At 42.2% G+C, this 69006-nt stretch overlaps 7 protein-coding genes across 15 annotated transcripts; 3 read left to right on the plus strand and 4 right to left on the minus strand.

The window, feature by feature from the left end:
- Positions 1-591: 591 nt before the first annotated feature.
- On the minus strand, positions 592-6261 carry mfsd1l (major facilitator superfamily domain containing 1-like). Of its 2 annotated transcripts, XM_041066426.1 has the most exons (13): positions 6068-6261; positions 5365-5465; positions 5088-5197; positions 4929-4984; positions 4706-4849; positions 4458-4616; positions 4234-4349; positions 3969-4069; positions 3668-3779; positions 3405-3542; positions 3129-3268; positions 2911-3022; positions 593-2788 (listed from the first exon to the last, which is right to left on the minus strand). In XM_041066426.1, exons 1-13 carry the CDS (start codon positions 6087-6089, stop codon positions 2645-2647), a joined length of 1455 nt encoding a protein of 484 aa, XP_040922360.1. In that variant the 5' UTR covers positions 6090-6261; the 3' UTR covers positions 593-2644. The 2 variants fall into 2 exon arrangements, with proteins under 2 accessions (XP_040922362.1, XP_040922360.1); XM_041066428.1 differs by lacking the exon at positions 5365-5465 and having other exon boundaries at positions 592-2788; positions 6068-6252.
- Positions 6262-6987: 726 nt separating this feature from the next.
- On the plus strand, positions 6988-9876 carry LOC121201130 (probable crossover junction endonuclease EME2). 3 transcript variants are annotated; one of them, XM_041066783.1, is made up of 8 exons: positions 6988-7545; positions 7747-7868; positions 8131-8238; positions 8396-8520; positions 8686-8743; positions 8850-8965; positions 9135-9324; positions 9411-9876. In XM_041066783.1, the coding sequence occupies exons 1-8, from the start codon at positions 7089-7091 to the stop codon at positions 9564-9566; spliced, it is 1332 nt and encodes a 443-aa protein (XP_040922717.1). In that variant the 5' UTR covers positions 6988-7088; the 3' UTR covers positions 9567-9876. The 3 variants fall into 3 exon arrangements, with proteins under 3 accessions (XP_040922717.1, XP_040922719.1, XP_040922720.1); XM_041066785.1 differs by having other exon boundaries at positions 8143-8238; XM_041066786.1 differs by having other exon boundaries at positions 8146-8238.
- A 67-nt stretch (positions 9877-9943) lies between these two features.
- Positions 9944-15258, minus strand: LOC121201131 (SPRY domain-containing SOCS box protein 3-like). Its single transcript, XM_041066787.1, has 7 exons — positions 15131-15258; positions 13174-13309; positions 12409-12589; positions 11778-11965; positions 11518-11620; positions 11259-11384; positions 9944-11128 (listed from the first exon to the last, which is right to left on the minus strand). Exons 2-7 carry the CDS (start codon positions 13300-13302, stop codon positions 10602-10604), a joined length of 1254 nt encoding a protein of 417 aa, XP_040922721.1. The 5' UTR covers positions 13303-13309; positions 15131-15258; the 3' UTR covers positions 9944-10601.
- Positions 15259-15831: 573 nt separating this feature from the next.
- On the plus strand, positions 15832-19199 carry nubp2 (nucleotide binding protein 2 (MinD homolog, E. coli)). Its single transcript, XM_041066788.1, has 7 exons — positions 15832-15937; positions 16475-16590; positions 16849-17047; positions 17282-17436; positions 17597-17707; positions 17959-18028; positions 18657-19199. Exons 1-7 carry the CDS (start codon positions 15922-15924, stop codon positions 18794-18796), a joined length of 807 nt encoding a protein of 268 aa, XP_040922722.1. The 5' UTR covers positions 15832-15921; the 3' UTR covers positions 18797-19199.
- Positions 19200-19673: 474 nt separating this feature from the next.
- On the minus strand, positions 19674-27536 carry atp6v0cb (ATPase H+ transporting V0 subunit cb). The gene is made up of 3 exons (XM_041066789.1): positions 27248-27536; positions 21664-21847; positions 19674-20807 (listed from the first exon to the last, which is right to left on the minus strand). Exons 1-3 carry the CDS (start codon positions 27318-27320, stop codon positions 20603-20605), a joined length of 462 nt encoding a protein of 153 aa, XP_040922723.1. The 5' UTR covers positions 27321-27536; the 3' UTR covers positions 19674-20602.
- Positions 27537-30837: 3301 nt separating this feature from the next.
- Positions 30838-39334, minus strand: tbc1d24 (TBC1 domain family, member 24). 6 transcript variants are annotated; one of them, XM_041029244.1, is made up of 10 exons: positions 39258-39285; positions 39062-39117; positions 37847-37979; positions 35650-36771; positions 35020-35025; positions 34716-34874; positions 34312-34375; positions 33581-33676; positions 32444-32690; positions 30838-32123 (listed from the first exon to the last, which is right to left on the minus strand). In XM_041029244.1, exons 4-10 carry the CDS (start codon positions 36636-36638, stop codon positions 31969-31971), a joined length of 1716 nt encoding a protein of 571 aa, XP_040885178.1. In that variant the 5' UTR covers positions 36639-36771; positions 37847-37979; positions 39062-39117; positions 39258-39285; the 3' UTR covers positions 30838-31968. The 6 variants fall into 6 exon arrangements, with proteins under 6 accessions (XP_040885178.1, XP_040885179.1, XP_040885177.1 ...); XM_041029245.1 differs by lacking the exon at positions 37847-37979 and having other exon boundaries at positions 39258-39275; XM_041029243.1 differs by lacking the exons at positions 37847-37979; positions 39062-39117 and having other exon boundaries at positions 39258-39334.
- LOC121175473 (alpha-1,6-mannosylglycoprotein 6-beta-N-acetylglucosaminyltransferase B-like) lies at positions 39090-54577 on the plus strand. The gene is made up of 18 exons (XM_041029241.1): positions 39090-39206; positions 42701-42757; positions 43767-43882; positions 46427-46556; positions 46699-46847; positions 48528-48589; positions 48856-49029; positions 49154-49321; positions 49557-49726; positions 50001-50132; positions 50490-50623; positions 51992-52134; positions 52263-52418; positions 52632-52778; positions 52880-52996; positions 53139-53213; positions 53413-53573; positions 53821-54577. The coding sequence occupies exons 2-18, from the start codon at positions 42732-42734 to the stop codon at positions 54017-54019; spliced, it is 2259 nt and encodes a 752-aa protein (XP_040885175.1). The 5' UTR covers positions 39090-39206; positions 42701-42731; the 3' UTR covers positions 54020-54577.
- The last annotated feature ends 14429 nt before the right edge of the window (positions 54578-69006 follow it).

Raw genomic sequence — 69006 nt, forward strand, 5'->3', positions numbered from 1 at the left:
TTCTTCCTCTTGACCCGGTCCAAAACTACCATTTCATTGCTGTGACTGGAGCCGCAGATCCTGCCCAGGCTGCTGAGGTTCAGAAGGCTCGACATGCTCATGTTGTCCAGACTCTCAGCCAAACAGTTCAGGCTGCAGACTGACTCCAAGTGAGAAACCATAAAGCAAACCTCGAGATGTTAAAGCCTTCTGTTGAAATGTCAGGTATTAAGACTTTGTGACTGAGTCAGCGTGTGTGTGTGTGTGTGTGTGTGTTGTCCATCAGGCAGTCAGAGACTAACTCCTACCACACGCCCTTTAAGAAGATTAAGTGAAGTATATTTTTAGGGTTTATCTTCGCAGTAAAAAGAGGATCTGAGCTTTAGACGTCTCTATCAGGTAACCTTCTTCCCTCCATTCCTGTGACTTTGACTTGTCACAAGTATGTCATCACATGCATCCATCTAGGAATCAAGTAACTAGGGCGCTCTTCAAATAATATGAGCTGTACCTCTTTATTGTATCATCCATTTATGTATGCAGTGCAAAATCATATTATTTAAAGCTTCAGTAGATGTTAGGGTCAGTGTATAAGTCAGGCATTTTCTGCCTGAGCTTTGGTTGGATTATGACTGAATACAAACACCAGATGGACACAAAATAACTCATCTTCAAAGACCCTCCGAATGCAAACATTGTACACAACGAATGAGTGGTTTTTTTTTCCCCTCAGTAATCTACTGTGTTATTCAGCGCTGACTGCAGTACTGTGAATGCTTAGCTTTATAACAAGGAACTCCACATTTAACCTGGCACAGAGTTAGGGACAGGAGGTTGACACCCTGAACCTGGATCTTCAGATTACTCATTGTGCTAAAGTATTTGAGGACTGCAGCATTGTTCAAGATCAGAAAAGTCTGTCGCTCTCTAATTTTATTTAGCGAATTTCACTGCTTAAAAAAATTTAAAAAAAATAAAAAATTTGGTTTGATGTGAAACGGGGATGAAGGTGCTTCAAAGCACATGCCCCAACCTTAACCAGATAACATTTTCTAAAATTCAGAATAGATCACAAACCTGTCCTTTGACCCTTCTTACACAAATAAAAAATACATGTTTTTTACCCACAGAAAGAGAGAAATAAAAGTTATAGTAGACTTGCTGACATTAATTTGTGTGCTTGTCTAGAAATCAAAATTAGTAAATCTAGAGGATGACTACTGTATGTGCTCTGGCATAAGACCTAACAGTGGCCGATAGCTTATAATGTCACAAATGAAAGAGGGTAGAAAGAAATGGTACCAACAAAATGACCAAAACAGCAATATACATTTGCAAAAACTGTGCAAAAGCAAGGAAAACATACATGTATAGGCTGGTCCAAGTTACCAATGTGATCAAATTTAACTATATTCCTGAGGGATAGGCTTAGAGGTATAAATGTGCGTACCTAAAGCATGTTATGCTGCCATTTTAATATTTAAGGCCACATTCTTGCAGTTGTTGACAGTCTGATGGACGTGATATGAAGAACTGTTACCATGACTACCTACCACAAATACCCACAGTGACTTACAGAAAGGTTTAAGATCTGCAGACATCTATTTACTGAGACATCATAGAGCTAAAAGAAGGGGCTGAGTATCTAAAAAAAACAACTTCAAAGAAAGCCCAAGTAAAAGCCATCTTGAGATTAACACACGATGATGGAGTCCCACGCAGACTACATCAACACCTCAACTGCTTCCATGAACAGTCACAAACAACTGTGTAATGAGCGCCACCTACTGACTTTAACGTGTTTTACTGAAAATGTAAAGGTAAATTAAACTGCTCAAATTTGCAGTAAATTGCGTTCTAAAATTATGTTCTACATTTACAGTTCAAGCATTGGTTTCAAATACATTAAATACAAAGAGTGTCTATTGTAAAAAAAAATGCCATTTCAGTACTGTTCTTTGTTTTTTGTTTGTAATTTCTGCTTCTTCAAGAAACATGATACAAACACCTGCAATTCACCACCAGCAGGATGATACTAAGCAAGCTTTTAATTATCAGGTTTATCTTTTAGATAGATGGCAGAGATCCCACTGTCAAAAACACCAAACTGCATTTTATGTTTGTTGTTTTATGTAAAACAGATAGAATTCCCTTCTTCACTTACATGTTGAAATCTCTAAAGACACACATACAGAAAAGGAGCTACAAATATTTCACTGTTTCATTAGAAAGAATGTCATAAAAAACATTACATTTGTGACTTAAAGTTTTACACAACATCCAGGTTATTTAGTTACCTCTGTAAGGCCCAGACAGTCAGCTGTGGCAGTGCAGTCTGTAGCTGAGTGATGATAAGATCAATGAAAATGTATTTCAGTTAAAAAAAAAAAATTCAAAACAAATTAAAGGTATAGTTTGAATTTTCCTGGTGAAATCCTTTTTCTGAACATACCTGCAAAAATACTGCATATTTAATATAACATATATACTATTTGGCTGTCAGTACTGTTTCACAGGGATCCATTAATTCTGTCAATCATCCCCTGTGAGTCCACAGTATGGAGAAGCAATGAGGTTTCAGTGAGGCGTACAACACTGGTACAAAAATATCTTAGAAAGAGAGACAGAAATGTTCACACTTGGGAAAAGTGTTATCATGAAAAACTCATGAGTTGATTGAACGAGATCGGACAGCCCCACCATCATCCTCCTCGCCATCTTGCTCCTCCTCTCCCTGGTTGAGTGGCTCTCTGTCCGAGTCTCTCTCTGCCTGCCCTGACCTCTTAGTCGTCTTGTTCAGGGTCCCGCCCTGCAGTAAAACAAATATCAACTGAACACACTGTATACCGTGATAAAGTCATCTGACAAAAGACACACACACACACACAACATATATAAAATGTTTCAAAGGAAGTCTAGGAGATCTCTGACCTGTTTATGGTCAACAATATTGAGCAGCACTGAGGTGACGATGCAGCAGATGGTGTTGGCCAGCATGAAGATCATCATCCTCTGCCAACGCCACAACGGAATCTTTGTTTCACTGGCCAACAAATTGAGAAAACAGTAAAAGGTAAGTAAAGATATATAAAAGCAGGCATGGATCATCAGCGCAGTGCCATGAAATCCTGATCTGAAAGATTACCTACCTAGACTTCGTGCCTAAAATCTGTCCGACAACCAGATTAGACACCCCAATACCAATCATCTGTATGGAGGTGGCCAGGCCCATGGCTGTTCCCAGCTGTGCCTGAGGTACCACAAGGGGAATAGATGGCCACATGCTAGCCTGGGATACAGCACAGAAAGTAAATAGTCACACAGCACACATAATAGCAAATCATTTGAAAACACGGTGGAAATAATATGACAACACCAAAAAATTCTCATAAGAGATGGTCTTTAGCTCTTTGAGCTAAACTCACAGCAGCGAAGGAGTAGGTGACACCCAGCCATATGGTGGACACCAGAGGAGGGACGAAGGTGAAGGCCAGGAGTCCGAACACAGGCAGCGTGAGGACAGCACAGGCCACAGCAAAAATGCCCCGAAGACCCACATAATCCTAGAACACACATAAGAGGATGTCACACGGTACACCAGCCTACCTACTTACTTTTAAACTACTTCATACAACAGACTTTTGAACAACAAAAGGATCAGGAACAGGTTTAGGAAACAGATACTTACTATGAGAATGCCCACGATGGCTGAGAGGACCAGTGAGCTGTCATAAACTGCTCCGGCAATATAGGCCGCTTCCTTCTGACTGTAGTCATTGTACTTATCCTGAATGAACTTACTGGACAGGGGAAAAAAAAAAAACCAAACCATGGGTGTCTATGTTAAAACAGGGAGTGCTCATGTTTATGCACCATGGTGGCATCAATATATTTCTTGATCTCTCAGGATCCCTACAAATAATTCAGTATATAGACACTACTGGTCTTTCAAAAATCCATGTTGTGTATTGTTGTGTTGATAACTCTACCTGGCATCTGCAATGAACGGGAAGATGCCGTTGTAGAAGAACATGATGGTGAGAACCAGCAGCCAGTATCTTAGAGACAGCAGCTTCATATCCTGAATTCTCTACACATGCACACACACAGAGAAACAAATAATTTAGTCCATACAATTGCTGCAGGACATACTGCATATGCACACTACTAAACAGTGAAGGTTTTAAAATGAAAAGGTCAGATGCTTTCTAATAATGTTGGAATCAGGTTATTATTAAAGGATATTGTTCGTACCACTTTACGAGATTCTTCTTGGATGGCTCCCTCAAGACCCAGCTGCCTCATTCCAATCTTGTCCAGGGCACTGACTATGATGGCAGATGTAAAGCCCAGCACACATAATAGTGCACCTAGAAATCACAGCATCATGTGGCACATAAGAAAAATACTCTTGCTTAAACTTTCTTTTTATGACATTTTCCTGTCAAGTCAGGCCATAAACCCTAAAGTTTACACACCACCCCAGAGTGTCCACTGCATGCCATATTTTTCTTCAAACTTCTGGGTGAGGAAGAAGTTCAGGACTGAACCCAGGCGTGAGAAAGCCAGGGTCAGACCGAAGGCCAAGGCCAGCTCCTTCCCTTTGAACCAGAAGGCTGTGATGCGGTTCTGAACAACTAATAAGGAACAGGATGGGAAAACGGTTTAGGGACATTCCTCAGAGTTGACACTGCAAAGAGTATTAACTTTCATAAGGTAGCCTTACTGGTCAGAGATCCATTGCCTGATCCAAACAGCAATCTGCCTGTGAGCATTAGTGGCAGCAGATAGGGAGTTCCTTTGAAGTGGGAACCCAGTGCAAACAGGGACGAGCCCAAAACACAGAGGAAAGAGAACAGAAACACCCCGACTGCAAAGAAGAGAAGACAGAAATCAATTTACCATGATTTTTTTTTCTTTTGTTTGTTTGAAGAGATATGCGAACTTACAGCGATTTCCAAGTTTGTCAATCAGGAACCCAGCAAGGATCACCACTACTGCATTCCTGTTGATAGGCGAGAAAAACCACAACTGAAGCTGTTCTCTGATCAGCCATTTATCTGTATTTGCACAGTTAAGTCAGTGTGTGTGTGTGTGTGTGTTCTTACGTCCAAGCATAGATGGCATAAAGAAGATTGTACTGCTGAGGCGTCATCCCCAGTCCCACCACACAGTCCACTGTCCCATTGATCACTGTGGCGTTGGGACATGTGAGATTCTGTCCGATAAGAGGAAGACAATGATTTAAGTTACTATTTACCTAGCAATAAACTGAGGACAGAGCCTGGAATTCTGACACCAAATCACAATGCTGAGTTGATGTGGAGAAATCATTTGATACTGATAGTATCTTTAAGCTCTTCTGCACTGCCTCCTCTTATTTACCCCTTGGAACTGATCCTGCAGAACACTGGGGATGTCAAAGCAGAAGTAGGAGCCAAATGTCAGCAGACAGTTGAAGAACAGCACCAAAAAGCGATAATACGCTGCGAAAATAACAAAGAGTGGGATGAGTGATTTCCCTGGCTATTTCTAACTTTAAAATGAAAGTCAAAACTTGGACAAGAGAAGACACTAACACTGCTGTACACTTCAGTGCTTCACCATGTAGCAGTGACACAAAAGTTAATTACCTGGCTTTGAAGTTAAAAAATTAAAGTGGAAATAACAATAAGAAAAGCACATTTTTGAGTGGTGGAGGATTTTACTGAAATCGGTTAGTTGATGTTCCCTCCTGTTCATGTGAGTCCAATGAAAACTTTGGTGTGTACCACAGAGTAGAGTTAGCTTACTGGCTGTAAACGCTTAAGCGAATGAAAACACACAACGGGGGATTTTTCATAGAACATTCACAAGCTAGCAAACCTTTAGCTAACCTCTAGGTTTTGGCAACTTCCCATTTAGTCACATGAAATATTTTTTTAACAACACGCGAAATCCTAAAATGCTGAGTTGGTCATTTACAGGCCCTATTTTCCAGGGAAGTATGCGGAGGGTTGCGAGGCAGAGGTCTAGTATTCTAGCTAAGCAAAGGCTGGTGACTAAAATTGCTAATTTTTTGGAGAAATAACGCTATAGTCAGACGTACCTTTCTCCGCCGGCTGCGCCATAGTGAAGTAAAGCGACGTTAGCTATAAAATCAAACTGTCATCCTTTACATCCAGCTCCTCTGCTGGTGCCCGCAGACCGCAGCTCTTTAAACTACGTGGATCGATCTGTTGTTTTGTAAGAGCGAAGCAGATTGTTTGGAAACGTGCGCACACAGCGAATCCGACATTTTTTTTTTCTGTATAAACTTTATTGACAAAAGAGTTTCTACATCTCCGTTTGTAGAATAGTAAACGGTAGACGGAAAGCAGAAAAATAAAAAAAAAGATTTTATTTTTCATGGACGTTAACGGATTTACTGTTGTTTTTACGTAATTTTAAAGACTTTAGTGTTTAAAACAAGAGGAAGAGTAGAAAAAATTGTAATCTTTTGGGGTTTTTTTATATTCAAAATGTACACGTTTTATATCACTAATTAAGTCTGAACAACATTTTTCAGTTACAGTTAAAAGAGAAATGTGTTTTTGTGTTTTCAAGTTTACAAAAAGGACATTTAAAATCAATGTTTAAAAAACATGAACTAAGAATATTATTGCGTATAAACATTTGTATGGTGAGGCCCGAGTTAGGTCTGATCACACAGCTAAATCTTAGTCTTAGCTTCTTTAAAGTCCACTATCTTTCCCTTGCACCCATTCAATCAGTGATTTATCAGTGTGTCCTGAAATTTAATCCAATAAAACCAACAGATGTGTCGATTGGTCTGTAGTCCACCTGCTGACAGCTGCTGTGTCTCCCTCTGCCTTCTGCTGTTTCTAATTAAAGACATGTAATCTACTTTACATTACAAAATACCTGTGTGTTAAAGTTTCCTGCAGGTTAAAAGGGGGGGGTGGGGGGGCGAATATATGTAGCGCGTTTCTGAACACTTGTCCCTCAGCGGACACCATCAGACACCACTGATCCAAACATTGCTATTACAAACTAAAAAAAACACAGATTCGCGTGCATTTCATAAACCATGTGTTCACGTAGTTTGATTATGTCTTAAACCATTTGAAATGTCTGTCTTGCGCAGAGCTAAAACATGGGAAATATCAGAATCTGAGGAGGAAACCGACGCCGAGACAAAGCCCGATTTAAACAGTGATGAGAGCAGTCAAACAGCAACAAGAGTCAGGTCAGACTTGAAAGAGGATCCGAGTCCAGACCACAAATGCAAAACCACGTCAGCAACGAAACGTGAGTCTAGTCAGACTTCTTCTTTGCCTCCTCCGCGACCAGATGGGTCCGGCACACCGAGTCCGGCGAGAAAACGCCGCACCAAGGAGGAGATAGAGGCGGACAGACAGAAAGCCAAGGAGAGGAAGGAGGAGAGAGACAGACAGAGAGCAGCCAAAGCTCAGGAGAAGGAGGAGAGGAGACAGGAGCAGCAGAGGAGGAGAGAGGCTGCTGAGAATCTCAAGAGTCTCAGGCCGGAGAACTGCCTCAAGTGTCTGACTGTCCGCATTGATCCAGGTAAACAGGCTCACCGTGCTGCCTTCAGGTGCAGTCGGGAACTTTACTTCCACCAACTTGTGAAGGGACAACATGTCAACAATTTGGGTGCAATTTGGTCTCAAAGTACTGCAACAATACAACAATGATGTAATAAAAACTTATACTTGATAGAATGAAATGGTGTGACATGCATCTATAAGCCTGTGTGTTTTTCTTCAGCTCTGCTGCAAGAGGATGGCTCAGACATCTTGCTGGACACTCTGGCTACCTTTGAGTGGAGGTTTAGCATTGAGAGCCAGCAGGTTCCTCACAGCATCACCTGGACCCGAGATTTACCTCAGGTAAGCACCTGATTTTTTCCACAACAGACAAAACTGCATTTTTGATGCTTCACATGGAGCTGTTGGTGGGTGCAGAGCTGGTAGTGCACATGTGTACATCTGAATGTTTTCTTTGCATGATATTTTATCTGCACCTGTAATGTGAATATGGTTCAAATGCATGCCTGGAGTCTTTATTTACATATGTATGAATACGTCCTTGTGCAACCCTGCAATGAGGAATGGGAAATTCATTTTTCCCATTTCTTTAGTGCAATTTCAGTTTTGTCTTCAGCAGGGAGGAGATGCCGTGGGCTCAGTGGAGGAGGAGCAAGTGGTGCTGTTGCTGGGTCTGACTGACTTCATGGACATGGTGATCTCTGTGAAGAAAGTAAGCAGACTTTCAAGCTGTAATAATCTAACTCTGATGGTAGCCCACATGATGGACTCTCTTGATTTGCATTTTGTTGCTGTGATTCTCAGTTGGGCTGCCTTGTTGCATGTGTTGCTCTGCTGCTCTGTAGTACTCTACTTTGTTGCCCCTGCAGATGCTAGACAGTGAAGGGGAGGAGACAGGGATGGGGTCTTTTCTCTGTCCTCTTTTGGAGTGTCTCAACCGTGATGCCAAGAAGGTTGTCACTCTCTTAGTGACAGGCTCTCAGCCAGATTACAGGTCAGTTAATTATTCAGGTCAGCTACTTAATTATTCACATTCTTCCTTTTTAACAGTAACTTCAATGTTTTAAATTTATTAATCTCTAGTGGAATAATAAGAAAATACCTCTTCTGTGTCAGCTTTCATGTAAACAATCTGACTTATTGGTTTACTTACCAACAGGACAAATGCTTGTGATGTGCAGTCTAAACTGGGAATGGAGAATCTGGACATTGAGGAGGTCAGTTGACTTTGAATCCCAATTATTTTCAGACCTTAACTTCGTGTAAGAGATATTATGTTTTCTGTCCACAGAAAATGAGGGATTTTTTTTCTTCTGTCTCCAGGTTCTTGTTTACCTACAGCTCTGCAAGAATATCTCACTGGTCTTCCTGGATGGCTGGGAGGAGGTCACTAACCACGTGTGTGCTGTCACCAAGGCCTTATCAAAACGGCCTTTCAAGTATGTACATGCAGGAGTTGTTATCATACTAAAAGAAACAAGATACACGTTTCCTTCAGACATGTACTCTGTAACACTACTGGCCAGTTAAACCAAATATACTTTCTCACTTACTTAAACGCCATAAGAATGATGCTGTTCTCTTTCTGTTCTTTTAACTTCCTTACAGACTCCTGACAGAGGGAGCTGAGCTGCCCTTCTGTGTGGACGGTTCGTGGGCCAGCGGGGCTCGAGTAGAGAGGGATGGCTCGGGGTTGATCCAGGTCTGGACCAAACAGATCCAACAGCTGAACAGAGTCAGCCCCACTGTGGCCTCCACAGTGACTGCAGCCTACCCGTCCCCTCAGCTGCTGCTGCAGGTAGACCTGAGTGCACATCAGTATGGTGAATTTACAGAATAAATTCACAAAAATAACATTTTCTTTCCATGTTGTTTCTTTGTTAGGCATACCAGAACTTGGGATCAGAGGAGGAGAAGAAGAGGCTGCTGGCTGGTCTCATAGTGAAAAGCGGAGGTAAAGAGAGACGTATTGGACCCGAGTTATCAGCCAGAGTTTACCGCTGCCTCACAGCCCAGAACCCCCAGCTGGTCCTGGATTAAGTTGTCCACTTGAAAATGAGATGGATGGATATCAGCGAGAATCAATCTGGTGTCTATTGACACTTTGTCACCACTTGGCTGCTAACATGTAAATGTTGATGTTTACAAGCTAAAAATATGCCTTAGATATCATGATCGCCTTCCAGGAAAGCACTATTTATATCCATCTGCCCCTCTGCAGATTCAAGGAACAGATTATGTTAATAGAATATATTTTGTAAAATAAGGAATTACATAATGTATATTATTTGTAAAACAATATTCTAGTATATTATGTATAAATACAAGTTGTGCAATTAAAGGGACTTCAATAAACTGCATGTTATGACTTGTATATGTATGAACAAGGGTATAAAAATGAGCTACAAGGAACTGTTCTTTTTATTTTATAGAACTGCCTGAGTAAGAAAGTTAATAAACAAAGCATAACTGTACAAAGAAAAAAACACAGCTGAGTAGCAAATCGTCTTGTAAGCAAGAAAGCAACCGCAGTTGATAGTCAAGCCAAACGCTGATTACAAAACACATTTACAAAAAGTCATTTCCACAGTATCAAAAAGCAACTCCTTTCCCCTGGAGTCTATCCCTGAGAAAGAATAATGTATACTTGTTTTTTTGTTTTGTTTTTTTTGTTTGTTTGTTCGTATGTTTTTTTGTTTTTTTGTCAACAGTAGGCCTTCCAAAGACAGTGACTGGCATATTAAAAGATGAAACAAAACAAAAAAAGAAATTAGCAATACATATGGCTCTTATGAGCCCTGTGATAAAACTTGGCTAAAATGAGAATGAATGACCCCTGTGTCACTCTAATATCTCGACTGCATTAAATGTCTCAGACACTACAGACTCTCTTCCTTCTCCCCATTTACTGACAAAGTTGTTTGAATGACACAAAATTGCTAGATAAAGTAAGAGAAGCAACGATCCACTCAGATATTGACTAAAAGACGAGGTTGCTCTTTTATCCATGTTTTCCAACAGGAGACATTGATGGCAATGGTAGAATAGCTGTGCACCAAATGCGTTACAACTAAGTCATGTCCAACGGCATCTTTTGCATTGGTAATCCTCTGGCTCAGAGCAGCAGCTATCGTAGTCACTGCTGGGAGGAGTTGGAGGGCAGTGGCAAGTGCAGGGTTGAGTTTGAGGTGACGTCTGACAGGAGCACCGGTATGAGACTGTGTCAGGTAATGGACTGGTACAGGGGCTCGGGGAGGTGCAGGCACTCAAGGTAGATACCGGGCTCGGGATGGGGCTGGAGCTAGGGGCCTCGTGGAAGTCCTCAGGCAAGTCCCCGTGCTGCTCTGAGGCTTCGGGGCTGCTGCTGAGGGTGAAGACCCAGCCCAGCTGTGTGTGGAGGAGGGTGCGCAGACCTGGGGGCAGCTCTAGAGCATTAAGCAGGTCTGGGCAGTCGGGCAACATTTGGCGGAGCCGGGCACAGCAATGGTACTGCAGAGAGGTGGGTGTATGGCAGGCACGGATTACCTTCATACTGCTCTTGGCTGCTGTGGAGCATACCATGGGGTAGAACTTCTTGTTCTGCAGTTTTGTGGCAGCGACACCTGTTGTAACAGAACAGAAGAAAGAATGAAAACATCTGGGGATTAAGAACCACTTTCATGAGTAAAATGCTGTTTTTTTCACAGTATATGAAGCTTTCAGGTCCTGCTACAATTACAGGAAATCACGCACCTATGCAGTGTCGATTCTTGTAGAAGGTCAGGGTACCATGCCACGTGTCCAGGTGTACTCCTATGATGGAGCCTTGTCCAAATCGAGAGGAGAACTTCTCTTTGTCCCCTTTGTGCTGGAGGAGACCTTTAAACATATAAATAATAAATTGGACAATTACAATCTCTTGAATGTCTGATTATTTAAGTCTTCTTCCAGTTTCATAGACTCCTCTGATAACTGAAGGTCGATTGTAATCCCTGTACTCTGACTCTCTAACCTGTGTATGAGAGCCCCCAGCTGTCTTCATCGTGGCCCAGCAGGCTGCCAAAGCTGTATTTGAATTTCTCCAGGTTCACCTCTGAAGTTCCAATTCCCACCATCTACACCAAACAGCAGAACAGCAGAAGACAAAACCTCAACAGAGAACAACAAGTAGTTCTGGCTCATACTCAACATTGACCCTTTCAAACTAACACTGAGAGACACTTTCAGAAGTGATAATTTTATTTCAGTATGATTCAAGGGACTGCTACGCACCATATCGGTTCCATAGACGGGAGAGGTCATCTTGATTTCCCAGAAGTGTTGGCCGTCTGTCAGCTCCTTGGTGCCACGCATGGCAGCTGTGCCGCAGCTGTAGTCTGAGTGAAAGCTCACCTTCCTGTTGTCACAGCTGAGGAAGACTCCAGAGGACTTGAAGTCCTCGTCCCATACCCAGTCAAAACCTGAAAACACATCGAACATGTGCTATACTGACTGGCTGATTTCACACTTTGTTATTCACAATTCTCTGTGTCGAGGACGTATTTAATCATGCTGTCTTAATAACTACTGAATGGACTAGAGTGAAATATGTTACAGACAATTATGGTCCCCAAAGGATGTAGTCTATAGACTCTGATGAACCTCCATCTTACTCTGTACGGCTACCAGTAGGTCAAAGTGTTTTCACTTATTCTGTGACATATGTTAACATCTACTGGACTGGCACCAAATTCAGGACAATCAGGAATTAACAAGATTTTCAAACTGATGACAGCTTATTCAACCTTAATGGTTACAGGACTTATACTGTTACATTTGTCTGTGCAGCCTCAGTACTACACTTGTGTGAACTTATATGGCCCCCTGCTGTGTTCATACACTGCATTCACCAGCCATTGCTCACCCTGATCCTCCTCCCCACAGAGGCAGTCACTGGTAAGAGCGAATCCTGGGCTGAACTCTTCCTGTCGGTCACACTGGCAGAAAGACTCCCCTGTCACCGGTACTGTGCTGGGCAAGGCCACCACCTCAGATACAGCCTGAGAACTCTCCAGGTAATCCACTTCAGACTCCAAGTCGCTGATCTGGTTGACATAAACAGTACAAACAGCATCTTGTAAGTCCGTAGACGTGGCCATGGTCCAAAAATGTTGGCTTGGCAGCAGGGAGAGGAATCAAATCCAGTGCAGAGAGCTTTAGGGTTGTATCTAATGTTTTATCAATTCCTCTGGAAGATGTAATGCCTTTTTTGAAACAATAAACCTTATCAAGGGCAAGAAAGAGCAACCTAAAAGAGCAGTAGGTTGCTGGACAGGAAAAGCATAACCTTGCAGTGTTGCGCACAACAATCCAAGAAGCTAAATGAGAGCCATCACCCATATGCCACGTTTCAAAACCTTTTCACTAAAAGCCGTTCATGGTTCCGATTGGTGAGAGAAGTCATGTGTGCCAGTAAGTAAAATTAGATCCTTTCCAAAAATACTGGGCCTCCTGTCCTTCCCTTTGGAGACCTGACCATGTCTTACACACAACCATTTCAGACAAGGCACAGTCCCAGTGGAAAACTACTGGCACTCAGGTAAAAATATTACATCTGAATTTCCCAAAACACCATTTCCTTTAAAACCCCCACTTTTCTGTTCATGTTTAAATAAACCCAGTGTCTCACCTGTGTCGTTGTCTGGCCTTCCCACTCCTCTCTGTCCAGTGTCTGGATCACTGCCATGGCATCTGTCTCTTGCCGTACTTCGCTCCAGGCCAAATGCAGAGCCCGGCCATTTCTGCCTCTTCTCAGCATGGCAGCTCTGTGAACAGCAGACCCACAGTCTTATGACCAGCTGGTATCTGTACAGTGGGCCATGTACTTTGTATTTAAGTCAAGCAAGGTCAGTACTGAACTCCTTCCTTCACTACTTATTAACACTTTGATTTGTTTGTTGAGGTCAGATTAATTTGTTACACATACACGTGCATATCCCGTTACACGTTTTCCAAACCTGGCAGGCTATATATAAGGAAGAGGGACAGAAATAACTTTGTATTTCACATTGAAGAGGACACAAAAAATGATATACAATTAAATTCCTTTTTTTTCCAACTTACTGTGAGGCTGCAGAGGAAAGCTGTGAGCTACCTCGCATTTTCATCACATTTCTCAAATGTCTCACAAACTTATTGGACAACTAAAATTGGGTCAGTAAAAAATTTGAATAGCAAATATTCACAGTATACACTTTTCTCAGTTCAGCTGTGAGTTTACTTTCTTCGGTAAGAAGCTGCAAAATATTGTGAAGGGAAAATTAATTTCTAGTCACCTAGACAGATCTTTGTGTGATGGCTCACCTATTTCTATCTGTCCCATATGCCTCAGTTGGCAGCAGGAAGTCTTTCCATGCACTTGTTTAACCTTTAAACCCAACCCTCTGCTTTGCAACTGTGGCAGCGTGTTAGCTAGCTTCATCAGCAGACAGACACAGATAAGGTCACCTAACCTAGTGACTACAATGTGTACTGAGGATAAATCATAGATTTTAATACAATTACGTTTACAGCTGTCCCAATATTGACTTTGACAGTTTATTAATATCTGGAAGTTTAATGCCCTGCGAAAGAAATTTTGGGTTTCATTCCAGTAATCTGAGAAGGGAAGTGGCTCAAAATTCTGTGCAAATAATTACCTCCTTGTATAATTTTTGTAAAAGTCATGTTAAGTTGGGCCCATCAAGATAACATACACTGCCACTCTGCATGTGCTGTATCAAGACTGTTCTGTCGCCATTCAGTTTAAAAACAAGCCTAATTCTCAGGGCAAAAACAGAAGTGACATGTTTACTTTTTTTCTGTGCTGAACAGTTTATCATCTTCACAGTCAGTAATCATTACAATCAATTGTCTTGATTGAAATGTTTTGTTTTTCTGAAAAGTAAGTAATGTGTTTTAAAATTCTGCTTATAGAAGTAAAAAGAAATTCTGGGTTTCAAAATGTTATTTTACTCTGTATTACAAGTGTAATAGATTTATCCTATATTATAATAACCTATAGTTGATTAACCTTAGGAAGAGTCTTTATTTCCTCAACACTCAGTACTTCAGCCTGATGGCATGTCTCAGTTAATGCCAGCACTGAACACAGCAGCTGGTCACTGCTTTGCAAACAGGTGCAGAAGATAAATGCCAATAATTTAGATTAGTTAGTCTGGAGCTAGTGTCACTTTAATTGGGCCTTACCCTACATACAGTAAATGCCTCATCTGGACAACCCAGTCAGCACAAATTACTTTACAGTACTTCTATAAGCCAATGTCCTGATGGCCATGATATAAATGCAGTCCACAATAGGAGCGTGACAGTGATATGATTGAGTTATGTTAAAGACAATAAAATACTGAAAAGGTTTATGTCGTAAAATCAAATTGTTGTCTGTGCCCTACCCTGAGTTTCCATTCTCACACAACTGATTCTCATGCTCTATTCACTACACAAGTCAGCACAGAAACAGGAAATACTGTTTGTATGTTAAGCAAATGTCCCACTAAACATTGTCTATTTTACTAATTCTTTAACTCAAAACTCAGTCACCTACATTGCACCAGGTATTTCAGTTTCAGAGGCAGTTAGGCTCTTACCTTACTGTAGTCTTCCTTTACACTATCTTGCAGTGGCTCATTTGAGAGCCAGTGTGCCTCTATAATCGACTGTGTGACAGGTGCAGTTCGCACTCTGTCCCACTTCTCAGGAAGCTGGACGTAAACATTACTCTTGCACGCCCCCATCGTGTGCTTATTGGATAGGACCTGTGGGGAGGAGGGGTTTATGTTAATATACTTAGTTACCTTTACCTACGTGTGGTAACAATCTCAGGAACAACTGTGGCCTTCGTGCAAATGATGTGGTGTGTAATGAGCTGATAACACAGGGAGGGATATGCCCATCAGGTGCTCAAAAGCTTTTATAAAATACTTGGTATGTGGATTTATCTTTCACCAGACCGAAATTACTGTGAATAACACAAATATTTACAGTGTTATCAATTTGTTTTGCTGCTGTTAATAATTTTGTAATATTTTCGCGAATTAAAAAAAAAAATCTAATTTCGCGTGTATACATATTTTGTAATATTTAACAGGATAATTTTTAATCTATGTTAGGCCACATATATAATAAAACATATTTGGAGCCAACTATTTGACTTTGGTTCATGTTATCATCGTTATTCGGTTCTGTGGTGCAGATGAACGCACCATGGTGTTCCTCGGCAGCCTATTGGTAGCCTTGCAAGAGAGGCGGGCCTTAGGTGCAGCAAGTGCTTTGCGATTGGATAGGTGGCGCATGATCCAACGATAAGCGGAAGTACTGCAATCCTGTGCTGTGTGCATGTTGTGTCCCCAAAAATCAAAAATAAATTCAAAATCCAGTCATGGAACAAAATAATGGTAGGTCGAATTTACCGTTAAATAAAGTTTTGAAGAGGGTTCGGTCTTACTCGTAGCTTGTTCATTCTTACATCAGCTATCTATGTTCATTTTAAGAGATGGCAGCTGACAGAAACCACTGCGTGTTCTGTAAGAGCTTGAAGAAGTGGTTAGCAGAAGCTAACTGGGAATTAGCTAAAGTTCTATATATTCAACCGTGAGTTGCAAAGACTGCTAAAATCATTCATAGCTGACGGAAAGGTTTTCTCAGTCTCAGAGAAGTTACTGTTTGTAAGAAGAAGCAGTTACGTAGTGACTAATGATGACTGTCACTCACAAGAAACTTTAACCTACTTACTGTCTTGTTGAACTTGTGAACTCTGCTGACGAAAGGAGACCCCGGTCCCTATCTGCGACATTTACGCCTGACTCTTGTTTCAGATAACGTCGACAGTTCAAATGACCCCCTCTCTCTTATGATTTACTGCCATTTACAGATTTAGAAATAACACTTTAATGTCGAACTGACCCTTTTCATTTTCTTCCTTTTCACATGAGACGGGAGCCTGGCCCAGGTCCGGCATGTTGTGTTGGTCCTGTCAGGGAAAGGAGGTGTGGGAAAGAGCACCATCACCACAGAGTTAGCACTGGCTCTCAGGCATGCTGGCAAGAAGGTGAGCTCAAAGAACAGCTATGTGTATATGCTGACACAGTTATCCTATTAAAAACAGACAAAGAGGCTCTTAAATATGCTGTAGCTGGTTATAATGTGCGTACATTGCATATGCATTGTGTATTACATAGTTAATAAGTTGGTCGTCATTAAACAGTTGCATTCAGTCATTTTGTTCTCAGTATTTATCAGTTTTGTTTATTTCTGTACACAGTACCTGACTTAACAACCTAACCTTAACAAAAACTGTGTTCATCAGGTTGGTATCCTGGATGTTGACCTGTGTGGGCCCAGTATCCCGCGCATGCTGAATGTGAGCCAGACAGATGTGCACCAGTGTGACTCAGGCTGGGTGCCAGTCTACACAGACCCAGAGAAGACCCTCGCCCTAATGTCCATCGGCTTCCTTCTGGATGACCCAGATGAAGCTGTGGTGTGGAGGGGGCCCAAGAAAACAGGTGTGCTATTCTCTAGCTCTAAATTCCACTACTGGTCTGTGACACTATTTAGTAGAAGTAATGTGGGTACAGCACTTATAGAAAGGGTCTGTACCAGTATATTTCCAAATGAATAATAAAATAAAACAAGTCACTAGTGTGATATGTTGTATGTCCCCATGCTGCATGCCTGGCACTTGAACTCACCTTCTTTTGCTCAATATCCGTTCCATCTCTGAACGTCCTGTCCTGCAGCCTTGATCGGCCAGTTTGTGTCAGATGTAGCATGGGGAGAGTTGGATGTGCTGCTGGTGGACACACCGCCGGGAACATCTGATGAGCATTTGGCTGTACTGGAGAACCTTAAAAAACACAGAGTGGATGGAGCTGTTTTGGTCACCACACCACAGGTACATGAAATGAATGCATGAAAAAAAGCGACTAAAATCATAGTATGCTTCTTATAAATGAATCATAACAATCATTATCAGTCAAAACAGCTGAGTTTCACCACACATTACCTGGATTTTAGACTGAAAATTGCTCTTGCTGGTCTTCTGTTTGCAACAGGCGGTGTCTACGGGGGATGTAAGGAGAGAGATCACCTTCTGTAAGAAGACAGGTGTACGAATCCTGGGCATCATAGAGAACATGAGTGGCTTTGTTTGTCCACACTGCTCTGTAAGTAAACCCAAACTACTACTGTTTGGGTAATTCAGATTTGTAATACCAGCATCGGCCAGTTAAACTGTAGTTACAGCAATGTTTAGCCAAGTATGACAGGATGTTAAGCTAATCTACAAATCAAATGCCTTAATGTCTGTTTTAAATTAACTCTATTAGATATTTACCCCAAAAAAACCCCACAAATTTTTGTCAAGATTCTGTGTAGCCAGATTGCATCTATTTCAATATACACTCTCTCTTCTCAGGAATGCAGCAATATATTCTCAAAGGGCGGTGGTGAAGAATTGGCCAAGCTGACTGGATCAGTATTCCTAGGTGAGACCAGTGAGATTGAATTGCATGTAATGTTTGCTTGCAGCCACAAGGTGTCACAACACACTGCAAACACACATCGCTCCTCACTCACCATTCATGATTTAGGAGGCATCTTACATCACTGCGATGCTGCTTAAAATGGTCGATCCAGATTTCAGTGCAGCAGGAGGTTTAAAGTCTGTCCATGAAGCCAATGATACAGTCATTCTTTGTCAAATGAATAAATCGTTTAACGGCTTCCCTCAATGGTTATCGGCTTTGTGTGCAGATCAATCTTTTGAGTAATGATGCAGCTAATTCAGTTCACCCTGTGGCAGTGAGAAGCCAGCTGTATCTGACAGTGCTGCGTAGCTTTAGCCAACAAAGGAAACTGCACTGTGTTGCCGTAGTCTTTTGGAGAGGGTTCTACAGTATGTGACAAGTCAGTGCCCCTGAACACCCACTTGATTTGCACTATTGATTATCATTAATTAGGACGTCACTAGAGAGTTTCACTTTTAGGCATAAGGTAACTGTGAATCATTTCTCAGCTGCACCATATAATAGGTATGACACTGTGAATCCACCGTGGTGTTTTCAGTCGCTTCAAATAAGCTCGGGGATCAACATTACGTCTTCTCCATTTCAGGTTCCGTGCCCTTGGATCCTCTGCTCAGCAGCAGTATAGAGGAGGGCAAAGACTTCATACAGTCCTTTCCTGACAGTGCCACCTTCAGTGCTATCAGCGGTATTTCACAGACTCTGCTCAACAGTCTCCAAACAGCCTGAACCGTGACATTAATCTGCTCAAATATCTAGATTATGTTCACATTTTAGTACATGGGATCTGGGGAAATGTCCAATAACTAATGCAAGAGCCATTAGTTGCTGTGAAAATGTAAAGATTTCTATGTTGCATTTTGTCCTGTACAGTTGAACATTATAGAGAATTATTTACTGATTATCTTCTTTTCTACTTGATTTAAAATCTGCATATGTCAGCAGTACACTGCAGGCTCGAGCGCCGTTTACTTTTGCAGTTTTGCAGTTCTTGAGGCAGTAACCACAGAGTGAAGGTTATCAGCAGTCACATCAGAGTGAAACAGGACGAGATGAATACTGAATAATTCAGCTAGTCTTTGTTTTACAGCATTAGGGACATAAGTTTGTAATAAACATACTAAAAATAAAAGTCTTGCTGCTTGTACAGTACTTAAATGTGTCACAGTGAGATATGCAGTACTAAAAAAAAAACAAAATTTTTCTGTGTTTGGAAGCCAGTCAAATCTACGTTGGAATCTTCTTTAATTCGATTGTGAAAACATTCACATCGACACATCAGGATAACTTCAATACCAGTGGTAATACAGGATTGTAGATTGGCGCTTCAGTAAATGCGTCAGCAGCAGTTCCATTTTCAGAAAACACACTCCAGATCAAATTGGACCCGTCTTTGCATGAAACTAGGCCAAACTTGCACACTAATCTCACCGATTTCTGCTGCATGCTACAAACGATACCATCAAGTCTTCTTGTATTTTTTACCTTGGTTATTAATTTTTTTTAGCAGGAACCATACATGAAACTAGCTTTTTTGATCTGGATTAAATCTTCTGAAACTAGCCTGCTCTTCAGCTTCATATCCAACAGCAACAAAACACTGAAACCCATGCAGGATTTTAATGGCTGGAATGTGAAAGAGATGAAGTACAGCCACAGATGGGGGGGGGGGGGGGGGGGGGGGGGGGGGGGTGAATAAGATGGAGAGGAGATGAATTTTGGAAATTACACTTGTGAGACCCAACATGGGGCACACACACCTTTAATGCAAACAGCAGTACTACAGGAAAAACACTGAAGTTTGAGAATGTTTGCGTAATGATTAGAATACGGCTACACACAAAAATCCCACTCCACCAGCAACATACTAAAGGCAATCTTAATTATTAAACCAAGAATTACATCCAGAGGAATTCCAACCACTTATCACAATTAACCCACAGTGCATTAAATCTATCTATATAGATATTTATATGTCTGTATATATATGTATAATATATCCTGGGGAATTAAAGACTTTTGCTGCATTAAACAGTTCAATGAACAATTTCTTATAAATAAAATCAGTGGAAAAAAATCTTAAGTCCATACACATTTCTCTTTACAAATAGATCCTCAAGATTAATGCGGAAATTGTGTCACTCCCAAATCGACGTGGGAGGAGAAAAAGCTGTGTGGCCCTTTGGTCAGCTCTCTAAGACCAGAGGCCAAGCTGCCTCAGCTGGCCTCAAGGCCTGAAATAAGTGGAGGGAAAAAAGGAATCGTCATCATACAGTTGTTGAAACACACACACGCACACACAAGACAGACAAATCACTACATTGCGCATTTACAAGTTGACTATCAAATTGGGACGACTGTACACATTGTTGAGATAAGACCATATTTATGGAGCCATTTTAATTCATTTTTTTTTCCCCGCCTTCGCTTCTTTCATCTCGTGCGGCAGAAATTTTTACAATTTTTTCCCCGTTTTACACTTTTTCTCCAGCAGCAACATAAAGGACAGATCTTGTAGTGGAGATGTTTGGATGTTTATTTTGTGGAGAGAATGAGGGCAACAATGAGCCCGTAGAGACCCAAGACCTCAGCGAAAATCAAGATGAGGATCATGCCCACAAAAAGCCTTGGCTGTTGAGCTGTGCCTCTAACGCCTGCATCGCCGACAATGCCAATTGCGAAGCCTGCTGCCAGCCCACTGAGGCCCACGCTCAGCCCAGCTCCCAGATGAAGGAAACTCCTAAAGACACACAGACAAGTGTTAGTCAGCAGGGGGATGTTGATCTCTCACTGATCGAGTAATCTGGGTTAACAATTTGAGAAATTGAGCATTTTAACTAAATATGTAAATGTCAGAGCACTTTTAAAATCACTGCAACTGTCAGAGCCTGTAATGCCTAAAGTGGGCGACTGGTTTTCCATACAACGGAGCAGTAAGGTAAAAGCTGTTCAGCTGATGAGGTGTGTGAGGTTTGAGTCTGCATCATCAATCGCTATGGCTGCTGCTCGGTTTACCATTTCTACCTCACAACATGTTAAACTGAACTAAACTACAAACCCATGAAGTGTTTCTGGGAGTTGCAATGAACAGGATGTGCACACAACTCACTGCAGATAAGCTCATACTCAATACATGCTAAATTAAATGCCAATAAAATGTAAACATTATGACTGGTGTCATTGTTATTTTTATTCTGTGCCATAAAACATATAATGTCCAAAAACTATCGAAATAACAAGAGCAGACTGGTGTTAAAGTGAGTGTCTCCAGCATGTGCAGTCATGTGATAAGACTGAAAGTGCAGTCGTTGAGATGTTAAACCACACTGGTTGTTCTCACTGAGATAAAGAAATATGTCATTCAGTGCAACAGGACGCTTCTTAAATGTTTAACATTTTATGATTAATTGAGCTGGTGGATAGTAGATCTACATCAAGGCCATGCTAACAGAAATAAAACCGTGACAGGGTCATATCACTACTGCTTTAGAACCAATTCAATGACACAAACCATGTCTGTGGAGACGTGCTGACAAATTAAATCGAACTGCAGACAACACAAATGAGTGAAAACATAACTGGGCAACTGAACTCACTTGTAAAGGGAGACCTTCTCTGAGATGTTGTTGGCAATCAGCACTGCTACTACCAGGCCGTAGATGGCTATGATACCCGCCATGACCACGGGGATGATTGACTTCATGATGAGCTCCGGCCTCATCACAGACATGGCGGCAATTCCGGTACCGCTTTTAGCTGTGCCATAGGCTGCTCCCAAGGCTGGAAAGGAAGAGGGAAAAGACATCTTTAGTATACACACTACAGTGCATTTTACACTAGGTTAACAGATGAACAAAAAAGAAACCAGAGGACACAGCTGAATGACAACGCAGAAGTGAAATAAGAGGTGGAGCAAAAATACAACTGAACAATTTCTGTTCCCCTTAAAAATCCAACATGGCCTCACTTGGGGAAATTTTGATTGTGTTTGAATGGAAATACCAGATCACCTTCTTCTTCTTCTTCTACTGATGAAAATACAACGCAACAAAAAAAAATCTGCTTTGTAACAGTTTGTGTCTCGTCTCCCAAAACTGCCGCAGCCCATGTAATTTCAGAATTGAACCTGCTGCAGGGTGGGAAATCACTCTCCGAATGAAAAAGCCTCATTAGGCTTAAGCACACAGGGAACTGCTGACATCACAGGAGAAGCAGGATACCACATCTCCAGAGCCAGCGTTAGTACAGGACAGGCACTGTGGGGCAGCGGCTACCAGTCCACATTCATGTGGCATCTGTGCTGTGTGTTAGCACCAGGCCACACTAGTCTCTGGCTAGTATCACTGTAATGTGAAGGGGAAGTAAGAGAACAAAAAGCTTCATCAGCATGTTGGCCTGTGACGCTGAGGAGAGAGAGCGCAGTGCCACCTACGTCAAACACAAGAGAAAAAATAAATAAATAAGAATCTGATGGCAGGAGGAGAGCCAACGAGAAAATCAATAATCACCCTGATTTAATGTTAGACACTATATATAGCCAATTCTGGAACAGCAATCATCCATCAAGAACTGGTTATAATTCTGCACAACAAAGAACTGAACGGCTTCCAGGTGAGATGAGAGAGAATCGTTTGCGATATCCAACAAAACCCGTCAGAGCAGTGCAGAGTGTCATGAATCAGAGAAAGGCTGGTTTGACTAGATTTCGCACTGTCAGAGGAGTGTGTACACATGTGCGTGAACGTGAATGTGTTTATTCCCTCATCCACTGCAAAGGCAAGCTAAAGTGAAACCTCTGAGGTGACACTGGCCACAGCATAGCATCTAACGTATTGCTCCGTGCATGCATTAATGTATGGGGTCATCGTGTGCAGCAAATCTAGTTGTTACTATGTCTTCAGTGAAAGGATGTCAAAATGGCTGCTTAACAGCCAGCAAATCTTATGTAATACAATGAAATCTTATAAAGTGCTATCAACACAAATCCATTTCTCATGCTGATCTCATCATACTATACCATTGGTGAATAATGGAGGACCCTGCAATGTAGTTTTCTTGGTTCCTCATAGCCAACATACTTATGATTAAATCGGAAAAGTCTCTTGAGATATCATCTTGGAAGACAGCTCTGTGCATACAGCCCGAGGTACCCTGCCCCGTGTCTTCTCATTTCATGGGACAATGTGTTGAGCAAGCTTGGACATACTTCTAGTTAATTCCAAGTCTAGCTGTGAAGCTTTCTGGCAAATCAATGTAGAGGCAAACAGGAAGATGATGCAGGCCGATCTTCAAATGTGTCAGCGACGCCCCAAACTACTTGTATTGATTTATCGCCAGACTGATGCCATCTGCACAAGGTTTAATCAGTACGGCCCATCTACAGAGATGCGTCTGAGTTTAACTGGGCACTGTTATCGCAAGGCCTGACAAACACTCAAGAAAATTTGTCCTTGTTTTGACCTTGCAAAAGCATCAGACTCTTTGCTGTAGGACTTAAGTCTTTAAATCCAACATAAACTTTAAGGTACATCATACCAGGCACTACATCAAGACTCACACCTGCTTGAGGAAGGACACAGAACCTACCTGAGCAGTTGGATATAAAAACTGACCAAGATGGCAGATCCAAAAACAAACCCTGCAATTTCGCTACACAAAAAATCCTCAGGACAATAATCAGGAAACACCTAAGCCTTCCTCTGAACAGCTGTTTCTTTTAGCCATTCAGCCATCCATTCGTAATAAGTTACCGTCAGTAACGTTATCCTCCGACTCCACTCTATTCTTTGTAAGCTTGGCCTCACTGAGGAGTGACAGGTGAGGGCTGACAGAGAAACCCTGGAATCCCCAAACACAGCCATTCTGTCCTGACGATTAAAGGTCTGATGTTATGGCAGGGCGGCTTCTGCAGTGGTGTGGAGGCACAACCTCTGGGTTTTAATCCTAATCCCTGCAGCTTAGGTAAAGAGCTTTTACCCCTTTTCTTTTTTCCCTCCCTGCAGAATATTTGATGTATGGGATGCCCTTGTGACGCCTTGTGATGTCAGAGCGGGAGGTGCCTCCAGCTATGAGCGGTCTTGCATGCAAAATGCCCACGCAACAGACAGGAGATTGATCCACTCTGAGTAGGGAGAGAATGGGGAAGCACTACTTTTAAGGAACATTATGTCAAAATCAGGAAGCTCACGTGGTAAAACTGCTTTCCAGTCTTACAAAACAGCATGTTGGCTGTATAACAGAAATTATGAGACACCGACCAACCCATTGCATCCAAAGCAGAGGGATGTCTAGACCATATATGCTGCTGTCACCACTTGAACCTCTTTTTAATTGAAGAGTGAGAGAAAAACAATGTGAATCAAAGGTCAAGCAACCAAATGTATAATAATGAATAATGACTAATCAGAAAAAATTTACTTCCTTGGTGACAAGCTGTTTGTAGGCTATTGCATTAAGAATAGACCTGCCTACAATGCCTGCGCTGGAAACTGGAAAAGCACACACTGCAGTGAACGCACGCCTTCTGTTAAAATGTGGTCAGCACCATTATGTGTAGATTTATCAGTCGTGTCAATTATCCAGGATGCAAGTCTCCTTTATAATTTAACTGTTCTGGTTGAGAGAAGAGGAGAGCATGTGGGCTGTTGGGTAAAATAGTATTTAAAGAAATGGGGAATCAGAGCCGCTGCACTACAGCTATCACAGGAGTATCACAGGGTAATAACACCTTGTGAGTGTCACCTGTTCTGAGGCAATCACTAAAGGCAGGCCTCACAACTGTCACCAGACCACTAAAACAATGCAACATCAGCTGACACCAGAAGATCACAGCAACTTACAGACTGTTCCACAAAAAAGGCCAACTACTTTAAATTAAATATATTTGTTTTTTTTTCTTGTGATCAGAATAAGACATTTTAAGCAATCCAGTTGGGTGAGAACTTGTGATGTAAATTTGTCACTATTTCAGTATGCTAGAGACTGGATGTTGGATCAGCGCTCCAAAACATGACAGAATGACGGACGATGACTATCTCTAACTGCAGCCATAGTCCTTCAGCTTCTGTAGACTACAGTGACTGACATTATAGGAGCACAAGCTACAACTTCCTGTCAATGATTCCACAACACAGTGTAAGATCCTTCAAGACGAAGCCTGAATCATCAAGTGTTCCTGTCCATCCCACCATTACCACATCCCTTCTTTGTGCCATCTTGATCCCTTCCCCACTAGCTAATTCCCCAGCTGTCACTCTTTCACCATCACCAACTAGTACTACTGCTAGCCTCAGGGAGACGCCATCGCCTCCATGCTGCCCTTGCCCATCGCTACACATTAAACCTGAGTTATGACAAGAACCTCCACCTCATCTCGCTTCTGGGTAAGGCTGGGTGATATAAAATCATACAGTTGTATCATGAGACATTTTTATATTGTGAACTAGGATGCCCTATTGTGATGACGAAGATAATGCCTCAAACAGCAGTTACTGGGTCAGATTTCTCTCAAAACATTCTCAAATACCTGAAATCTCCAGCTCAAAATTACTTTGGAGATTTCTCATTATCATGCAGCTCAATGTGATTAGTTAAAAAACATGTTAAGTCAGTCATTTTACTCTCTATTCAATAGGCATGTGGATGCTTAAATTTGTGAACAGACAAAAGAAAAGGTGGGGGGTAGAATCCAAGATTACATTATGTTGGAAAAACCTCTCTGCAAATAGATTTCAAGGTCTTGCATGACAGCAAATACCATGGAGATGTGCCTCAATGAAAACCTATGTATCATTCACCACCATATGTGAGCCAGCTAAAAGGCCTCAAGCTACAGCGGGTCAAGCCCTCTGTAACTTGGTCAATTAGTAGCTTGTTGATTTCCTATTGGAGATGCACCCGTCTCACCAGTCAGCCTAGTCACATGTAGGCCTTTATTATGTAGCAGAATACCATTGGCATATGATGTAGTTCTTGCCTTGGCTTAAGGGAAGACAAATAATAAAACAGGAAAAGATCCATAAAACAAGCATGACCAATTATAAACCAAGCCAGTTTCAAAGTCCACTTTCTGCAATTCCCAACACTGATAGCAACAGTGGTGTTAAAGCCTTTATCTTCTGTAAGATCCATCATATTTTCTTAGAACGGGCTAAAAACGTTTTTAATTTATATAAATATTTCTCAAAACCAGTAGCCAGATGGCAATTCTAAGTCAGAAGTCTCATCATGTGATGATCATGTGACCTTGTGTAATTCCTCTGAGCAATAAGGAAGTTAACCAGCTGATCCTGGTTTCCAATGGTCATTTAAATTGCTAAGAGAAGCAGTTTTCAAATTAAAATTACTTGCGATCACTGAGACGCCACACCACCGATTTTAACAGATGGCAAACTCCTATAGAATAGCAAACACTTTAAACAGAAAGCCGTCGATTCAATCCTTTACCGTTACAGATGGATGATTTCTGCATTCAAATCACAATAAATAATTTCATATAAAACTTATCGCCTATTACTTTTAACACCATAGACTCAATAGACTCTACATCCTATCGTGTAGCATCGTGCAGAAAAGGGTGAGAATCAACCTAACTTACCTGCTCTTTAGTGGTGCAAGCTAACAAGCAGCTAACTGGGTATAAATGGGATACACGATGACACCGTAGGACCTTTATAAACTGTTAAACAATACGCACTGCTATACTTGTACAGTCAGATTTTCTGATCAGTTCGCATGAGTTAATGTTTTGTCATTTCCACTCAGATAAAGCATAGAGCCCATATAACCGAGCTAAGCTAACGTCTAAGCTAACTTGTGTAGTCGTCATCAGCTAGCTAACTAGTCTCGACTAGTCTTTGCTGTATGTCAGTGAGGTCAGAAAGTCTGGCAGTGATCACTGTATTCACTAATAATAGCCAAACATCGGCATATTACGAATAAACCAGAGTCAGCTGCTAGCTCTAAATAAACGAGAGCTCAGGATTAGCATTGCGACGTTAACCTTAGCAGGGCTAGCGGATGGCTCTCAGTTTCAAGGGACGCACCATGGTTGACAATTCAAAGCACCCTGTAGGGGATAATATAATTGCAAAAGAGGTTAGCAGCAAATGTACAAAGCAACATTTTGTCTAACTATCTAACAAACAGCTTCAACGTGAAAGATGATCGTTTGATAATTACCGCTGAACACCATAGCAGCAGAGGCACCCATCACTGCGAAGAACGGAGAGTATTCGGGGCTTTCGGCCGACATTCTTCCTCACACAGTATAAAAATAAACTAAATATACAAAATTAATTATTGATGACTGGTCAAAAATCGCACTTCGCGAAACCTATCGAAGGCCACAGTCCTGAAATACAAAAACCGAGTATACCAAGAACCGTCTGACCACCTAACTAGCACTGTAAACGGGATAGTCACGACTCTTCTGATAAATACCCGGCGCAGCAGCACAAAATGGCGAAGCGGAAAATGTCACCTGACTGGCCGTACGGATAAAACCTATCATCGACTGGGTGTGTGCGTGGGGGGGGGTGCACTCCAACAAAGTTCGTTAATGATATACGGTTCCGCCCTCATATTTATAAAAAAAGAAAAAGAAAATTAATGTGGATGTAAAGTAAAAAATCGGCTTACTCTGCACAAAGAAAGTGTTTTTTTATTTTTGTTTATTTTATGTTTTGTTTTTTTGAAGGTCACCCCTGTCAGGCATCACTGTGGTGTGCTCCGCTGCAGGCTTTCCCCTTTGATATCTACGCATTCACCCTTCAGAAGCAGGAGGATGAAATGATGGAGATAAGCAAGAGGGTGTGGAGACAGTGCTAGTGTAAAGAAAAGCTGTGTTTGTGTTATCCTCGCTATCAGGGAAAGAAAACCAAAATCAAGACACCATTTCTTTCAAATGTCTAAATACATTATTTTAAAAATCAAACTAAATATGATGTGAATGTCACGCTCCAAGAGAACCCCACAGCTGATTGATGTGATGTCCCCAAATACTGAAATTCCTAATGTTGCATATTATGCTCGAACTCATTTCTGCTTTTTGCACCAATACTCTACCATGCAGCAGAGGGTGGTTTACAGTTAGCTGTGATATGCAGCAGTGTGGAGCGTGAGAGTGAGAGAATTTGAGGCTGAGTGTGTATGGTTGAGTGTGTATGTGGTGGGGGGAGGGAGCCGAGAATCCCCCATTCCACTGTACAGCTCCCAGCAAATGCAGGGTCAGAGATCCAGGAAGAGGAGGGGTCCAGAGAGCTAGGACACCATGGGAGATGAGAAGTGTGTGCTCGTGGGTGAGTCAGAGAGAGCCTGTGCAGTCCCCACACCTCCTCCTCCTCCTCTTCCTCCTTCGTCCGTCCCTCCATCCTGCTCTCTCTGCATTGCCTAGTCTAGTCAGCACCAGAGAAGGACCCCCTCCCCCTCCCGTATCACTGTAAAGCCTCTTCACTCATGATGCTGTTTCTACACCAGCATCACAGGCCTTCCTTCTTTCAAACACTTTACTCGGCCAACATCTTACTCCTGCTGCCAAATGCAAGGCTGCATTATGCAACAAGAATAGATCATTTTGAGGCAGGGAGGATATGTGTTTGTGCATGTGTGTGTGTGTGTGTGTGTGTGTGTGTGCAGCCATGCATTGGTAACAAAAAGGTCACAAATGAATGAGATGATTTTCACTTCATTTCTCTTTCTCTTCCGACTGAACACATATTGATCCAGGACTCCATTAGGTGGCTATGTAGTCTTTCTGATGTCATTGGATTATGATGTTCCTGTTAGGGAAACATACTCAGCAGACATTTGCAACCAGCTCATTTGACAACATGCTGTAATATGATAGCCTATGTAACCACACATTGTTGCTTCGTGTTTGTTGTGGGTAGATGGACACAGCGATTAGATGAATGCTCTTGTCCTCTAGTTGTACTGATCAATGAGTTTTAAGGGGTCGACATAAGAACAAACCTTATTTGGATGCCTAGTCTTAGAGATGCTGTTTAAGGAAGGGAAACAGGGAACTGAGAAATTCTCACGAGGACATGATTCAATTAATATATTATTGAAGGTGCACTATAAAGCATCAATCGTTTTTGCATGGTAAATCCAGACTTACAACGTTTCATCAAGATTGACATCTAGATCCTTCATCTTAGATGATATGTGATCAGACCAGCATATAGGTCTGCAGAGAGCTGCACTCTGTATAAGATTTGACCGGGTTCTAAATAAAGGAAATCACTGTGCTAAACTGAGCTAAACTCTGAAGTTTGGCATTTTCCCTTCATGGGCCGGTTTCAGCGTGTGACCAAAAACATAACTCTGTGTTTCACTCTTACTGGGATGAAGTTGTGGAAATCGAAAAGTTTCAATCCTATATTAATAACAAACCTTTGCTTTTCTATATGGCAACAATCTGAAAAACTTATGAAAATTAATATCATTCATCCTGAAGGACAGATATACAGTTCATAAGGAGGTAAGGTATTGGAAGCAAAGACCCCCCTCTGTCTCAATGACCACATTGTAATACTCTATACTAGTCTGTGAATCAAAACAATATTTGACAGGACCTCCTTAGCCTACGTCTTAATCCTCTGTCCACAGCCCCTTGTTATCTGAGGAGCGGGGGCTGGTCAAGGAGAGACCCATCTCAGTGTAGGGTTAAACACTTAAGCATCTTATTCCTCGAGGCTGGAAAGCGTGCTTTTCAGGAGATGCGCCAGACCAACACCCAAAGGAGCAGCTAAATATAGAAGTGTGCATGTGCGATTAGCAGAGTGTGAATCCTGAATGAACAGCACACCCTTGGCAAGAAGGAGTCAATGCCACTTACTGTAAAGAAGGAATTACTCCACCACTTCGCTGTATAAGACACTCTTTCTTCAGATGTATTAAGCTGAGCCACACCCACTGCAAATTAATTAGCTGTACATTTTTTTCATAGACCTTTAATGTATTGGCATTGATTGACATGGAATCCATTTATACAGATGTGCTTGATAAGGAGGATTTCAGTTGTAACCGTCAGTCAGCAAAATGGGTCCAGTTTCTCTGTTTGAAGTCTAATAATCACTTCGGTGAATTGAATTCTGTATTACAGCTGGCTATTAAAAACCGCCAGCTTTAAAAGATATATTTGTAAGTGATTTTGACTCATTTCTGCTAAATATTTTCCAGTCATGCAGCTCACTGTCAGCTTCCACAAAGCAGAGACACCCACAAGACAGTCAAAAATAGTCAGTGTCTATTCAAGCGGTGTGTATGAGTAATTTAGTAGTCACTTAGTGTCTCCAACCCAGACCTACCTGCTGTAGATATTCATTTGAAGCATTATCATTTAGTAATTAGTCTTAAATTCAAACTTTTGGAGCAGTTCAGTGGTGCAGCTACATGCAAGAAGTTTTCCTTAAACAAAACATACTTTAAAATTTTGCAAGCACTTTGAATTTCGGTGGTAAAGAGGTGGACAGAAGGAATGAAATCGTAACATGTATGACATGGTTTTTACTATACTATTAAAAATAAAATTGCAATTTCTGTATAATGATATAAATAGACCAGTAAATTTTGGGAACAAACATATTAGCTGTAACTACTCTGTGTGGGGCAACTGGGGTTGGATTGATGGTCAGCTGACTTTAAAAGGCATCTGGCACACATCTGCAACCGTCTGAAGAAATGTAACCGTCTCTTTGCAAAGGACAGAGATGTGTAAGATGGGGAAGAGAAAAAGTAAGTCATAAGAATAAAACAAAGACACCGTCTACTGAAAGCGCATTGCTGTATTTTCACATGTAGAATACATTTGTAGTTACTCAGCTCATGTTTCACTGGAGCACATAACTGAACATACAGATACAGATAGGTTGTATAACCCCACAATGTTTTGCCAACACAGCACAGTTCTGGACTTCTTTTGTTACTGTTTTCACAGGAGAAAGGACGGAAGTTACAGGAAGATGGTCAGAAGAAGAGAGGAATGAGCAAACTGGATTTATCACCACTATTTGTAAAATCAGAAACACCTTCTGAGTTTTTACTTTTAAAAAATTTGAACTGTTATTCACATGAGTATTCATTTACTATACAAAGGGGACGCTGCCACTCATTCAAAAAAAAAAGCTTCGACATATGGTGCAAAATGGCAACACTCAAATTCACCACTGATACAAACATTTATCACATTAATTAATTCAGCAGATCTCCCACATATGTACAATAAGTAAGTGTGGGGGGAATGAAACAGGACTTGAGCCAAATCTAGCTGAACTGGCGCAACTTTACTACATCTTAGTGTTGCTCGTTCAACATTTAAAAACACTTATCACCAAACAAGGACTTGACCTCACACACTTTATCATAAACCTCAGTTGATCAACATGGCCTGGTAAACAGTAAATTTGGCAGACTGAGCTAAACCACAGAACATTAAGTGCTGAATTTACATTCAGAAATTTAAATATTGCAGCTCAGCATGAACATGAATACATCACAGCCGACATCACAAAGCCCTCTAGATAATCCTCACATCAGCTTTATCTAGAGTTCCTTCATTTGATCACACACTTCAACAAAATTAGTACACCATTATACAAATCTGTAAATACAAAAATAAACACAAAAACCAACAAAAAAATATCACATTTTTGTTCATATAATTTGGATTAACTGCTTTAATAAATAAAAAACAGGTAATCATAAAGAAATTTGTAGGACGGATTAAATTCTGTTTGCATATCTGCATTTTCCACCTCAAACACTTTGCTGGAATTTTTGATCATGACTTTTTGCTTTAATATGTTTAAGTGTTAAATCTGTCTGCATTAACATGAACCTATGTGCTGTGCTATGTATGGACCTACATGAATGTACAGTGTGTGTTTATGTGTACAGCATTATGAGGCCATGGCATCCTGGAAACCCCATACTTCCAGCAGTGAAACTTGGAAGGTCTCTGCACACAGGGGCGGGTTGTCAAAGGTGGCGCACCTGCTGCTGCGCCCATGGTTCAGTTCTGAGTCAATGTAAAGAGCGTTGCCTTCGCCTCCCCCTGATCAGACACAAGACCACAGAGTCTTACAAGTTACAAGCAACTGAGAACAAATGCTGCATTTCTGCAAATGATTTTCATTTAAAACAATCATGTCCATTGTAGTGTTAAATGTAGGAGAATATTAATGCTAAAATCCCATGTTTAATGTGTTTTCAGGTTTTAGTTGATGATGGAAAAATTTCCCATCAACTCCACTATGTAACTCTAAAATATTTATGTTTAGCCAGTTACCTATAGGGAAAAAACAAAACACAATACCCAAAAGGGACCAGAAATACAAAATAAATAACAATAACATGCAGGAATAATCTACTCACCCACTATAATGGAGTCAAAGTTTCCGGCCATGAACATGGAAGTATTCTTGGAGTTGAGGTTGAAGTGGCGAGCCGAGAGGAAGGGCGACAGATCTCCAACAGGTTTCTCTGGCTGCTGTAAGCTGTTGTTGTCCAAATTTTGGCCATCAGAGGAGGCAGTGTCCTCTTGACCCTCAGTCTTGATGGAGGAGGCTAGCTCAGGGTGACGAATCACCACCCACTCATAGCGCTCTACCTCTGGCTTCAACTAACAGGGGATACAAAGTGGTGAGCGCTACTATAAGGCAATTACACATCCCACATTAAAAAATAAATAGTAATACAAATATTTTCCCATAAAAATAAATATTTATTTTATTAACAGTATCAAGGAGACATGAGGTTTATCTTAAATTCACACCAATTCTTCACATAAAGAGACAGAGACACTTGCAATGCAATGACCTAGTTACTATGTTGTTAATGCACAGAATATAAGCCATGAATTCCCTTCTCTCCCTCTCCAACCCTCGACTGCACATCTGATAGACATCTGTCCCTGCTGACTGTCTCTTATGTGTGTCAGGTGTGGTGTCAGGTGAAGGCCTGGTCAGATACTACAGGATCAGATTACTGGAGTTTCCGACCTGTGTGTGTTTAAGTCTTAGTGTGTGAGATGATGGCGTTTTCTGGTGTGCCGGCTCAGACAGCCCACAGCTGTGCATCAACACAGACGGCCGGGTAAATAATTCATACAGAAGGCATTAGAGACCCAGTCTGCTTTGCTACTTCTAGCCCAGGTGTTATTAAGACTGAGGCTCAATGCAGCACTATCACAAGCAAACATAATGTGTGGCTGTTTTTGCAGAGGAAGACAAGACAATGTCCGTAATGGTGAACTGTTACCTACGAGGCAGGCTTTTCAGATGGGTGCCTTGGAAGCCAATTGAGGCCAGGGACAGTAATGTCAAGAACATATGAAACCAGAGTGGATGGTACCCTCTGGTGGCTGTAGTGAGGTACTGCTCAAAATTAAAACTTTTCCCTTAATTTGACCCCAAAAAAGCTTTCTAAAATTCACCTAAAATGAAATAGATATTTCTTGCTGAAAGGAAAGTAGTAAGTCAGGATTAAAAAAAAAACAAAAACAAAACTCACCCTAAAGACAAAGCACTCCCCCGTGCCAAAGAAGCTCAATTTGTTGCCTCCCCTCTTCCGCTCCTCCCAATCTGTAGATAGGAAGGCTCCACACACCTGAAGGAAAAAAAAAAAGAATTGGAAAGGGCAGAATGAATCTGTTTGATCTGCTCACAAGCTTCGGCTTTATTCTCTAAAAACACGTCAAAATTCATACTACTGGAAGGCTGCTATCTGTAAAGTGCCGATGCGTGTGGTGAGATCCCTTTGTAGCGGTATAATCCAATCACACGACACCAGTGTAGCTGTGACCTCTGAAACCAATTCACGGGGCCCAGGACAAGAATTAAACCCGAGTCGAAATCTGAGTGGATTTTGCCAGCCAAACACAATCGCAGTCAGCAAGAACCATTTACTGACTGACATACAAAAGCTTTTGAAACAGAAGGGTCTGAGACAGAAACTAGACTACGAGAGTGATACCAAAACTGTTTCACTTTGATTCCAGTTCAGTTCAGTTCAAACCTTAAATATCAAAGTAATTCTGTTCTAACCAAGGCTGAGGACACATAGACAGGGCAGCCATAGCATTTAACACTGCATTTGGCTATCCATTACAACCAGGCAGGAAAAGCTAACTATGATGATGGCTTACAGATCTGAGTGGCATCAGTCTTAACATAAATATCTTTCATTGTGACCTCAAGATGTTTGTGTGTTTGTGTGTGTGTGTGTGTGTGTGTATTACTTACATCACCATCTGTGGTCCGGATGAGGAGAAGTGTGGGTTCGTAGCCTTCACAGTGTGAGTAGAATCTGGAGCAAAATGCAAACGTTTAATTCATTCCAACACCTAATGCTGATATACATTTTTAGCTGATACATGTTTAATGGAGCATGTACTAGCAACAGTCATGTACTTTGGATGGACAACTAGATTCAAGTTTTTTTGTTCCAAGTTTACAACTGTTTTTGCTTCTGGCATTTATTTTTTTGGTTTACCGCTCTGATTTTGTGTTTACATTTATATTTCCTTTCAGCCCTTTGGCCATTAATTGAATTCAAAGACATGATGCTAAACAGGGCCTGTAATGTAAATTGTGAGCAGCAGCCAAAAGCTGGATTAGCGTATTGAGTCGAGCACTGGACAGTGTACCTGTTCAGGCTGCAACCATGGGTGGATGTGGTGAAGAGGAGCTGTGGTTGGCACAGGGCAAAGCGCTCAGGGATCCACGACCAGATGTCCCGCATCTCCTTGGGACTGACAATCTCAGAGGAGAAGGTATCAGGGTTGAGCGCCAGCTGCACGTTCCGCCTGGAGACGCCCCAAACATACGGACATGGGCAGAGATAGGGAGAAACAGTATGAGAGGAAGCTCACACAGTCGGTGATGTATAAACCTTTAGATGATGGTGTCAGTGTACTCAGCTATGAATTTATCACAGAGTAGAGAACCCACCTAGAACTGTAAAAGAACCAATGTAGTGAACACACGAGTGGAGTGCAGATGAGACAGAAGATGGTGGATGGAAAAGCGTGGCACAAACCAAACAAAAAGGAAACAAGAACACGACGTAAGAAAGGATGCAAGAGCAACTTTGACCACTCCCCAGAGCATGCCAGAGTGAAAAGCTTAAAAGAAGACAACTTTCTTGCCAATGAAGCAAATGAAACTGCTTGAACAATTCATCTATTGTGATCTATCACAAATTCTGTGACGTGTGTTTGTGATAAATTGCATTTAAAAAGTCTAAATTGGTCCTGTTCTACTTTAACACTGCATTCCTCTCATTCTGTGCATACCACTGTGATCTAATATATGGTCCAGCAACTTACAGTTAATCAAGTTCAAGAGTTTCAATTTTCACCAGAGTGATAGAGATATATAGGTAATAAACTAAATTTCATCTTAAATCATGAAATACGTTCTTACGATGCCCATGATTCTTAGATGTGTACAGCTGCACAACAGTACATATGTGATAGATTCAATGTCCTCACTGATTCTAGATTAGACGCTAGATAGTTGCTACATAAAATTCAACAAAAGATGGTTACAGTTCACCACATAATAAATGATTGACTATACCGCTTCTGTTTGACAGTGATTCCCTTCTGCTGCAAGGACTTTTCATTTGTGAGCTGCAGCAGAGTGATCTCCTTACGGCTGAACAGGCGGAGGGAGAAGGCCTTCTCTAGCAGCTTGTCAGGTGTGACGGTGGAGGCAATGCCCCTGACGAAAGCCTGAATGTCCGCCCTGACTTTGCTTGAATCCTGCTGCTGCTGGTTGTCCTGGCCCCCCTGGGCTCCTGCTTTATGCTTGCGATAGAACTTGAGCAAGGCTATAGCCACACGGTACAGAATCTTGTAGCCCTCCACTAGGTAGACATCCAGGACCCTGACCACATGGCTGAAAGGCAGGTCACCAAGCACCCAACGTTGCCAGTCTGTGTAGACTTCAAGCACATCCTGGGCTGTGGCTACAATCAGTTTGTGGGCGGCTACGCAGTACTTGTTGGCCAGGTCACCAAAAGTCATGCTGCCAGACTCATAGGCCAAGAAAGTCTGGTCCAGCAGTCGCTTGCCTGGCTCGTTGCAGGCCAGTATGCGGCTGACGTGCTCAAAACATTGTGCTTCATCTACGCTGAAGTGCAGAAGCAATGAAGTAACAGCTGGAAGTGATGGACAGTGGGAGATATCTGGAAACTGTCCAGCCAGGCAGTTGATAATCTGATGGGCTGAGGCTACCGCCTCTGCCTTCAGACAGTACCGTGGCACAGGATTTCCATCCACAAACTCTGGCAGCGGGATGTGGGAGGATGGCTTCTTAGTGGCTGCATTTCCCATAATGTCACGATATACTTCAGCATCTGGAGTAACTGTACGACAGGGAATGGCTTTGATGAGTTGCTGGTAGACTTGTGCCCGTAGTTTGTGGTTTTTGGCCCAGTAACCCTGCCGAGCCATCTGTTTGAACTCTTTCAGGTCTTTACAGTCTACCTTGGTGGGCCCGCTGCTCTTGGCCAGATCCCCCATCTGGTTCCAGTCCACAAAGCTGCCATAGTCTTCTTCAGCCATAGTGCTGGAAACCTGCTGGACTGCCTGAGTGGGAAGAGAGGAGGGCTGCTCTGGGGTTTCACAAACCTTCTGTCCTCCACACAGCAGATAACTAGATAACTAGCCTGTTTTTCTTAACTGCCCATGTTGGTCACTGAAAAACACAAAAGGAGAAAATTACAAAAGTGTGTCTAGGCATCATAAAAAACAAAAAACACTGCAAAATTGATTCTGAGTCATATTAAAATCACTCTGTCAGCAGTACCAGAGCATAACCAAACTTCCATTTCCTAGAGTTATGTATGTTTCATACATTAAATAAATGTACTAAATTTATAATTTAGTTAAAGATAATGCAAAGAATTGGGACAAGAAGACATGTTTACACATATCTTTTTCCATAGGAGGTTATCTGCAAGAAGTTAAGAGGGATGCATTATGAAATGGCCACAGTAAATATGTACTGTAAAACAACATTATCCAGTTTCACTAATCAGATTTCTCCATCATCAGAAGGGGAAAAAGCATGCATTTCATGCATGCTTTTTCAAGTAAATCAAGTAAACCTGTGGCTTGAATGGAATGCAGTGCAAGGCTGTCTTAGCGATGCCATATAACAACACCAAAACAACTTCAGATGACCTTTGACGCACATATATATCTTGGACAGATTTAATTGGCCAGGCAAAGTTTGATATTAAAGCAATTAAACCAGAATCTCTAGTAGTGAGGAAATAAGTAATTACAAATGTAAAAGTCTGCTAGCAGTACAATTCAAAAATTGGCTATCATGCAGTCTTCACATTGTTTCCCACCAATGCTCACCCACAAGATACATGAAAAAGCGTGTGCAAAGACCATTCTCAATATATGGTATACTGAGACTGGTTGTCATACAATCATCAAATCGTTTCATGCAGTTTCTCAACAAGTCACAAGGAAATGAATGTACAAAGGTCACTTGCAATATACTGCAACTGACAGTCATAAAATGCTCAGATCATTTCACACTGCCTTCCAACAAGTCACATGGAGGACTGTATGTAAGTCCAACTAGTATGGTTGTCATTTCATTGAACTGCCCAGCCTTTAATTCTCAGTGCTGATCATTTAAACTGGGTCCACTCTCATGATAACTTAACTTTGCATATCATACAAGCAGAGATCCGTGGATCATCGTGGCAGCAGTGCATCCTTCCTGTTGAGGAAGTTGCTTACACACTGGTTACCTGTCTTCATCCTGAGAAGAGCTTAGCCTACTTAGCATATATAAGGCATATGTGGTTAGGTCTACATTATGGCCACCATCTGCACTGTGGTCCATACAGGAATCAGGAGTTCTGATTTTTTGTTTGAGGCCACCTGTTTAAGGCAGAATCAGACAAATTCATTAGAAGGCGTTTAACCGTACTGAATGATTATTACTACTTCACATAGTTCCCACATGTCCCATTTCAAAATTACATCCCAGTTGTTTTGACTGTATGTTTAGGGCCAGTTTCCTGGGTAAAGATTAAGCCAAGTTCTAGACCAAGAGGTCTCAGTGGACATGATTAATGAAACCTAATATCATAATTATTACCTCTCTATAACAATGTCAATAAAAACGTAATATTAGTTATTGCAGGACTGTTGTATTAGACTGCATTACTATTAGCTAGGTGTACTTAAGATGTCCATTTGTGTCTATGTGTTTATGCATTTTGTTCGATTTCTTTGCAAAATCTTACAAAAAACATTTTACAATTGAGTTACTTATCCTAAGATGACTAGTCTATTACAAATTAAAAGTTAGCATTTGAGGTACTACACGAATAAGGAAGCTGACTCAGTCGAGCTGGCACATTAAACTCTGCAAGACTGGACAGGGTTAGATAACAAGACTGTAGGCGAATCAAGGATTGCAATTTTATCTTGGAGGCTCAGCAGCTGCAGATACAAAGACGTAAGCACAGAAATGGCTAACGTTACAGTGTCTTCCACCTTGTCTCTGAGTTAACATTACAGTATGTGCGGGTACAGCTGTGAGACACGCACACGCCAGCCTGGCATCTTCAAATGCACGCAAGGCTGCCTAAACTATATGCTAAGTCGAATAACCTATTAAAGTCAGCTGAGGTGATATTAGCCAGCACGGTTAAGGAAGGCATCGCACACGGGTCACAGGGTATTTAACATTACCGCCGGAGTAAATCTGATCCACCCTTTTCCATTCACACTTGCCAAGCTAGCACTGCTAGCGTTAGCTAGCCAAAAGCTGTTCCTGTCAGTGCATGTCAGCAGCAAATGAATCCTTAACCAGAGCACATAACCAGCTGCCCGACCCAAAATAACACTCAAGACAGACACGAAGCCCTGCAAATACTGACCGACACCGAAACAACCCAGTACATATATTATGGCTAACGAACGGTGCTGCACCAGCTAGCATGAATGTTACCTACCACAAATTAATTTAGTCCGCAGGCTCTTGGAGTTTGTTGATGTGGAGAGATTTCAGCTTGAATTTGTGGGAAAAGCGGTGCATTTAAAACACAAAACCGGCGACAGGAATAAGAATTACCTCTTCAGCACAAGACCCGAAGACCGGTAAGCAAATGTCAGATAACTGTCAACAAATACAACTGGTTATATCCCTACCTGGCTGCGAGATGTCTTGAGACGTGAGGCATTCATATTAAGTAGCCGTGGGCATGCGCAGTGCCTCTTACCGCGGTCACTGTCATCTGCGTGCTGATGCTGGAGACGCAGAGGGGCTCAGGTGGGCTGGGTTAATATACACGGGTTATAGCCACTTCCGTTAACGCTGTGGTTATTTCACATGAGTTGGAGAACTCATTTTCCCTTTAGAAAACAGGCTAAGGACTGTCAGTGAACTAGATTATAGCCTATGTCATTATGTACAAATATAAATTACTTATTTCACGTTCAAATGTCAAATACACTTCCATAATGAAATAGTAACTGAAAAAGTAGGAATACCACAAGCAACCAAAACTAATGGCCTGTTGTGCACCAAAGACCAACTCAAAGCAATTTTTACCCTATTCCTTTTAATGGCTAACTTCTAAACCAAGTTACACTGCTGGGGCCATGGAGAAGTTGCGTGGCAGATCACACTATCTGATCTGCCTTGTTTATTTGCAGACTTGCTCTGTCAAATGAGTGATGGCACTATGGCAGGACAGGAAGTACCCCAGCTAGGGCAACAAACCCTGCCTTTGTCCAGTACTCAAAGCAACCACCAAAACACAACCGCCCAACACATGACAGTTATTACTGATAATTTAATTGTGGAAACATCATTGCCTTCCACAACAACTCAGGGTAAAATGTTGTCCATCCTTGTCTTGTTGCTCTTAAATGTGGCTGATGTTTTTCATGTCCTCATTTAGTATGACCTTCTTAGTGCTGCAAAAGCAAGGACAAGGCAGGCTTTGGCTGCAAAATTAGTGACAAGAAAATTTTCATTTGGGACATCTGAATGTTTACACCACAGAATAAAACCTTCAAAAAAGGAAAAAAAAAAAGACAAATTCATCCACATCTCAGCACCAAACACAGAACTAATGTTCTGCATGCTGTTGCCTGGGTTCTCTCGCTTGAACACGACTTCCACAAACAAAAAGTGGCATCCACAACCTTTGACTGGTTTCATTTAAACAGCTTGCGCTGATCTATTTGCTATAGATGTGTGTCGGGAAAAAGAGAGCAGCCATGTCACATGAGGCAGGCAGAGCATCTTAATCCTGCAAGAGCACCACATCATCATGATGATTTCATATTTCATTTGGGTGCACAATCCAAAATATTTGTGTGTGCATGTATTTGTGTTTGAGAAGAGGTGAGTGAGTATGAAGGATTGTCGGTGTCTGTGTGTTTGTGTGTGTATGTGTATGTGTGTGAGAGAGGGAGAGAGAGACAGATGGGTGTAAAGCCAGTAAGCCTTAAGGTCCTAGCTTATGGAGGTTTATGCTCATCAAATCCTTCCGCTCCCACACACTGTGACATCAGTTTAGAGACCAACCCCACCCCATCGTCCAGTTCCCTCCAACTCCACCCAGTTGCACATGTACACACACATGCACACACCTGTGCACACATGCACAGAGGCATAGACGCAGACTTTTTTATATACACACATTGTGTACAAACACTGAACCTACAACTGTTCCAGACTACAGCTGAGCTGTAAAGCTGCAAGATGGGAATATATGTGTAACTGAATATGGGATGTTCATATATATATATCGTATAAATACAAACAGCAAAAAAGATTAGTCCACAAAAAAAGAATGCTGATTTTGCTAAGCCATTAAAAAGTCAAATAATTAAAACATTTTCTTGAGTCAAAAGCTGCTGTTCACAAGTTTTAGATGAGCTATTAAGTCTTGCAGCAGATAGAGGGAGTGACTTCAAGGAGTGTTCATTGTCAGAAATGGTTTGATCAGTTATGCATGCAGTGTTCACTGTATGCATCTGACCTGGCATCTTCACCGGAAAAACCTCTACTCATCAGGTTTACCTTAACTGACTTAGAGGAGTTGGTGCTGTCACTCAGCCAGGGTTCAATGTTTTGCCTGTTTACTTGTTGTGGCAGGTGACAGTGTGACATACAAACCTTTAAGTCAACAGCTCATTGTGTTCATGCCCTATTTTGAAATTGGTTTATTCCCTCTTTGTGTTATCTCTTCTCTCATTTTCCAGTACAGGTTCTGGCATTCAAGAACATTTTGGCATTACGGTGCCCTCTTCAGGTATCTGAGAGACTCTGATCTAATCTGAGGTGAACCTATGAGGCTTTTGCACTTGATGTTAATACAGATGAGGTATTTTTTGTGCCTAGTCAACAAAAATGCTGAATCCCTCATCATGCATGATTTAGTAAGTATTTCTTGGTAATCTGACAAAAAAATATTAACTTCTGAGGCTCAGTGAAACATAGTTCTCCTAAAAGAATTGAGACTTTAAACAACTTGACATAGCATCTTTCTAACTAAAATAAAACTTACAAAGAAATAAATGTTTTCCTATCTGACTAAATTATCAGGCAATTGTGTTATAACACAGTAAATCAGAATTACAAATTCTTCTTTAATTGTTCTTCATGGGCTACAGTTTCCATTGAGTATTTCCTTAGGTTCATTATTCTCATTATTAGTGTTTATGCCATTAAATTTTTACCATCTTTGTTTGTATTGTGTATTCAGACCCAAAGGTTTGCACCGTTTGAGATATTTAAATGAGCCTCCTTCTTGAGTATCAACTCACAACTAAAGCTTAAGTCTCGCCAGTGAGACTGAAAGAAACTGCGTCACCCAATAGCGTGGGCTCCATTGTATCTGTGAAAGGCCTAAGCAGCACTCTGGGTATTGTTTTCTTTAAAGGGGAGTCAGGTTACCTTGACAACCGCAGGATGCCTACCCATAGGCCCTGAGACAGAGAAAAGGCACGGCCAGAGAAGGAGGGAAAGAGATCGAAAAGAGACAAAAACAAAAAGGAGCCAAAATACTTCTCAGCCCCAACTTTATTTTCTCATAGTTTGTGTGTTTTGACAAGAGGCCTGATGTTTGCCAGTGGGTTGGGATGGAAACCCAAGGAGGTGAGGATGTGTGTGTTTCTGTGTGTGTGCGTGGTTGTCCATGTGCTGGCTTGTCTTGTACACCAAACCATTGAAACATCTCTGTATCTGTCTCACATTGATGCAGAACAACAGTCTGGTGACAGCAGTTTTGTCATGTTTGTTCAGTATTTCTGTCAGTCTAATGAACATGTTTAACACCAACACAGAAAGACCACAGGCTGAAAAGGCTTTCGTGATCACTCATGCGGGCAATAGCATTGCTTTGAAATCTATTTATGCCTTCAGACTTTATTGATGCAATTCATGTGGAAAGTGTGACCATTCACTTGCAATTTTAAAAGAAACTAGAATGGATTTTTTGTGTTTGAACCAAAATTTGGGAGTGGAAAGTGTAACTGTGTAACAATGGTTAAACAATGTTTTTCTATGCACAAGGCCCAACTATTTGTTACCGAGCATGGTGCACTGACTGGTATTTGCACTGTGCTTGATTTTACAGTGAGATCCAGCATCCTGTAAAACAGAAGGCCATGCGTGTTGCACTGCGGCCACGCAGGTAAGGCTCAGCTGAAAAATTTGAGTGGTACCTCACATAGACTGCTCGGCTTGTTGACCATACAGGGTGTAATGCATAAGTGATTATATTCATAATCATGTCCTCCTTTTATGAGCCACTGGATCTCCCCAGTATGTGTCACCTGCACCTTTCTATAAGGCCAACAATCACATAGTAATCTGTTTTAATATGATTCCTCCTGTGCAGTTTGCAGCAGTGCTACTTTTCCATATACACCCTTCAGCCAAATACATGTGATGTTCTGATGAGTGCTCTGACAACTTTGATGAAATGCAGTCTAATAGAATTGAATGGAAATAATTTGTTTGGATGTGAATCTGGAGCTTTACGGGCACCAGGAGAGCCTTGAAACTGTTTGTGCATGTACTTGAGCTGGGCTACACCGTGTTTCTCTGGATGAGAGTTGGTAGGTTTACTGGCCTGATGAAAGTGGGAGTGAAGTGACTGCTCTCTCAGCCCCAGTTAAAATGACGTTGGGAGCCCATGTGAGCAGTGAGCAGACACATGCTATAATGGCACATCATGCGTCAGATATTCGTTTTGACACACTAGGGTCTCCTCATGTGAAGTCATGGAACAATTTAGTCCGCCACATTCTCAGTGTATCCGGTGAAAGGCAGAGTCAGGCTGAAAGTTTTTTATTGCATTAGCTCTGCTCTTAAAATCAAATCTATGAAGTTAAAAGGCGATTTAACTGGTTGGGTATGACACTAATTATTAGAAAGTGACCTTTTATGTCATGTCCAATATGTGGCCAATAAAAATACTAAGAAACATGACAATGACATATATGGAGTTGTTTGCTCTCTTGCATGTAATGTGGTGTCTGTGTTTATTAAAGAAATATGATGCATAAGGTTGGGCATGATCTTCCATTTTCAGACTCAATTTTCAGCATTATATTGTTTACTGCAGTAATTCACAGCCATGGAAAAAGGCTATTTGCTGTAGCATTTCAATAGGTTTCTCTGTGTATTGTTCCCTCTAGTGGTTGCCTGGTGCTCTGTCTGTGCCTATCAGTGTTCACCCTGCTGCTGCAGAGCCTCTGGGTGCCGCTTGAGGTGACCAAAGATGAACCAGCTGGGAGATCACCTGAGGAACAAGGTAACTTACGCACAGACACACGCTGTTTAGTTTAGAAGTTGACCTTTGCTTGGTAAAACAGAGGGCCTTAACTTTTCCTAATTGAAAAAATGTAAAAACCTCCATGTATTCATCCACCCACATAACCATGGCAACACAGAGTGTGTGTAAAGTGAATCAAATAAAAATTTCCCAAATAAATGTAATTACAGAGCACATGAATCTTAGTCAGATGTACAGAGCTGCCTTGACATTGAGCACAGATTGGGAAAATGTGGTTTTCTCCATCTGCACATTTGCTGAAGTGTACTGTGTCTTTTGAGGGATAAGACCCAATTTGACTGTCTTTCCAGTGTTAGATGAAGCTTTGCTCATAGTTCGCGGTGGGTCCTCCCATGTGTGTGACAGTTGTGGGTTTGCGGCCAAGATATACCCCTGTTCAGTTCAATAGTCTGGCTAAACTGTTCCCCTACAGGAGGGTATTTAAGGGGGCAGTGGACAAAGTTGTTTAGGCAAAAGCTCTCTTCCTGGTTTACAAGGAAGAGACAAATGTTGTCAACAATCTCCTTCAGAGTTTGTTTTTTTTGTAAAATCAGCAGACTTTTTTTTATGCACCCGATGAATAAATTAGCACATTCTGGCACCAAGCCTTCAGACTTCTGGCTGTATGAGCCATTCTCAAACATCCGCAGGAGCATTTTGGAAATACACTCCGCAAGCTGCACTTAGTGTTTGAAGTAGCTCATGAGGTCTCTAAAAATGGCAATGGTATTGTGACTCAGTAATTTAATTTAATGGTGTCTGCATTATTTGGGTAATTATGTTTCCCTTCTCAGTTAGGCCCCTTTTGAAAAATGAGAATCTGATACAGAGGCTGATTTACGATACCTTTCATTTTTTTGTAACTTTCTTCAGTCAGAAGAATTTACTTTTGGATTATATGAAACAGACTGAATCCATATATAGGAACCCGTTAATGCATAACATTTATTTCTAAAACCAGACACACAGATTTAACTAAAGACAGAACAAACGCTCAACTTTTTGTGACAGATGTGGACATTCTGGCCAGTGATGAATCAGTTTCAAAATATAATCAGAGAAAATGACTTTTTATCTAAACATCCTCATCCATTCCTCCTCAGATTCTAGAAAAATAGTTTTTAGCAGACAATGTATTCCACTGGTGCATCTCAGCCACAGACCCACAATTGCTCTGTGCTTTGAGGGACCCACCACGGCTTGTATATAAATAGCCACCCAGCAATGGCTGTGCTGAAAAATATACCACATGTGGGAAGCTGTTGGTCAGCACGCACATTTAATCCAGCTCAAATTTATCACCAAATGCTCAGTTTTCAGTTAGTCTCTGTGTAAAATCATCCATCTTACAAAACCATTTTAGGTTAAAATTAGCATCTCCTGCCCCAAAACTCATGCAGTGATGCCTTATGGACGGTTGTGCAGAAACATATTGTATTTTCTGGTATTAAAAATGAGTGAGGGTTATACACACACATATACATGCATACCCAGAGACATGATTTTATAAGGTGCACATACACACCTTTACAAGCTATAAAATTCATATATTTTTCTCACACAACTGGCATTAAGTTGTTACAAGACCCCACCTCTATTCTCCCATTCATCTTTCACTGCCTCTGTGCGCAAAAGGCCCCAGGGATAGTAAATTGTGACACGCTGATGGTCAGCTGAGCAAGCAGAGATCAAGTAACATCACCAGTCTGTGGGATTTTACTGTGTGTCACACGGTAAAGGTCTGTCCCTAAGGATAGAGCTTTACCCCAACTTCACCAGCAACCCCCACCTCACAAACAACCCGTCTGGTAACTGCAGTAGACTGTCTGGCAACTAGCTAGGTGGCTAACAGAGTGCTTGACTGTGAACACCACTACTTCAGGTCAGCCCAGCACTACACTGGAAGGCCTGTCAGAGTAAACACAAGGGATACTGCAGAGGTTTCACTTAACATTGTTTGTAAAAGAATAATAATAGACGCCTTCTATCAAGATGAATGTTTTTGACAGACGGGCTTGTGAATATTAGAAGTCTTTTTCTTTGGATACTCCTTATTTCTGGTTAAGGTGGTGGTTCAATTTGCATTACTCTCAACCATGAAGGTGTCTGTGGAAACATTCACAGAAGCACATGCATACAATGTGTCTATATGAGCGTGTGCCCCAGTGTGTGTGTGTGTGTGTTTAACGTGAGATGACCACAAAGCTCCAGTTACAATTTCATAAATATTTGCTTTTAAAAAACGATGACTGATTACCATCTATATCTGTCATAAAATTGTTCTTGTGGAAAATTTACCTCTGTAAAAATGATTAAATGATATTACCCCATACATGGAATGTGGAAAGTACACACAACCATAATCACTGCTTCATTTTCAGCACATTAAGTTAAGAAAACAGCATTACATAACCCTGCTGTTTCATGATTCCCAGAACAAGATTCCCAGTTCATCAATGCCTAAACATTTGGACAGGGGGTGGCATATGATACTGTATGTGTTGTATATACTTTATGTCATAGGTCAGCGTGCTCTTGGCTTTCGTAGGCTGGCTCTGCGCTTGGAGGCTTTGAGCACTCAGGTGCAGAGGCTGAGCGGAGAGAGAGATGTCACCCAGCTGACCAGAGATGATCTTAGTCTGCTGCTGCAGAGGTATTCAACAACACCTATCATTTCAACAGGATCTCAGTACATATAAATAAAGATATGTGTCAGGGATCCTGTGTATAAAGAAATAGCTTGTATAAATGCATAGAGCATGCAGTGTTTGGTTACTTGTTAGTTTGCTTTCCAGCTTCAGACAGGACCAGCAAGGCCTGGCCCGCTTTGTAGAGAGGGAGCTTAAGAGAGTCTCCCAGAAGCTTGATCAGCTCAGCCGTCATCACCGCCACCAACACCAGTCTCACACTTTGCCAACACATGACAGCTACAGAGTACATACAGGTAAAACCCAGACTTTCACCACATGTAATCTGTATTAATTGATTTGTGTAATTTTATAAGCGTGCTTCAAAGCGTGCATGTTTCAAGCTTTTTATTTCTGAAAAATTGAAAAATGAATTTGAATACCCAGAAATCATGAGATAAGATGTCAGTAAACTGCATGCAGCGTGCTTGTGGTTACCAACCTTGATGCTCGGACAGGACAAAGGAGCTGCTCTCTGTGCGCCCACTTTTCTCTGGATGGAGAGTTAAGGAGACAGTTTTGTATTATGATTTTGACTGATGCAACAGGTGTATTAGGGTGTTACATACAAATCTTGCCTGGTTTAGCTTTCATTTCAGTGTGTACTTTAATAAAAGCACCTCATTGTCCAAGTTAAAACAGAGATTTTAGGGTTTGTTCCAGTTCTAAAATGCTTTAATGTTCTGGCCACACCAAATAAATACACTCTCCTTGTGTGTTGCCAGCTTCAGTAATTGGTCAATTGCAAGCTTTTCTGTGGTTGCCTGGAGTGGTATTGTGATACTCTGAGCCAAATGCATGGTTCATAGCCTCAATAGAGGTTAACCACACAGTGAAATTAACAAGCTGTGATAGTGGAGGGTGTGAATGGGGGGGTTAAAGGCCAGTGGGTGCAGGTGGTTATGGGGGATGAAGTCCTTGAATAGAAGTTTAACAAGTCCCACAGAGCCAGTGTCGATCGTCTGGCCGTGGACAGGAAAAACGTTTACATCTACACTACGACCCTCCTGAGAGGTGTCAGGTGAGAGCCGGGTTACACACCCTGGTTGGCATGCAAAGGGTTGTGTATGTGCGTGTGCATGTGTGAGAGGTGAGGATGAGTGGGTACATGCTTAACCTCCCTCCCTGAAAAAGGGGATTCATAAAGCTCGGGCCACACCGACGCCGTGCCGTGCATATGTGAGGGCACACACTTGTCGACACGCACACACATAAATTTTGCACAACCATGCCACCCGCAAGCACACAAACACACACTTCCCCATCACCAGCCTGCTCACCCCTCACCCTCTTCCTCTCACATTACCTCACACCATAAAATACGACTGAATTACCCAGGAGTCCTTTCACCAACTTGTCTACTCATACTCTTGTTTTTCTAAAGGGAGCACTTTTTTTCCTTTTTGCCGTGCTCCTATAGCATATCACTGTTTTTAGCCTTTCACACCTCAGCTATGCCTATGGGTTTCTTATCTTTTTTTCTCTCTTTTCCTTTTTACTAGGTTGTTTTACACAGTTGAGGACTGTGTATTTTGGCAAATGCTAGCATTGTAAAAGGGAATGTTTGGTAGGAGGCAGGTGGGTCAGGTGTGTGTGAGTGCGTGTGTGTGTGTGTGTGTGTGGGTTCATTCCAGTTGATTGACATTGGCTAGAGATGGTGGGGGGGCTTACGGGAAAGGGCCTCTGAGAACACACTGCCTCTACTCTAATACCTCTTACATGCATGGCAGCACTATACATCGTGCTGATGGCTGCTATTCATTGTGCACATTTCAGGTGAGAGATTGTATATCAAAGTTATTATCCACTGTTCTTCATTAACCACGCTGAGTTAACTCTACAATGTGCTTTTTGTTACTAAAGCCAGGACTGTGGAATAATGATACATTGGCCTCTAAAAGAAAAAAATTGTGTGACTGCTAATGTCTTACCCATAGGGCCCAATGAGTGTGAGGTGCCAATGGATACTGCATATCCGGTGTGTGCGGAGAAAGTGGAGGTGAGAAAGTGGAAATATATGTGGTAGCATGAACTTCATGGCTGTGTGTGTGTGCACTGTTATGCTTGTATTAACTGCTTAACTTGACCTAATGCTTTAAGTATGACATTTTTTTTTTTAAATATACAAGCACGTTTGAGCTGGATATGGAAATAGAATTTAAAATAATGACAACTACAGTACAACATATGCTTTATAATGTAGACTGCGTGATTGTTTTTTTTTTTTTTATCATTATACCAATGCAACATCTGGCTCCCTGGCAGTTTCTACAGGCTCACTGGCAGTCAGACCCCTGCTATGCCTTTTATGGGGTGGATGGTACCACCTGCTCCATATTGACTTACCTCAGCCAAATAGAAGACTTTTGTCCTCCTCACAGTGGAAGGAACCACTCTGCACTGCCATGGCACAAGAAACCTCACTCCTATACAGAGAAGGTACATTCACATCAAGTTCATGCAGGATGATCTTTAGAAGGTCTAGCCTACTGTAACACTATAATTTCTGTCAGACATATACTCTTTGCACTTCCTCACTGTTTCACATTGTGACTGTACACAGGCTGAGATACGTACATCTCTGAGCCCACTGTATGAGGTCATCAGCAACAACAGTGGTCCTGCAATGAACTTCATCCAGTCCAGAGTGGAGAGGATGTCCGAAAGGTGGATACAGGCTGGTCTGAGGATGAAGCAGAGGAGCAACAAAACAGTCTCAAGTCAGATGAGGGTATAAGCAGCAGATCATTCTGTGGAGTATTTAATTTTTATTTTTGAATTTTCAAGGGAATAACTAAAATCACCCAATCCCATGTTTAGATTTCAAAAACATGGCTGTATAAGTTTTTGGATGGTGTTAATGTGCAGAATATTACTGAATATTGTTATAGCATACTATTTAGAAATGAGAAATGTATCTATTTACCTGTTATCTGTTTTGGACTTTAAATTGTACCATCGCCTAGGTGCTACTTTATCCAGGGGCCCTGGCTGGGAGCGTTGGTCAGCGTTTTGAAGCTATGGTGGAAAAAGGGGGGCCTCTAGGTGAGCTGGTCCAGTGGGCTGACCTCGGTGCCTGTCTGACAATCCTGGGCCACAACCTAACCTTCAGCACCTCACAGCACCAACTCCACAGGTTACCATGACGGCTGATTCCCTCTTCTGCTACTAGTTGCTTGCATTTGGGACAAAATTGCTGTGTTTGTTCAGAAAGTACTGGTTACACATTATGTTATATAATATTTTAATAATTGGATGGAGCAGAATTTCAACATCCGTTATTACTGATATGTGATGTGTTCATAGGTGTCTGGTCTGTGACCACTTGAAGTGATGAAAGAGGCAAAGATTGGTGCTAAATGACCCTGAACAATTAGTGGTGTGATGTATGTTTATTGTGATTGGTCCAGACTGATAGGTGCTACCCCTGGCCGAGGCAGTTGTCCAATCCAGAGGCCCCTGACCTTTGACCTCATCTATACCGACTACCATGGCCTTGCTCACCTTCAAGGAGCCATGGGATTGGCTTTCCAGCATTACCAGTACGACCACCATTTTTAAAACACATACTTAACTGATTCTGGTTGATCACTGTTTTTCTATCTGCTCAATCATTTAACATGTTTATTTTATATTTACATAGTTTAAGAAATTCTGTGAGCTGTGAGTGTGTTTCATTGGCGTTAGAATTAAGACCTTTGATGTTATGATAAATAAGGATTTATAAAATATTTTCAAAACTGATACTGTTTTAATGTGATGCAGACATACTGTGACGCTGCAGAGTGGTTTGTGTTCATGATATCACTGCTGAATTGGTGAACTTGTAATAAATCAAATATAGATCGATAGATAACAAAGATTTATTTTGCTCTGAACCTTTCTTTAAATCATTTTAGGTGCCACTTCAGAATCCTGGACTCTTTTGGCACTGAACCTGCCTTTAACTTGGGGAGTTATGCGCATAGCCATGGATATAAAACACTGTGGGGCAGATGGGGTCTCCAGCCTCTGCAGTACATGACCATGTTTCGTAAGTCTGTCTGTGTGTGTGTGTGTGTGTGTGTGTGTGTGTGTGTGTGAGTATACTTATTATGCTGGCAAGTACCAGCATCCTGTAATGTGTTTACACCCTGCAATCATTCAGATATGTTACTTTCTGTCTGTGTTGGACCACAGCTGTGATAACTGTATGATGGCGGCTCTGTGAAGAACAGTACATAGATTTTTATATATATATATATATATATATATTTATGTCTTGCTGCTGCAGCACTGATCTTTCACATACACCCCTCCCTTGTCGTCTTCACAGTGAGAGGATTAATAGCTGAGGTTAAATAAACTTTGTGCCCAGACAGAGCTTTCATTCCAACACCTCTCCCTGTCATCTTTCCCACCCTGCCGGGAGATGGAGACAAGCTGGACGCACTGGGCCGAGAGCCACTCTTCATCCCTCAGCTTGAAGCACTGTTTATTTGTCCTGCTGAGGGGGAGAAAGAGATGGCTCTTAGCTGATGGTGGGGAAAGGGCAGAAAGAGAGAAAGACGGCAAAACAGAAACAAAGGCAGAAATAAGAAAGGAAAAAAGAAGCTGGAGAGAAGAAGAAAGGAAAAAACACTTTAGAGAAAAGCAAACAGGGTTATCCTTCTGTTTTGAAACAGGGGAGAGCAAGATAGTCGACTGAAGGACGACTATCGACGACTAAGGACGAAACACACAAGCTGAGCTGTAAACAGACAGCATGAACACTGAAACCAAGAAACTTGGTTTTCAGTGAAACCTCCTCCACAGCTCTTCCTCAAACCCCCTCAAGCTGCATGATGTTGATCATGTCAGTGTGTTGTTGCATATCTCTGCTAATCTGATAGGTGAGTGTGTGGAGACAGGTGTTAGAGACAAGTGGCGACAAATGGAACTGAGCCAGCAGGAAATTCTGTGCTGCTGTGAGGGTGAATGAGGGCGAGATCTGGCAACAGTCTTTTTAAACAAGAATTTTGAGACGGGAGAGAATGACACACACACGCACATATATATACAAATGCTCAAATCAATGCTTGCACAGACATCCACACACACACACACACCTTTGCTGGCACATTCTTTGTAAAGTAAATACTCATCTCTCACACGTTCCTCAGAGTTTCGGAGGGGAGCAGGGTGGCAGCTGCCTATCCAAACAGCCTGACCTAAACCTCTCATATGTGTTTTTCCTCTCTCACAAGATTTTAATCTTAGCTGTTATTCATCTGTGATCCAAGTCCGTGTTGTCTGTGTTTCTCTCTCATGCTGTCTCTGCAGACATTCACCATCTTTGATTATGTTTTTGTAAAATAAGTATTGAACTTTTATTTATCCATTTAAATGGCATCAAACTGGTCTACGTACCTGTTGTCTCCAGCTCACACTCCTGATAACTCCTTCCTGGGCTTTGTGAGTGAGGAGGCAGTGAGGGAGGAGGCGAGAGAGGAGGAGCTGGAGCCAGAGACCTACAGGAAAGACAGGATAGCAGTTGTCTATGGCAAACAGGACTACATGTGGCAGGTATTATGATTAAAAGGTAAAATGCATGCATGTGGAAAGATGGTGAGCTCAAAACAAAGATGTCAAGAAGCCCGCGAGATTTTACATGACAGTGAAGAGTTTACAAAGCTCATGTGCTTTGTGTCCAGGGTAAATCTGAGTATGTGGAGGTGATCAGTGAGGAGCTGGAGACCCATGCCACAGTCTACCAGCCTCCAGGACACACCTCTAATCTGCCCAGCTTCATCAGAAACCACGGCCTGTTGACTCAGGAGCAATTCCTACGACTTCTCCGTCAAGCCAAGGTCAGATGAGAGCTCATTTCAGAACAAAGAAGCCAGTGAATTTGAATCTTTTAAGGTTTTACGTATTCACTGAGGCGGTATCGTGATTTGGGGCTCCATTCAGATCACTGTCATCATATGCTTGTCCTACATGTCCTGACTTGTTTTCAGTTTATGATGGACCTCCATTAAAATGCATTTTCTTCTCACTGTTGCTTCCCTCTTCCCCTGCAGGTGTTTGTAGGTCTTGGTTTCCCTTATGAGGGTCCAGCTCCTATTGAAGCAATAGCTCTGGGCTGTGTCTTTCTTCAACCACGATTTGACCCACCACACTCATCAGACAACAATGACTTCTACAGGGGCAAACCCACCACAAGACAGGTAGGTAACCTGTCAAAGTAAAAGAAAAAAAAATAAATAAATAACTGGTGTTTTAGTGAAGATCTTAAAAAAAAAAAAAGTAAAACAACTCTGCATCACAGATCTCCTCTCAGCACCCTTATGCTGAAGAATTCATTGGTAAACCTCATGTGTGGACTGTGGACATGACCAACACAACCAGTGTACGGGAGGCAATCAAAGCTATTCTAAGAACAAAGGTAACTTCCAGTGAACAAACAAAACTGCTGTTATACTGTATAGACACACATATATACTGTACATATAGATACCCATCTTGTTATCCCCAAATTCCCCAGTCACAGTAGCGCTGAATAAAAGTGTTTGTGTATGTTTTTGCAGGTGAAGCCCTTCACCCCCCGGGAGTTCACCTGTGAGGGAATGCTGGAGCGGGTTCATAGTTATATCACTCACCAGGTGCAGAGCTGTAGGGAGAGCCGGCATAATATTATTGGGTGCTCCCCCACCAAACTAGACTCTTGAAGTCAAGATTGTTTCAGAGGCATTTGCATACTGTTCTAGGCTGCCAGTATAAGAGAAGCCATCCAGTTCTTTCTTGGTTCAAACTCTCATCATTGTCAACTTTCTTTCTCTTTGTTGTCTAAAATCACTGTAGAACTTCTGCAGTAAATCTGTCCCTACTTGGCCACCAGTAAGTGCTCTGAGGGTGCACCTGGGTCCCCTGGGACAGTCGTGCGTTAGTGTGTGTCGACAGTCCTCCCTTGTGTGTGAGCCTGCTCTGTTTCACCACCTCAACAGTCCCTCTGCATTTACAAGGTGAGAGATCAGGAGACATCCACTGCAGATATGCATTTTATATACATGGCATGACAAGGCATGTAATTCACATCACAGATCACTTACTTAACTGCCACAAATCTATGATTTTTGTTGTAAAATCACACTGTCAGTACTTACACCCCCCAAAAAACAAAACAATGTTCAAAGAAATACTAGAGATGCTCATGTGCAGTGATAGATGCACTGCATACAGTTAAACTCATCACTATTCTCTATTTTGCAGACTTGGACTCGGCTGCTCCAGCATGGGCCAGGAAGTCAGCCACCTGTTTCCTGCCTACAACCCTTGGGGTCGACACTGTGGCCTTCAGCAGGAGCCTCTGCTGTTCAGTTGTTCCGGCTCTGACTCTTCCCAACGCAGACTGTGTCCCTGCAGAGCTCACCTACCTGGACAGGTGGCTCTGTGCCCTGACTGCATCTAAACAACACTGTGAAAGAACTCAGGAAATAGCTGGGAGAGAAGAGGAAAAGGTAATAGGACAAAGACAGCACCAAAGGGCCATCTGCACTACAGGTTGTTAAGGTAAAGAGTTGATCTCAACCAAAGGAAGCAAGCTGTTCTGTCAATGCTACTAAAAGTTTTGTGCTGGTGTTGATGCCATTCAGAGGCTGAAGGTGAAGTATTAGTTCAGCGTATTTTATTATTATGCACACACTCATATCCCCCCAGACATTTAGTTTTGCATCACAAACACAACAATCGATTACTACTTGTCCTGCAGGCAGCTGACGCAAGTGATTAACAATATAATATAATTTGAGAGAGATTGTGCCAAGTAATGAAAGTCTACTTCATTAAAATTTCTGTAGCTAGATTTGTCCTGTGCAGCTGTTTGGACAAGATTTTGTTTTGTCTTTGTAATGACAGTCATTACTCAGGAACCAAAAATCAATGGCTGTCATTTCATGAGTACTTGAAATGTTGAAGGATAATGAATTCAAGGTCTGGTGTCTCATGGTGCCCAATAAAATCCCTCTTGTTGTTGTAGCGTTTCCTTGATCCCTTACGCAAATAGTCTTTAAATGAAGGCAAGATGCACTTTAGGGAAGAATTGTTTTGGTATAAGTGAAGTGAAGTGGTAAGCAGCACCAAAGACTGTAAAGTCGTTCAGTTCTCAGTGTTTAACTTCTCGTCTTCTGCTCCAGATCAGACACAGTACAGTGAACTTCAATATTATGTTGAATAAGTATCTAATCATTCATTCGTTTACAGTAATGTATCACAGTGGTCAGTGTTGCATGGGATTACTGCTCATGCAGCCCCTCAATGTATCACTGGCGGCAAATATTAACGCGGGCCTCAATGGAGAGAGGGTGACAGCCTAAGTGATGAGGCTCATTATCTGAGTGAATCATGGATAACCTCTGGATGCCTTTGGGGGGGTCACAGCCATATGACGATGATTATATTGTCATATAAACCATTGGTTCCCAACCATCTTTGACCTAGGAAACCCCCTCGGCTCTGGTTAAATCCGTGCCCCCCGCCAGTATAGGCAGAACCTCATTGTTTGTCTTTCAAAAGCATATTTTGCGTCATTTAGACTGGGAAAATGTCACTGAAGGAAGGATTAATTATGTTTTCTTGAGTTATTTTACTAGAAATTACACCTTAAAATGATTTTGATCATAACAGATGACTCATTTTGCCCAGAGTTCTTGCATTTGCTCCAAAAATTATTCCCTGACTGCTCCATGACCTAAAGATTTGTACAGCAACCCCCCCCCCCCCACCCCCCCGAGGGTATTTTGCACCCCAGGTTGATATGAACGAAAATGGAAACTTTACATACAGTACAGTGATTTGAGGAGGTTTTACATTTGAACATTTCCATGTCAGAGGCCTCAGACAGTTGCACAGGCTTATCCCATCATCCCTGCCTGCCAAATATCTTGTGAAAGAAACAAATGATAACAACTAAAGGCCAAACAATCACTGTTGTAAGTGCTACACTTACATGGCACAGCTGTTAGCAAAGATGGCTCCAAGAATGGCAACAAGCTGCTATTTCGAACTGGATCGTTGTGAGGTTTTTCTTGGAAACGACTCACGCATGAATGTTAATTGGCAGAAAAAGAGACCTTTTCTGCACCGATACGCTCCATGAGACCGGAACATATTGTCACTCAGGGATCAGACCGCTCAGGGCTGTGACGACAGAACTGGTCGACAATGTGATTGACTAGTACATGGTTGCGAAACGATCCATGAAAATAACATTTGTGATGACTCTGGTGGATTTTGGTGAATTCATTTGGCCTTGTCAAATGTGACTTTTGCTTAATTGGCTGAACCATGAAAGATGATGGAAATTAACTTGTGTTTATATCAAAAAGAATGTTTGGAATAAAGGAAAACAAAAGTTGCTTTTGACTCAGAGGGACGTCCCTGAGATGTGTTTTTGGAAAGCGATGTGTCATTTCTGGAGCGTCATGTTAATTCATATCAGTTACATGTGTTATGGCATATAAAAGCTGTCACTCACTTCCCAGGGGGCTGATACCAGAGGGTCAAAGTAAGGGTTCAAAAACAACACAGGGTATATATGGAGCAAATGTGTAAATGTGAACAGAGACAAAGATTTTAGTGTTCCACACGACTGCCTACTGACCTCACGCTGAACGGGGCAGTATGGGAGTGCAAAAACTGACAAAGTCCATATGTTTGTCAGAAGTCCATTTGACATTGGTACGCAATGTGATGTGCTTTGAGAAGACAGTGATGTGGATCATCTGATGTAGATCTTTTAGTAATCTGGGTTCTGTTATTCCTGCAAATAGGTTTTTATGCCACAAGTTCAACTTCAAGCCTCAAGTTCTTTGTTCATTCGTTTGCTTGCTGTAATTCAGATAACCACAAACTATGTTTAATGCTGTCATGCCTTTATGGTGTTTCTAACAATGAGGGCCTCTCGGCTGATCATGATCTGTGTGGATATCATTCACGTGTGAAAATTCCTAAATCAAGATTTAAGACATGCTGGCTACAAAAAGTGTTTGAAATCTGATAAGAGGATGGGGAGATTCTGGACACTAAATACCGACTTTTGCACATAATTACCATTCAGATTTTTTCTTTTATGTTCATGAAATAAAATGTAACAGTGCATTAACATTTGAAGAAAAGCTCATTTTTAAATGTTCGCATTTTATTTGCTGACGGGCGCATGGCAACATACATTGACAAGACTAACGTGCTGGTGTTCAGCAGGTATAATGTTTACCATCTTAACTCACTGTGTTAACCTGGTAACATTTGCTACTTAGCACTAAACACAAACTTCAGCTGAAGTTGATGACAATGTTTTGCAGTAATTCAGTCATAAACCAAAGTATATGTTAACTTGATGATGTTGAGGAAGAGCGAGACAATCACAAAAGTGGTTGTGGCGAGCTACATGGGCGACATGAATGTGTGTACAAAATCTCATCTTAATCCATCCAAAATGTGTTGAGATATTTCAGTCTGGAGTCAACGTGGTGGACCAGCCGTCAGACTGACAATGCCGTGCTCAGAGCTGTGCCACTGGCTTGGCTAAAAATACTGTCAGATGGGAATCCTTGGTTTGTTTAAAGTCATACAAATGCTTGACCACCCACTGGACTTTGTACTTGCTGCATGCCACCTCTGCACACTGAAATAACAATTAGACAGTTAGAAAATGAGATATGATTGATGGAGGGAAAAAAAACGGAGAAACCAAAAGAGGAAACATGAACCTGTGTCAGGGTCAGCCAGACATCATGGAATGTTTACGCTCCAGTAGAAGTTCAATAATGTTTATATGAGTGCTTTTTAATTTTACATGAGAGACAGGAACTCTTTTAGGCACACAGGGACTCTTTCTCCTATACCTTTTAACTGTGGAATGTGGCAAATCAAACTTTGCTGCCAAGAAAAATGAGAGATCTTATAGAAGAAAGCGAGACAGCAGAGTTTCACTTAAATTAAAATTTTCAACTTTTCTCTTTCCGTGACAGACAAAAATTCATTCTGAGATATCTCACACTATAAAGAGCTGAGCTTTTGCAGTTTGTCAGAATACATTTTTATGTCACACACATGACTAATTTACTGACAAGTCGGGTATGATGAAGCGCAAAAATAGAACATTTAGTCCAAAATGACTGCCCTGTATCACGGCTCAATATCAACTTCAAGTTACGCAATGAGGGGATATTAGAGATGTAACTCACCCATGTCTTTTTCTGCCTGAGAGTTACTGGAAAATGTTGTAACCCCTAAGATTTTAAGTTATTGCTGTGTTATATTTGCATGATTGTGTACTATGAATCAAACTGTTTACACTGGATCTTCAAGTGTTTCCCAATGCACTTGTCATGTCCTGTCAAACACAACTGCAGATGGAACAAATGCTCCCTCTTTTTCAAATTTTATCTGGTTTCATGCCTTTTTCACACTTATTCACATCCCTATTGCTCTCACTCTTGTCTTTCCTTGTAGAAAGGGATTTTGACATGATCCACGACTGATCAAGTCAGTTTTTTCAAACAGTTTGAGAAGATATGTGTTTTGTGCCTGATGAAACTTTAGTCTTTTTATAAAGAAATCTTTTTACCAATGCCACGAAAACCTCTAAATGAAGACTGGGTGGGAACAGTAACTAACTGGCTATAAAATTAAGGAACATAGTATTCTAATTCACTGCATAACATTGGATTACCTCCAGTTTGCACCATACAGCCTTGCTTACCTCAGTAAGTATTTCTAAAATGGCACATGCAACTGAAAGCAGCCAAACAATTTTTATTGAATCAGTTTATGGCCAATAACCTCTACCTCTCTGCCCTTCCAGATTTATTGATTTGCAACAACCAACTGTTCCCTAAAGGGGGCAGTGTGGTCAAGCTAAGCCCGCCAGAGCCAGTGACAAATCTCAGAAACCTGCTAAGGGAAACCAGTGACAGAGATTAAAATATAAAAAGATTTGACTAAAAAGAAAGAAAAGTGATTTGTGCATTTTGGATAAAAGAGAGATGGAGGGAAACAGAAGTACTGTTAATGTGCTAGGACAAATTTTTAGGACAAACACTTCCAGTCTTCTCTACAGGTAGCTTTCAGTTTATTCCACCAAACACACTTGCAAAAGGGGGGAGGGAAGAGAGCAGCTTTACTACCATAAGAAAGCAGCTGCTTTTATTGAAACCTGTTATTGGCGTGCCAAGATTACACTGAACAACAACAACCCTCCTCCCTGGAAGCCAATAAAATGCCGACAACAAACACTTGGCTTGCCTACAGCGCTGTTAGAAGCCACAGAGGTTGGCCTTAATGATACTTGGTAACGATTACAGACTATTAAACTAAATGAATAAAAGAGGAAAAGGGCGCGAGAGAGAGAGAGGAGAAAGAGGAGCAAACTGATTCGTTCAGAAGTTGTTTCCAGACATAGCGTAGGTAGCTGACTCATTGTTGGGCGGCCTCAAAGAGATGTACCACTTTGGTGTGTGTAGACTGGAAGTTGGCATAGTTATTGAATGAAAAAGCATGTTTGTGTGTGTGTGTGTGTGTGTGCCAAGAGATGGATAAAACAGAAAAAGGGCTCTGTCTGATGCATCCTGTTGCATCCATCAATGACGCACACTGTCGGCCTGGGAGCTGTTGTATATGCTTGAATAGCCGGGGCATGGCACAGGCCTTTTTGTGACTTTCCCCAAACGCCTCGTGTCAGTATTCCAGGGATCTCACCACACCTGAGTAACTCTGAGGCAGACGGGATCCGGTTCACCTCTCGTGTGCCCCTGTGTGTGTCTGTGTGTGTCCAGAATGCTGCTAATCCCCATTGTCCTTATGTATGTATTCGACTGAAAGCATTTTGTGACCTCAGGGGGACAGGAGAGGTCATCCGAGCAGGCAGCGATCTTGGCTATATTCTACAAAATGTACAACTGAAAATCCTAACAGAATTTTGCAGGTTCTGTTTGTGCCTATGCAGCTGACCAATTTTTCTTAACATTTTGCAAGGAACGCTTGGAAAACAACTCTCTCATTTTGTGCTGAATTGGTGTTTCTTAAATTCCAAACCCCAATTCATAGTCTCTTCTCTCCTTTCCTTTCCTTTTCTCCCTCTTAGCACACAAGCTATAGAAGAGAAAGTTGTGAAGAAACACAGAACCAGCTAACAACGCCTGCTCGCCCCAAGAAAGCCCTTGTCATCTTTCATCCTACACCTCTGAATTGCCTTCATTTTCTTGGGGCCCATAAATTGGCTCTTATTGTCCCATAAATGGCTCCTTTTGGGGTGGGATTTATAGTGAGGGGTGGCAATGGGGTGTGTGGGGGGGTATAAAACCCACCTTTTGATGTCCCCTCTGCTTAACAGGCAGAGCAGACGCGCCTGCCCATATGCTGCATGGTGCTTTTGCCACACATTGCTAGCGTGTGACTCTCGCACACACAGGCACATTAAAAGATATTAAAGTGCATTTCTGCTTTCATTCAGAGTCATGGGACGTAACAGCCAAGCAGGGTGGTACACGTTAAGCTGTGCCACTTCCTCAGCTGCAATTAAAGCCGCCCATGGGGGGGGGGGTCTCTAAAAGTCTTGTTTTGCTACACCCCTGATCCTGACCTTTTAAAAGGAGAGGGTGAGGCTTTCCTTTATCACACTGTGGAAATGGTTGGAGTAATATAGGCTGGGGTTCATTTCTGGGTGGTGATGTGGTTCTTCTGTAGTTTTAATAATAAAGGTCCGCTAAGCATTTGATAGGTTGTGACCAAATTCATCAACCCAAACAAACACAGAAATGTTAAAAAGGAACCTCATGTTAAAACAGCTCCCGAAAATGTGACAGCAGGAGGCACAACAGTCCTTATAACTCAAACAAGATTGCAGAGTCAGATCACAAGTCAGACTTCACATTCACAGCTTTTCAAGCCCACTGCAACCCACAACAACTGGGGTTAACATCAACAAACACACTCATCCAAATCCACAAAGCTTAAGATTGGCTTTGAGAGGGCATTCAGAAGAGACAACCTGGCTCACCAAGCTAACACAGACATCTTGGCAGAAAGCAATCAATACCTGTCCTCTTTGTATACTGAGGCTGATTGCAAATGAGCAGCAGCTGGTCACATTGGCAGTCGAGCAAGAGAATGAGCAAAGGTGTGAAACTCAGCGGTGACGGCTGGTGGGCAGGTGTGGAATGACAGGAGAGGAGAGTGTGCAGGAAAGAAACTCTTTGTTAATTTTGTTTGTATCCCTCAGTTTTCCCTGTTGCCTCTCTCTCTACAGTAACCTGTCTTTTTTTTTCTTTTCATCTCACCTTCTTCCTTTTACTCACAACCACCATTCTACCTTTTAAACATTTGTTCTCTTGTCTACCTCCCTTTTCCTGCCCACTTCTCTCTCTCTCTCTCTCTCAAAGGCAGATGAGCCAGGTGATAGTGACACAGCCAGCTGTATGCCAGTTACCACAGCGATGACAGATGCCAACCCAGGTGCACAGGCAGCTGGGAAGGCTAGGAATGTGTGTGTGTGTGTAAGAAAGAGAGAGGGAGATCTCTGTGACACTGGTATCTGTGTGTATGCATGCTTCTGTGTGTGTGTGTGTGTGTATGAGACAGAGATCGGGGGAAAAGGGACCTGGGTGCTGGTGAGGACACAGGTGTTGCAGTGATGGAGGGAGCGTGGGAGAAGGCTGGGAAAGGAGAGAAGAGAGAAGAGCAGAGGTGGGGGGGGGGGGTCTGACCTTTCACCCCTTGCACCGTCTGGGCAGTCCCCAAGATCCATCTGCAGCGACTCGGATGTATCTCGACGTCTGCTCATTGTCTAGACGTTTGTCCGTCACTCAGCTCTTGTCTCAGTGAGTGTAATTGAGTCAAGACATGAAATCATAGCAGGAAACACGAAGCGAACCTAGTTAGAGCTCGGATGACATCAGCTTGTTAAATTGGAGCCTGTCAAATAAAACAAGGTTATGAGATGAACTAGAAAGATAATGAGTGAAATCCTGGCCATTCCCACACTGTTGGAAGGTTTTTCTTTGCTGTTTCATTGATGGCTCATGTGCTATTGAGTCATCACAGCAAAGCACATTTCTCCTGCAGAGCACCTGTGAGGCAAGCACAGATGATACAACTGCCGTCCCTTCAAACAGCCTCTTTCCTTTTCTTTCCTTTCTTTTCCTCTCTTTTGTGCTCTCTGTCTCTTCTGGGAACATTCCAATCTATTCCTCTCCTGCACCTTCTCCTCTTCACCTCCTCCCCCTCCCCCTCCTAACCCCTTTCCCTCTCCTGAGAGCGGGAGGCCGCGGTGCCATCACTCACCACTTGGTGATAACCGGCACAAAGGGGGCCTTGGTGGCCCTGGCTGAGGCCGCTCGACATGCACCGCCACTGGGGAGAAAGTGGAGGAAAGTCCCCCGCCTCTGCCAGTTCCCTCCAGTCCTCCATCGTCCCCACCTCCTCAGATGATGAAAACTCTGTCAGTGCGGATTAGGAAGGAGCGGTGTGCGTCGGGAGAGGGAATAACAATGATAAAAGCTGTGCCGCCGCACTTCTGCATGTCCATCCCTCTTTCAACCTACTCACTATTTGTCACTTTATACCAATTTTGGGATTCTGAACCTTTTCATGCTCCTGTCATGTTGCCAAGTTGTTGTTAAGCTTGATTCTTTATGTGAAGTTTTAATGGGCTCCCATTTAGCCTTGCCGGTGTATTTTGATGATCAAAGGCAAGCTTTTATTATATGAGCTACCCGAGTAAGTCTTTGAATTTCTCAGGCGGTAAAGTTGATTTTCACAGGTAATCCACACATACAGTTGGTACTAAAACAGCAGGACGAAAGTGACGCATAGTTTTACTGATTCACAGTGTGTGGTCTCAACTATCTGTGTGACTTGCATTTTCATTTTTAAAGCAATGTAATCATATTACACATGTAAGCCAAAATTTGGGGGATATGGTGGAAAGATGAGGCCTCTAGAGCCACTTTGAACAGTGAGTGATGTTGAGGAAGGCAGGGGAAACTGGATGGCGAGGGCGGGCGATACGAGGGCACAGAACTGAAGGATTCTGGGACGGGGAAAGGGGCATTAGTTTGGGGAGGAGGGCGATTTTGTCCTCAGGCTGGCACAGCAACGGTCTCGCTTCATGGTGAGAGAAAATGGGCGCCGAAGAAGGGTGGTGGGAGGGTGCAGGCTCCAAAATTGATTTCATGCCGGAGTCAGACACAGCCTCAAGGAAGGAATAATGTGTGTGTGTGTGTGCGTGTGTGTGGGTGAGGAAGAGAGACAGAGTAAGCGAGTCCAGTGTGAATTCTGAGGGGCACACAATGGCAGAAGGAGCGAGAGAGGGAGAGACCGAAAAAGAGAGGGGCCGACCTGCATCAAAGAGACTGGATCTGCATGAGAAAAAGCATGTTGCTATTTTTCTGATGACATCGGTAGCAAGCAGCACCACAAAAAGTGAGCCGTTTGTTGTTTACAGATTCTTTCAGTTCCATGGGACTATGTTTTCAGTGAGATTACAACCATTATTTTCACCCACTGTGTCAGCGCAAGTAGACCTAAGATCGGAAGTGATGAATACATATATGTTTCCATGAACACTGACAATATCAAACCGAAACAAAGCTGGACTCAATTCAAATCTTCATTATCCTGAGAACAGGAATTAAATCTCACTTTCTGAGAATCATATCACCAGAGAAAATTAACATATTTTTGTCACAAGAAAAGTCTCCTTAAGCGCACATTGCTATTTATGTAAAACACATGCAGCAGACTAGCAGGGATCTCCATATGCTGCAAAATGGTGAGACCTTGAGGAATGGATTAGAAAACTGGGGATATGTGCCATTTAACAGTCATTTGAAATTCAGATAGTTTCCTCCTCCTAATGTCTCTCCCACACACATTCATGTGCACAATTTCACAGTCGGAATTCATCTCATTCAAGTATTCTCACACATGCACATGGGTAAACATGCATGTGCGCTGACACGCTCACAAAGTGCATACCTTTGAAGAGTGTTTTGAATTGGTCTGCTCCACAGACCACAGGCCTGCACTGATGCCTTTATTCGTACTCATTACATCTATCAACCCAACTCAACCGCTTTCTTCCGCTCTTCTCTTCCCTCTTTGAGTTTTGTCTTGTGTTGGTTGCCCTCACTTTTCTCTGCCCTTTTACTTTTAGTCCATCTTTCCCTTGATCTCCTTCCTTCTCTCCCTCAGCCTCTCTCCATTCTCTCTCTCTCCTCTGTCCTTTCCCCCCTTCTTGGCATCGGCGGCAGCATCTCTTTTAAGACACATGTCAAGGGAACTGTCTGCCGCTTTCAAAGGCCTTTGTGTCCGGCCTTTCTTCCCTTTAATTTGGTTTCCCCAAAACACTTTCCCATAGCATGGCCGTCTCGCCCCCTTTTCTCCCAGCTACCCCTCTCCTCTCATCTCCCCCTCCCTCTCATTCTTCCAACTGTCCTAAATACATTTTACTGAAGAAGATGTGTATAAAGTCAGGGTATCTCAGACTTTTCTGTGACATAATCACCTCTGGCATAATTTGTGTGGAGGTAATCAGGATGTGAGTTATGCTAAGTGTATACTAATGCAAAACCGGAGTCAGTTTAATCTAAAAATCTAACGTCAACTTCGATAAACGTATATTTAGGAGAGACTAGCAACACATGATCAGACTCGTCAAAAAACAAAACATATCTGGGGCAAGAAAAGCATGGGTGATACACTTCATAGCACCGGGCCCTCCAGTGCGTCCTGGGCATCCGGTTTCAATGCTGCCCTCTTCCCATGACTTCTTTGACTGCATAGGTTTCTTCAGGGAGCTTCTTGTCATGGCAACGCTTACCAAAGTATTGTTCTGTTTGCAGGCTGAGTAAGAGGGAAGATGACCTTGGAAGAAAGGATTGTATTTATTTATGTTTTCTGAGACAGATGAAAGACACAGTGTAGATGACACCTTAAAAGTTTTTGCGAGCAGCAGAAAGTTGGCAGGAGAAATAAATTCTGGGAATAAGTGCGCGGCACCCCTGGTGGATGCAAGTGACGGCATTCGTTTCTTGAAAGTGCGTGCAGCTTTGCGGTGTCCTCACCTCAGGCAGACACATGTGGTTTTAATCCACTGTATACGGACAGACTCCTTCTCTCTATCTGCATCTCTTTCTCCCTCCAGAACCTCTCTTGTGACTCTTCATCTATCCCATCAGTCCTGCCTTTGCTCCCATTTCTTTTTCTTTGACAGCAGTCTTCCTTTCTTTCACAATATGTATATCCTTTCTGTATTTCTCATGTCCCTTGCCAACATCTTTTCTACATTGTTCCACCTTTTTGCTGAAGTCTTTATTCCTTTTTTCCCCACTGTGTCTTTCCTGAACACATCAGTGTTGTCATCCACTCAACTGTGAAATCTTTGAAATATTTTCCTACAGGAGCATCGCAACTGTGTCACTGCAGGATGTATTACTTACCTCTTACATCCCACTGCCTTGAGAGAGTCATGCCAAAAACATTTCTCTTCTCCAGAGATGCGTGATTGTGTGTGTGTCTGTGTGTGTGTCTGTGTGTGTGTGTGTGTGTATGTGTGTCTGTGTGTGTGTGAGTGGTTGGAGTTGTTTCCTAAACCGTGAGGAGTCAGAGAAACATACTGTGTGTTTTCATAACTGTCCAGAGACTTAAAAAGCCCAGATCTGGAGTAGATAATCTTTTCTTTGAGGCGTGTGTGTGTGTGTGTGTGTGGGCAAGAGGGCCAGTCTCCGTCTTTCCAGGAGACAGTTTTAAAAGCATAATTGTGTCCAAGTGTGAAGGAGACATGGCCTCTTGGTGCTGAGAGCTTTAGCATGATAAAAGCAGTGGCTGAAAGGGAGACGTCTTCATTGACCAGTCCACCTCATGGAACTTATTTCATCCCCTGCTGAAGTCTTGAGCTGCTGTTTACAGTAATGCTGGATGTTTCCACAGCTCTGAAAAACAACAAAAAAAAAAAATCACATCTTAAATTTTGTCCAGTTTTTAGAGTGGTTTCAATTCTGACAGCCAGAAGAGCGCCAATGCAAACTGCCCTCGTATCCTTTTGAAAGCTGAAGGGTGGGGGCTGTGGTCAGGCTGGACTCTACGGCAGAATCAACAATGGGATTGCATTACCAAGACTATAGCAACTTTGTGAAAGCAATGAGACATAAGATGCTTTTAAAAAGGTTTACCCGATTTTATGGCCTTTTTCAGATGGATGATGGTTATTGAGAGTGATATGGAGTGAGAGTGATACAGCCAGGGTCAGATCAAGTCCTCCTGCGCACAACAAAACATGAGAGAGGCGTGCTACAATGGAATGATCATGACGGAGGACATTTGCTTCTAATTAACCTCCACCCTCTCGACTGGGACCCCCACTCAGGCGTGGCCCATCGCCCCGAGTAACCCCACGCAGCATCTCCACATCCCTTAGTGGTGAATAGGAGCACTCTCACTCTCCCACCTACCACTGACACACACACAGCCTTGTACCTTTGGCCTGAGAAGCAGGGGAGAGGTTATTTTTGCTGCCTGAAATCAACCAACCATCAAACCGCTCACAGCTGGGACCCAGAACCATGACCTGGGGACCAGAACTCTGAGGAAACTTCCTCCGATTTGCTTCCTCCAGAGCAACATCAGATATGTCAGTGGTGGTGGCGATAACTGCGATGTGGAACTTCACTCTAAGCTTATAAAATGTGCTGAAAGGTTTCCTTTTCCATAATAATTTCTAGGTTTTTGGAGCTGCCTTACTGGCAAAGATCGTTTAGATAACTACCTAGAAAACAAAGAGAGGCACTTGATATGATTATAGAATACTTGGGATTGTTGAAGTGACATAAAAAGTTAAAATTATAGTCATATTTTCCACAATCAGAAAACATGATGTCAAACAGCTCAGTGAAATTGGCCATTTATTTGGTTTCCAAATGAGACAGACTACCACTTCAAAGAGATTGATTACTGCTGCCAAGCATGCATGAAATCACAAGACATATTTTCAGTTGCACCCAAATTATTCCAAGCGCTGTATTTTGAAGGTTAGACCTTTCCCGATGGCTCAAGAATGAGACGGCGCGCACACACTGGCACACATACACACAGAACAATGCAGGCAGCAACACACCTACTTGCACGCACACCTCAGTTCAGACAGCCAGACTGCCCATACAACCCCCCCTTTCATCCTCTGACTGTTTGTGTAAGCGAAGACTCAAAGTGGAGAACGGAGGGTTGGGGTGTGTGTGTGTGATGGGGGAGAAAAGAGAATATAAAGGAGAGAAGAGTTGGTGATCTGACAGCATTTTGATGGCTGCAGGCTGGAAACAATTTTGGGGAGGGGGGAGTGAATTTAATACAAATTCCTCCCAGCGCAGCCATGTGTCCCGGTCGACCTGAGCTGCCCCAGCACACCTCTGTAGAAACTCACACCCCCTGCCCGCCGCCCCTTTCGCCCGCCTCTGTGCTTTCCAGCATGCTTAGCTGTCACTCACGGCCGCCTGTCACATTCTCCTCGCGCTTGATGTGTCCTTGTTTGTGTGCATAAGAAATGCGATGTTTGAAAGGAGAAGTATTCGGGGAGTCAATCATCTCACCGCTGAGAGTGACAGTCGATGGCCCCGCTGGAGGAATCTGGTTTCACAGTATCTGAAACTGGTTTGTCTCAGCAGACCTCACCATGTAGGTCTAAGAATGTAATCCTGTGGCGGCTCAGCTCCTGTCATGAGGTGCTGTGACTGAGCAAATGATATATTGACTTTAAACAGAGCTCTGCTGTATGGGGTTGGTTTATGGAGTAAAAACAAGACATTGTTCAGAGGGAATTATGCAAGTTGCAGTTGACATTCAAAGAGACGGCCTCATACTGTTTCAACCTGCCTGCCATTAGTGCATCATTTGTTCTCCTTTTGATCAAATAGGTCATTTGTGGTGAGGATTAGACAAAGATTATACTTAGCAATCACTGCTCCAAAGCAGAGCGGCCTGCTCCAACTTCATCATCCACTCGTCTTGTAAAGGGATACCCTACACTTTTCTGCACCATTGGCAAGCATGATTGACCACAATTAGGCCAATTACAGACAATTTTAATGACTGAGACAAATTGATGACAGAGTTTATGGGAGCAGCTGTCCTCATTTTCACCATATTACTCTCATCAGGCTGGACATCACTGAATGAACTTGAGAGGCAGCTGGAAAGGTGGGGGAAGCTGCAGGGTGGAATGTACCGTATGTGTGTGGAAGCGTAGGCGAGGGCTGGAGTGCTCTTTCTGTGTGAATGCAAGTGTTCGGGTGTATGTGTGTGTGTGTGCGTGTGTGTGCACTTGTGTGTTCGGGTCGGTGTTGAGTCACGTCCAGGGCTGATCTGTAGTCACCGCCGCGCCAGAGCTGCAGGTGTCTCTGTGCCCCGTCGATTGCAAGCCGCCTCTTTTTCCCAGGGAAATGCTTTCAACCGGAGTTGGGTTACTGCAAAGCAGCGCAGACATCTGAGAGATGCCAGGAATGTCCCTCCCCATCAAAGGGCAGCATTTGGCCATTTTTACATCTGCAATTAAAAAGGGAACAATAAGAGGGAGGAGAGGGAACGAGTGTGAGGATAGAGTGAGGAGAGAGTGAAAGAGGGTTGGAATAGAAGGAAGAAGTGAAGGAATGTCAGCACCTGCTATGGCTGCATGTGCTGCCAAAGAAAAAACAGTTGCAAAAAGAATGATGAAGTATGATTCTACCCCTCCCCTGTTATTTTTAATAAACCCTTTAATAAAAGGGAATGACCTCTCTTGACCCCGTGTTTGCATCTGGTTGTAATTGTTGGGGGAAGCACCTTGCCAAGTTCAGGGACAGAAAAGGGAGCAGGGACCAGTTGCTACAGTCATCTACTTTGTTTGATCATTGCGGGACAAAAATACACCTTTATCCCTGTCTCCCCTCTTTCTATGACCGCTGGCTTTCTCTCCACCTTCCAGTGTGGCTGTTCGGAACAGGAAAACAATTTTGATTTTCAACATGAACCAGCTCTGTCCAAGTGTAACTCAACCCCTACAGCCTCTTTCAGTTTACTTACCACTGTTCACTCTTACCTCTCTCATCAGTTCACCAAAACTTCAAAAAAATCCACTGCCCTGCACCAAACAGAAGACAGACAATGTTAGTGACCAGCTGGTGAACTAAGAGGAGCTTTTAGCAGCTAAACAGCCACATATTTTCTTCAGGAGTTGATAGAAACCAAGAAAGTTCAACATTTCAACTTGACAAAGGCAATAACATGTCAGTGTTGTGTTCACAGCTTGTTTCTGGCCAAAAAATCTGTTATTGACGTTTTTAAGCTTTATCCTTTTTTCATAAGAGAGGAAAGAAGGCCAACTTATATCTTAGTGTTCCTACAACTCTGGTCTTGTTCAGTTTCCTAAAG

Source organism: Toxotes jaculatrix, chromosome 21, assembly GCF_017976425.1.
Source record: "Toxotes jaculatrix isolate fToxJac2 chromosome 21, fToxJac2.pri, whole genome shotgun sequence".
Taxonomy (NCBI): Eukaryota; Metazoa; Chordata; class Actinopteri; family Toxotidae; genus Toxotes; species Toxotes jaculatrix.

Excerpts from the sequence above, each read along its gene's own strand:
- nubp2 (XM_041066788.1), top strand. Across the intron at positions 16,591-16,848 it reads TCAGGCATGCTGGCAAGAAG|GTTGGTATCCTGGATGTTGA; the intron begins GTGAGCTCAAAG and ends TGTGTTCATCAG. Across the intron at positions 17,048-17,281 it reads GAGGGGGCCCAAGAAAACAG|CCTTGATCGGCCAGTTTGTG; the intron begins GTGTGCTATTCT and ends CCTGTCCTGCAG.
- tbc1d24 (XM_041029243.1), bottom strand. The coding sequence starts at position 36,638 with ATGGCTGAAGAAGACTATGGCAGCTTTGTGGACTGGAACCAGATGGGG. Across the intron at positions 34,376-34,715 it reads CATGGTTGCAGCCTGAACAG|ATTCTACTCACACTGTGAAG; the intron begins GTACACTGTCCA and ends ATTTTGCTCCAG. Across the intron at positions 32,691-33,580 it reads GGGAGTGCTTTGTCTTTAGG|TTGAAGCCAGAGGTAGAGCG; the intron begins GTGAGTTTTGTT and ends ATCCCCTGTTAG.
- atp6v0cb (XM_041066789.1), bottom strand. The coding sequence starts at position 27,320 with ATGTCGGCCGAAAGCCCCGAATACTCTCCGTTCTTCGCAGTGATGGGT. Across the intron at positions 21,848-27,247 it reads TGCTGCTATGGTGTTCAGCG|CCTTGGGAGCAGCCTATGGC; the intron begins GTAATTATCAAA and ends CTTCCTTTCCAG. Across the intron at positions 20,808-21,663 it reads GAGAAGGTCTCCCTTTACAA|GAGTTTCCTTCATCTGGGAG; the intron begins GTGAGTTCAGTT and ends GTGTGTCTTTAG.
- LOC121201130 (XM_041066783.1), top strand. The coding sequence starts at position 7,089 with ATGTCTGTCTTGCGCAGAGCTAAAACATGGGAAATATCAGAATCTGAG. Across the intron at positions 7,546-7,746 it reads GACTGTCCGCATTGATCCAG|CTCTGCTGCAAGAGGATGGC; the intron begins GTAAACAGGCTC and ends GTTTTTCTTCAG. Across the intron at positions 8,239-8,395 it reads TGGTGATCTCTGTGAAGAAA|ATGCTAGACAGTGAAGGGGA; the intron begins GTAAGCAGACTT and ends TTGCCCCTGCAG.
- LOC121201131 (XM_041066787.1), bottom strand. The coding sequence starts at position 13,302 with ATGCTGAGAAGAGGCAGAAATGGCCGGGCTCTGCATTTGGCCTGGAGC. Across the intron at positions 12,590-13,173 it reads AAGGCCAGACAACGACACAG|ATCAGCGACTTGGAGTCTGA; the intron begins GTGAGACACTGG and ends TATGTCAACCAG. Across the intron at positions 11,621-11,777 it reads CCGTCTATGGAACCGATATG|ATGGTGGGAATTGGAACTTC; the intron begins GTGCGTAGCAGT and ends TGTTTGGTGTAG.
- mfsd1l (XM_041066426.1), bottom strand. The coding sequence starts at position 6,089 with ATGGCGCAGCCGGCGGAGAAAG. Across the intron at positions 5,198-5,364 it reads TGCAGGATCAGTTCCAAGGG|AATCTCACATGTCCCAACGC; the intron begins GTAAATAAGAGG and ends CTTATCGGACAG. Across the intron at positions 3,543-3,667 it reads CCATCGTGGGCATTCTCATA|GATTATGTGGGTCTTCGGGG; the intron begins GTAAGTATCTGT and ends TGTGTGTTCTAG.
- LOC121175473 (XM_041029241.1), top strand. The coding sequence starts at position 42,732 with ATGCGTGTTGCACTGCGGCCACGCAG. Across the intron at positions 48,590-48,855 it reads TGTGTGCGGAGAAAGTGGAG|TTTCTACAGGCTCACTGGCA; the intron begins GTGAGAAAGTGG and ends GCTCCCTGGCAG. Across the intron at positions 49,030-49,153 it reads CTCACTCCTATACAGAGAAG|GCTGAGATACGTACATCTCT; the intron begins GTACATTCACAT and ends GACTGTACACAG.